Genomic DNA, 72089 nt, shown 5'->3' on the forward strand with positions numbered 1-72089 from the left:
TTACTTTTCTAATTTTTTTAATATACAATTAACTTTTACAAGAATTTTACACTTTGGTAATAATTATTCAATAAAATTATTTAGGTGTACATAAAATTAAAATAAAGTTATTATATTTTACATTTAGCAATTTCCCGACAGATTACTGACGAAATTATTATCATAAGTACTAAAAATCTAAATATAGACTTTGGATATTATTTTCTTTTTTCTAAAATAAATTTAATAAAGTACCAACAGTTTACCATCAAAAGATAACCATCACTAAATGTCCAATTTACTGACAGATTTTCGTCAGTAAATTGTCTCCAATTAACAAAAAGGAAGGCACTTCAGCGACAGTCTTACTGAGCAATTAGCGATGGTTATTGCCGTTGGTAATTTACCGACAATCTGGTATTCCGTAGGTAAATAATTATCGACAATAAAATTATAGATGAATTATTTTTTATAGTAATATGTTAGTATTTGTGTTTAATGACAGTTTGTCTTCCATTATCGACGGTATTTTTCGTCGATAAATTGTCAATTTTTTGTATTGATGAGACTAAGTTTGCGTGCCTTTTCTCTTCAAGTTTTCTTAATTCTTGTCAAATTTTTAAAAATCGCGATCACGATGGATAGGCATGGTTGCGAAAATAGGTGAGAATTGAAGCTTTGCCTATATGGTGATTCTCCTCATTTTCACGATAGTGACCCTAGCAATCACAGTCGCGAAACTAGTCAAATTACCCATTCTGATAGAAATTCAAAATTCACGGTTGCACTCCTTGATCACAATCGCGAATACCACAACTTCTGTAAATTTCTTTTATCGTTATTTTAAACAATTTACAAGAAGTTATACCTCTTAAATGATTTTTCATTATTTTTTCAACAGTTTTGTCTACAAATACACCCTCTAGTAGCTCCCATACACACTTTAACATATTCTTACTCTACAAAGCAAACTTTCTCTTTCAAAGCATTTCCTCAAAGTTTTCTTCTCTACATCTTTATCACCGCATCTCATTCTCTCATGGCTTTAAAGAAAGAAACATCTCAAGGCTACAAGGGCAACGGTAATGCCCTATACGAAGATGTCCTTACCTCCTATCTAAATATATCAACAAGAATGAAAGGTACAAGTCAAGAGGCAAGAAGCAAGTACAAGATTCTTGCAAAGAAGAAGTTTGAAACTTCAAGAGCTCCTCTCAATGCTGACCTTAGAAAATTTAGGATCTATGATGATGTCCTTAAGCATGTTAACAATATCTAAATGGAGAAACTTGTATATCCAAGCATGGGTGGTTACAAGGAACTCACCTTGGAGTTCTTGAGTTCATTGTATGTAAGCAAGAGACAAGGAGTAGAACTTGGCTGCTTGGCACCTCCTTCAATCTATTTGATCAAAAGCTCTCCTTACAAGAAGTGAACTTGGTGCGATCTTTAACTTCCAAGAGGAAGGAGTCACCGCTCTAGAAGATCTCTAAGTAAGTTTGGTCTTTTTTTGGAAATAAATCTCTTTTGAAACAAAATTAGACAAAAGATCCCGTGCTAAATATCTTAAATCTCTTCTTCATTAGACCCTTCATAGGATCATCACCCTTACTATTCATGAAGGGTGTGATGACAATGAGAAAATCACCCAAAAAGATCTATGCATTCTTTATTGCATGATCCACAACAAACCAATCCAATTAATTTACTTTTTTGTTGACCACTTTATCCATCTCTCCAAATCTTTCCATAGATGCATCTTGGTTTCATCTTATGTTTTCATGATTGCAAGCTACTTCAAACTCCTTACCCCCACCAACCTTGTCTTCTTGAAATACCCATTACCAATGAGCACCAACTACATTACCATTCAATACTTCCTATACTCCAAAGTGATAAAAAAAAAGGTGATGACTCTTTATAAGTAATCTTAGGTGCTAGTGTCTTCTCCTCCATGGAACAAGCAAGGGAGAAGAAAAGAGTAAGGTTGCACATTGAAGAGGGTGAAAAGGAAGAAGAAGATGGAAGAGACAAGGAATGAAGAAGAGAGGGTCGAGCAAGAAATGGATATCTCTCAAGGAAGGATCACGCTAAGGGACAAACTGATAATCTTTATGACCAAGCAAGCCAAAAAGCTTGAAAAGTTTTATAGACTTCTTAAGTATGTCCATGAGGATCTCATATCAAATTTGGTGCTAATTGAGTATACTAGGTAAAAACAACCTTTGTTAATGAACTCCCAAATAGCCTGAGCTTTAGAAAATCATTATCCCAGCTTCAACACATTGAACTGAAAATTTTGTGACATGATCCATGGTTGATAGGTATCTTCTTCCCCCGAAAATAAATTATATTCAAGAATTTTATAATTTCCTAGAAATATAAATAATTTGTCTACACAATCAGGATATGGTTTTGAGTAAGTTAGTTGTAGAATCGGCCTGACATCAACTCCCATTTTCTCTAGGGTTTCCATTAACTGGCTAGTCTCACACTGATGTAAAGATGGGGTTGAAAAATCAAATTTTGATATTTATTCTAATACTCGCTTTCTTCTTGTCTGTTTCCTAACTCCACTATTCGACCGTTTTGATCGTAAGTGAAAATCATTCCAAGTCGCGATCATTAGGTTAGCCCGAGCATTATTCTCTATTAGTAGAATCTCCCTCTTCTTCAAGGCTCTTAAGTACATTGACCAAATCGTATTCCCACTCATTTAGATTTTCCTTCTTTAGTATTATTGTATTAAGTCTCTAAATTCGGTCTTCCTTCCAGGATAGTAATAAATTTGTCAATACCTAAATTTAACTACATTAAATCACTCCTGACTTTTAGCTGGGCTTATTGTTTCCCTTCAATTAATGGCCTAAGTACTGAGGCCATTTGGTAAATCATGCCATTAAAAACCTTGTAATTTTTGGATCCTACAACAGGAGTTATCCTTTGCAAATCTCCTACAAATAAGAGAAATTTTTATCATTGGAATATCATGTACGTATTCTACCATTTCCTTGTCAAAGACAAACTAGGATCACCCAATACTGTTTCTAGGTTGAAAACTGGAATTTCGAGAATCAACATGTCTTTTGGAAGCTGCCTTCTTTCAGTATTGGCTTGACTTTTGACTGAAACACTCTTACTGGAACTACCTGCTCTAGAAGGATCAATCTGGTGCTTTAATGAAGTCATGGCCAATCGTTGTTTCTAGCTTCTTTTTTCTACCGGCATATAATGGTCTCACTAGACATTGCCAAAAAGATGTTCACGGCAAAAATCAATGAGATTCTGCCAAAAAATATCTCAAATATTATTTTAAAATAGGTTCTGCAGCCAGCTATAAGAATCAAACAAGTGACAAGTAATAGGACTAACTTTCTCGACTAAGATCTTGATCGATGGAAGATATATCATGGAGATAAACCATCCAACCACTTTAGAGAAGTGAATCCGCACTAGAGCCTTTGATTTCACAAGAAAATATGGTATAATCAAGGAATTACCAATCACAAGAATTGAAATACTCATAGAGAGATTGAACAAAAAATTAGTATTAAATTAATATATGAGAATGTGTGTACTTTGCAATACGCTTTCTACTACTATGATACCCCTTCAACTCGCTAATTAAAGTTCATAACTCTTTTTAGGCCAGCATTAATAATTTTTATATATTTATTCATTGAAAAATTATAGAATGTAGATCAAATTTACTTAAAAAATTTTAATATGTAAAATTTTACAGATTAAAGCTTTTTTATGTAAATTGCTCAAAGAAATTTTTTTTATGTAAATTTGATTTAAATTGTATAAGTTTTTATTAAAAAATATATAAATATAATGAAAGAAAGATTAAATCACTCTAAATTACCGCATTCATAAATTCATTTAATATTTATATTACAAAATACTTTCATTTAAATAATTGACCCACTAACATATTCTTATGCTTTATGTGATAAAATTTAATTAGGAGGCAAAGCTATATAATAGCCTTAAATGTAACAGAATTATCATAAGCATCTAACTTTACATAATTAGTCATTTTATAATTTCTGCATATTACTTTCAACCATATCATAATGATATAAGTAAAATTATTGCTAAAAGAACAGTATATTAAACATAAGAGAAATTATAGCTCCATTTATGTTCAAATGAGAGCCTTGACTTCCTGACATTCCTTCCCCACCATGCGAGAAAAGAATATTTTCCTGTCTGCAACTAAAAGCAATTTCTTGCTTAACCTTCCTATTAACTTGCTTGCTTTTTTCCCTTGTACTAGTATTAAATCCAAGCTATTTTAGGTGTCTCATTTACTTTATATTTCAACATGTTAAAAAGTTATTCAAATAGGGCAATTCTTTCCTATTCTAGTATATACATTGCATTGAATGGATAAACAAATATATTAGTATTTTATATTTTAATATTAGATAATTTATACGTATTCAATGTTCAACAGCGGATAATTGGCTTAGTTTCTTTCCAAAGAAAAGAAAGAATGATAGAACAGATTCAAAGGCAAAGTTACAAATTTAAAGGTCCATTTAAAGCAAGCAAACAGAACAAAGTTACCCTTACAACAGCACAAAGAACTTCCCTACCAGTAAAGAAAGGTATCTCTGAATTCACTTCTTGAAACGTTGCTCGACTCCCCAACAATCAGTTACTATTCTCAATCTTTCATCTCTGCACCCAGTATCCCACCCCACACTCCCCGATCAACTTACAGTTATGGAGAGAGAATCTGCTGCCCTCTATGCTTCAATGGTTACTGCAATTTTGTTTCTTCAATCAACCATAATTCCAGGTATTACTTTCTGGACTTGTTCTCAATCTTGTAGCATTAGCATTCGTGATTCTTAGGCCATGTTTGGTACGTCGTAATGAACACGTAACGGAGTCACATTCACAATACATTTTATTTTTTCTGTGCATGAGAACAATTTCATGTAACTAATCCAATTATTTATATCAATGCTGCTATTCACTTAGGAGCTGAAGGCACTCTTGGAGTGAATTATGGTACAGTGGCAAACAACCTTCCTCCACCAGCACAAGTTGCAAATTTTCTTGTAGAATCCACCATTATAAACCGGGTTAGGCTATTTGATACCAATAGGGAAATATTACAAGCATTTGCTCATACTGGGATTGAAGTAACAGTCACAGTCCCTAATGATCAAATCCCCCGCCTAACCAAGCTAAACTTTGCTCAACAATGGGTAAAATCCAATATCCAACCTTATGTGCCCGCCACGAATATCATCCGAATCTTAGTTGGAAATGAAGTAATATCAACTGCAAACAAAATGCTGATTGCAGGCCTTGTTCCGGCAATGCAAACACTCCATACAGCCCTTGTTGGAGCATCATTAGATCGCAAAATCAAAGTTTCTACCCCTCATTCTCTTGGCATTCTCTCCACTTCAAGCCCACCGTCCACCGGAAAATTTCGACAAGGCTATGATGTTCATGTGCTTAAACCGTTGCTTAGCTTCCTCAGAGACACCAATTCACCTTTCATGATCAACCCATATCCATTTTTCGGATGTTCTCCTGATACTCTTGATTATGCACTATTCAGGCCTAATGCTGGAGTGATGGATGATAACACCAAACTTATGTACACAAACATGTTAGATGGGCAGCTTGATGCAGTCTTTTCAGCAATCAAGCTCCTTGGTTTTACTGACATTGATATAGTCATAGCCGAAACCGGATGGCCATCTAAGGGAGATTCATTACAACTTGGTGTAGATGCAGACAGTGCAGCTCACTACAATGGAAATCTCATGAAACATGTAACATCTGGTTCTGGCACTCCTTTGATGCCAAACCGGACATTCGAGACTTACATTTTCGCACTTTTTAATGAAAATCTCAAGCCTGGACCTACCTGTGAGCGCAATTTCGGATTGTTCCAACCAGACATGACTCCTGTGTATGATATCGGAATCCTCCGGCCCACGGTAGCTGCCGCAGCCAATAACCAACATGTTACATATTTGTTAATCGTTATAATCGGCCTTCTAATTGTTAATAACCATGGTGAAACTATGCTCTGCTAGTTAATTAATATTTCAACTATATATTATAGTAGACAGAAGAATAGAAATACCGAGCTTAAGGACTCGGACCAACATCAACAGGTTAAAAAAATAACCATCCTTGACAAAAATTATTTGATAGACTCGGTCTACACGTCATTGATTTTAGACTAAATCAATTGCATAGTTATATGTGACATTTTTTATTAAATATTATATTTGCATTGATTGCATTTCTTTCTTACTTTTATTCGTTTAGTATCTTGATGACACATTTTGACAGATTGAAACTAATTTTTATTATACTAGTTGTATACACCGTAATCAGTAGAAAAATAACATGTTTTATATTTTGATATCAAATGATCAATGGATATTGAATTATATAAATTAATAAATATGTATCAATTATTTAATAGTTTGAGACCTAATTAGGTAAGGATTTTGGTTATCTTCTACCCTGACATTGGTTTTAAGTAATCTAGATCGGTATTTCTATTCTTCTATCAACAATCAATGTGTGTATACAACATTTAAGAATACACACATTATTTTAAGAAAAATGATTTAGAGACAACATGTGTTTGTGATCCGTATCACATAGTTGGTCTCATCGTGTGATAGAGAGAGCATGCGCACGTTATCTCTGAAATGACCAGCCTTTATTTGACTGGTTTCATCTTGGCAGGCTAGTTCATCGATTCCAAAGAACCCCACCCCAGTGCCGATGGTTGCACCGCCGGCGAGCTCGGATCCTGAAGGGAAACGGTGGTGCCTTCCAAAAACAGGAGCAGATACAGAGGCTCTACAAAGAAACATTGATTATGTATGTGGGTTGGGAGCGGAGTACTGTGAACCTATTCAAGATAATGGTAAGTGCTTCCTTCCTAATACAGTTAGGGCACATGCAGCATTTGCCATGAATGCTTACTATCAAGCCAATGGAAGGAATGCTTATGACTGCGATTTTGAACAGACTGGAGCAATCAGCAGCGTCGATCCGAGTATGTTTTATACCAATCCTTGCTTGGTTTTTTAGACCCTTCATCCCATAAATTCTCAACTGAGTTATATTTCTGTTTAGCACTTTCCTTTATTACTTCTATTTTTCTTTTACAATTTCTTCCGGACTTGCAGGAGATAGATTGCTATTGAATGTCTAAAAAGGACATTTACAATTATTTTATTTAATCAACTGATTTATTTTTTATTCTGTGTTTTTCAAAAAAGTAATAAATTACTAATATTCTTTTGAAAGCTGTTTTTCCTAGAACTCAAATATTTAAAAATTACCATAAATAAGAATTATATCCTTAGTTTCCATCTCGTTAACAGAAAAAGAAGGTTTAAGAGTTCAAAAAAGCCCACAAATTAAATTTCAAATATTGCAAAAATTGATGATTTATAGGATTGTTATTTTGACTTTTTTGTTGTATTTACAGAGAAATTTTTCGGATAAATTGTATTCCTCACTTATTATGAACTTTCTACTATAATTATGGCATGTAACGTATTTATGATGTCATTTAAATTTATCGATAATATTGCATTTATATTATTCGATTTCTAATTATATTAATCAATAGTAAATGGAACACAATTTAATCATATGGCATAATGGTATGGGGAAGTCTATAATCCTACATTGGAAAATTTGGGATTGTTTAGTTGTGGGGATTTTTTTTTTTCAATTTTCAGTTTTTTTTTTTTGAGTTTTCTATTTTTTTATTTCTCATTTGAAAAATATAAAAAAAAAACATATAAAATATATTAAAAAATAAAAAGTAAAACCCGCTTCTATATGACTCTTTTAAATAGAAAACATCAAAATAATGTTTTTTAAACTTATATATAAATATGAAGATTAAAATATTTTTTTTAATTTCTAGATTTTAAAAAATTATGTTAACTAAATATGAAACTTTACTTATATATTTCTTAAAAGAATTTTTAAAAAAATAGCTTTAGTTTTTCACAACTAAACAAAACCTGATTTTTCAAGCATTTTTCTCATATTTTAAAGAGTCATTTTCTAATTTGTATTTTCCTTCATATTCCAGGCTTTGGAGATTGCAAGTACTGAACTTACGATGAATACCCTAGAAGAACTTTGGTATGGAATAGCATTGAAGTTATGGAAATTTAAAACACACTAATGTTTTTTCTCCTCTACAATTTCCCCTTTTTTCTTATAAGAGAAAAGTTGAATATGAACTAAAAACGAATGAGTTGTTACAACGTGCAATTACTTGTAGAATATAGATAGATATCTGGGATACAACATTATTTATTTAGCATATTCATCAACATTGCAATATATGCCATAACAATTCTTGCTCTAGCTATCTCAGATATGGCAATAGTAAATTGTAAGTGATGTGTCTAAGCGGTTCTATAATAAGATTACGTTCACCACGGGATCGATCTCTTAAGGAATTATGAGGTCACTTATTATAAAAATTAATTATTAATATAAAATAATAAAAGTAAATCTAAACACTCTAAATTAATATTTTTTAGAGAATAATATTCATAAAATAAAGTAACCAAACAATAAATAAATATGCAATGCAAATACAAATGCTTATGATTTAAAACTATATATTAAAGACATTATTTAGTCTAGCCATTTACTTAGTAATCTTCTTGTTTTACTTTAAGCCTATATCTAATGAATGAGATGGTGATGTACCTTTTTTTTTAGTCACTCAAACTAATGATGCAACTAAAATTTCTTCTACCAACATAGATTGAAGCAAAATTGGTATCTCTAATACATTCAACCTAAAATATTTTTAACAGTTACTATTCCTAAATTAATATGATGGTTAACTAACAATAATAACTCAAACTAATAAATATATGAAGGTAAAGAAATCATTATTAAATAAATAAATAACAAGACTCATGCATAAATAAAAAAGATTACACTAAATACTTATGAAAACTAGCAAAATATATTTAACCCAATGATTATGGTGTTAAATAGAAAGACATAAAACAATAAAGTAAAAGCTTCATCTAGATCCAGAATTTTTTCAAGTAGAAAGATGATAGGTCATCACTCTCCACTTTTTGAAAAGCTTCTTAAATTTTAAAAAATGTAATGAAAACTAAAGTAAAGTATTTATGAAAAAGCTGTAGAGAAAATAATTATGGATAGATGTAGAGAGCTGATAGGAGAGAGGTATCCTCCTACTCCTAAAACTAGGTTTGTAGATATATATATAGAGAAGAGTCATCATCTAAGTAAGTCTCCTTAAAGATAAATATACCAATATAAATTTATCTGATAGATAAGAATATAGGTATCTTTATCTCCACCAAGTATTATTACATAAATAACTTTTAATATAAATTCTAATAATTATACAAAATGACTAAAATATCCCTTGGGCCTTGTAGTTTTTGGTCAGGTCTTGCAAATAGTAGTCTGTGAATAGACATTTATATATTTTTTATATCACTTGCTTTTCAAGCTCTTATACTTTTTTTTCTTTTTTTTTTACACCCCTTGGATTCTAATTTTTGATACTTAGAGTATTTATTTCTTTCTTGAGATGTTACGTCTTTTTATGCAAATACAAACATGGGCGATGAATGCACCTGGTTACTCAATAAAACATACATCAAGATGCTTTGCATACTCATAATCTCAATTGTCTTTTTACGTGAAAATTGACATTGGTCATGAAGATCCCCGGTTACTAAAGCAACTAAAATTAGCGGAGTAGAATTATTAAACTTAGCTTTTAACTTGCCCATTTCATATCTCATAGACTTAGGCACGCCAATTTAATAATAAAGAGATCATAATCTAAATCATATACTTCTAACTATACCCAACTCAAAATTGCTAAACTACTCATCATGTCCATATGCAAAAGACACTTGATTATTTAAGTGTAAATAACTCATGAGTTCATAATTATACATATTAAAAACTAACTCAAGAGTTCAAGAATCTTAATATAATAGCATTCTTTCATCGACTCTTATATAGAATAATAAGAAAAAATTAAGTATAAAAATTTAAAACTTTGCAAAAATTCACCAAAGTTGCTAATGCTCATGGCATGGCATATAAAGTTTAATTGAAGAAATATTTTATTTTTCTTCCCCACACTTAAATTTGATATTATCCTCCATGTCATTGCATATATAAAAAATAAAGATCAAGAAGAGAGGAAAAAGATAGAACACTCCCCTAGAGTTTTGCAATGCATAGTAAGCCATGAACTTGAATTCCAAACTCTACCATCCAAATCTTAGAAGTACACTTGAATACACATTATTGATAATTGTAAAAGAAATAAAGAACTGGAAATAATAAAGTATCTTAAATAAACTAGAAAGATTAAATCTTAAGATAATAAAAAGGTAGGTCTTAAAAATAAATAAATATAAATAAAATCTAAAATAAAGTCTTAAATCAATGACATGACTATATATGTGGAGGAGATGGATATGTATTCTTAAGAGGAAAAGAAATATTATATCTAGTTGTTTATATTTTAAGAATAGCGTTTAAATTTAAAAATGACTTAAGTCTTGCTCATGTGTCATTTACCTTTTATTTTTATAATTAAAATATTTAATTTGTAAAAATTGGAAGAGGAAGTGGTGGAGTCGTGTCTTCCGCATCTGGCGGCTCCTCCGCGAGCTCACGGCGTGAGTGTTGGTACAGCTTCTGCCTACATCGCGCCCTCGTCCGTGCCTCGCAGATGGCGTCATCCTCTTGTCTGGCAACGCTTATGCTTCTTGTGGGAACTTCCATACCTCGCTTAGTTGTGTCGAGCGGCCCGCGACCTCCCTGAGGGTACTAGCTGCTCTCACCTGCTGCATCTGCGTTCCTCACGAGGAGCCCTGCGACTCGCTGCATGTTGCTGCTAGTGGCTCCTGCGGGCCCATTCGATATTTTGCAGCGGCAACGTGGCTCGCTCTGTTTTTTCTTTTACTTGTAATTAACTTTTATACACTCTAAGGGCAAATAATTAATGAGAACATAAATTTGAATAAAAATTAAAAATTTTAAATACTAAAATTTACAATTTAAACTAAAAATTAGAGTTTATTAAAGATTTAAATAAAATAAAATTTAAAACTAAGAAAATCACTAAAACTAAAAATAACTAATATCAACTAAACAAAACTTGACTAATCTCTAATCCTACAAAAAAATTAGACATGCCTAAACTCCAAAAACTCCCAATTAATATTTCTCAATAATGAATATTCAACATTTTAAGCACACAATATCCATATAATAACATAAGATTAATTAAACATGAAAGCTTATTATTAAAAATAAATTGACATATTACTACATAGAGAAATATTGCCTTTTGGAAATTAAAGAAGGTAGGCATGCTTACTTTTCTTTCATAGGCCTACAAAGTAAACATAAAACACTAAAAGATTAAAAAGAAAAAAATAACTTAAATGTATAAAAATAAAACAAAATACAATCGCTAAGTTTATTGTCTATAGCTAGACATTCCTAATTATGCTCATGGTGGGCGTTCATCCATGCACTCCACCTCTTGATCATAAATCATTCCTTTCAAATATGGCTTCATACTTTTAATGCTCATGAAAGCTCTTATCAATTAGGAATAGAATATCATCATGCAATTATTAATAAATAAGAGAATCTAAATAATTATATGAACACTTATCAATAGTAGATTTACGAGATAAAGTTAGAGAATCAAATACTTTAAATTCCACAGTTTTTTCTAAAACTATCATGATAAGTTTTCCATTTTGCATATCAATCACAGTTCTAGTAGTTGCAATGAAAGGTCTACCAAGGAGTATAATTTGCTCCTTATCCCTTGTTGGTGTATTTTTCATGTCAAGTACTACAAAATCAACATGAATTATTAACTTACCTACTTGAACTAGCAAGTCTTCCACTATACCTCTAGGATATTTTATCGATCTATCAGCAAATTGTAGAGACATAATGGTAGGCTTCAACTCTCCAATGCCAAGTTGTTCATACATCAAATAAGGCATCAAGTTGATGCTTGCTCCCAAATCTAACATGGCTTTTGTATCCTTTTTGTCCCCTATTGTAATATTAATGATGAAGCTACCATGATCCTTTATTTTAAAAGGCAACTGATGTTGAAGCACTGCTCTTGCTACTTGTACTTTTTCATTGTTCGCATATCTTTTTTTGTTAGTGTTCAACTCTTTAAAGAATTTTGCATAAGTTGGCTTATTCCTGATAACATCCAACAAAGATAAATTAGTGTTGAATTTAGAGAGCATCTTAATATTTTCAATTTTTTTTATCCTTTTTGCTCTCTTTGAATTGGTTTAGGAAAGGAATAGGTGGTCTATAAGGCTGAGCTGCCTTATGGAATTCGGGTCTACAAAATACTTCCTTTTCTTTCTTCTCAATTCTAAGATTAGGCTCTACTTTTTCTTTCTTTTGCATGCTCTCCTTATTGATTTGCAATAATCTATCATTTTTAGGTGTACCTGCATAAGAAGAAGAATTCATTTCAATTTCCATACCAATTTTATTATCAACAACCTCACCTTTTCTAATAGTAGTAATAGAATTGCCTTGTTCATGTTGACTTGATAATTTCTCTTTCTTGAACTCTTGAACAACTTCAACAATTTGTCTCATTTGAGCTTCTAAACGTTTCGTTAAAGCCTCAATGTAATCTGTCTTTTTTTCATTCTTCTTCTTCCTATTATGATCATAAATGATTGAAGTGTTTCTTCCAAAATTAGCTTCTTTGTTCATTACATTGAAGAGTTTGTTCTTGATCTGGAAAGAAATGAATGGAGTCCCTTTGGAATTGAGAATATTGGTCTTGGTAATGAGATTGATTTCCGTTTCTCAATAATTATGGTGGGTTTTGGTTATTGTATTTCTAAGAAAAATTTGAATGGTTTCTTCAACCTAGGTTATATGTGTTGGAATAAGGGTCATTCATAGAATGCATAGGTTGGTAAAAATCCATCAAATTTACTTGGTCATACATATTTCCTCTATAATTATCAAAAGATGAACAAACATTAGCACCATGACTATAAATACTATAAATACCACACACCTCATTATTTGATACGTTTTTTGTTGAGGCAAACATCTTAACTTGCTTAGTCAATTCAGCTAATTGTATGGTCATCTCACTACTAGCTACTACTTCATTTACTCCTACTCTTTTTATCCTCACACTCTTTTGTTGAGAATTAGCTCCTAACATCTCAAAGATGTCATAAATCTCATAAGTTGTCCTTTCTAATATAGCACCCCCAGCTGCATTATCAACTATACATTGATATTGTTGTGTCAACTCATCATAAAATAATTGGTTGGTTATTGGAAGTGGGTATCCATGGTATGGTATTTGCAATAAAAGTGATTTGAAGCGATCTCATACTTCATGAAAAGATTCAGTATCCTTTTGATAAGAATTAAAAATTTCAACTCTTAATTCTTTAGTCTTTTGATATGAGTAAAACCTACTCATAAACTTTTTATACATTTCATCCCAAGTTCTCAAGGTATTAGGAGGCAAGGTTATTAACCAAGTCTTTGCTCTATCTTTCAATGAATAAGGGAAACACCTCATTCTTAATTGATTCTCATTAAGTCTAGATAATGGGAAACTCTCTAATGAATGTTAATGCATCCTCACTCGATATAACATAAAATGAATGTTCTTAAGTTCATAATTCCTAGATGCATCACCTAGAACTATGCATGAAGTAATGCTACCAATTATAGGCCGTGCATAATCTTTTATAGCCATTCGCCTTTCAGCTCCTACTTCTCTTGGTGGGTTTGCCATGATATCAACTTCTTCTTTTGATTCTTCTTCTAGTTGTTTCCTGCTAAATATACAAAATAAAAAGAAATTTCAGATTTAAAAAATTAAAAAATAAAATTTAGAAAACAAAACAAAAACACATAAATAAAACACAAGACACTAATCAATATAATAAAATTTGGATATAGTTTTCCGGTAACGATACCAAAAACTTGATTTGTCTAAGTTAGTACTCGCAAGTGCACGAACCGCTCCTATAGTAAGGGTAAGTTCACCACGAGATCAATCTCTCAAGGAACTATGAGGCCACTTATTATAAAGACTAATTATCAACACAAAATAATAAAAATAAATCTAAATACTCTAAGTCAGTATTTTTAAGAGAATAATATTCATAAAGTAAAATAACCAAACAATAAATAAATATAAAATGCAACTGCAAATGCTTATGATTTAAAACATGGGCGATGCTTGGTTACAATTTCGAATCCATTATTATATGTTTGCTCTAGTTTTTATTGTTTTTGATGTTGAAATGGTTTTCCTTTATCCATGGGCAAGAGTTTCGATGTATTGGGGTTATCCGTATTTATAGAAGCTTTAATTTTCGTGCTTATCCTAATAGTTAGTTCAGTTTATGCATGGAGAAAATGAGCATTAGAGTGGTCTTAGTTCTTGAATATTTTGCAAAAATAATGAAAAAAATAACATTGAGACAATTATGAATTCCATTGAGTTTCCCTCACTTGATCGAACAACTCAAATTTCAGTTATTTCAACTACATCAAATGATCTTTCAAATTGGTCAAGACTCTCTAGTTTATGGCCACTTCTCTATGGTACCAATTGTTGCTTCATTGAATTTGCTTCATTATAGGCTTACGATTCGACTTTGATCGTACTATATGCTAAAGACGGTATTTAGTCTAACCATGTACTTACTAATCTCCTTATTTTACTTTAAGCCTATATCTAATCAATTAGATGGTTTTTTTTCCTTTAGTCACTCAAACTAATGATGCAACTAAAGTTTCTTTTACCAACATAAATTGAAGCAAAGTTGGTATCTCTAATACATTCAACCTAAATATGTTCATAACAATTACTATTACTAAATTAATATGATGGTTAACTAACAATAATAAATAAAACTAATAAAGATATGAAGGTAAAGAAATCACTCATTAAATAAATAAATAACAAGGTTCATACATAAGTAAAAAGACTAAACTAAATACTTATGAACACTAGCCTAACATATTTACCTAATGATCATGGTATTAAATAGAAAGACATAAAATAATAAAGAAAAAGCTCCCTCTAGATCCAGAATTTCTTCAAGTAGGAAGATGATTGGTCCTCACTCTCCACTTCTTGAAAAGCTCTTTAAATCTTAAAAAGAGTAATGAAAACTAAACTAAAGTGTTTATGAAAGAACTGTAGAGAAAATAATGATGGACAGATGTAGAGAGCTCTCCTCCTCCTTCTAGAACTAGGTATGTAGAGAGATATATAGAGAAGAGTCCTCCTCTAAGTAAATTTCCCTAGAAATAATTATATTAATATAAGTCTATCTGATAGATAAGAATATAGGTGTCTTTATTTCCACCAAGTACTATCCCATAAATAACTCTTAATATAAATCCTAATAATTATACAAAATGATTAAAATATCCCTTGGGCCTTGTAATTTTTTGCCAGGCCTTGCAAATAGCAGTCTATGCATCTTAATCTTGAGCCTTGATACGAAAATACCCAATTAAGCTTCTTTTTGAATATTTAGCTCCATATTTTTTTCTCTTGTCTAATATTACCTGAAAATAGATAATTAAACTTAAGTGAGGTAAAAATATATATTTTCACCATATTATATGTAGAAATCATATTATTAAATCTCTAAAATACCGTAAATATCTATATAATTTGGACCTATTAGTAAGTAAACTTTTATGGGGATAATTACTATATACTTTCTTATTTTTTTATATTATATTACTTACTCCCTAACATTTTAAAAAATTATATTTTAAATTTTAAATTTTATAATTTTGTACTAAAAGGTCTTTCCGTCTGAATTTCTATTAAACAATAATTTTATTAGATTTAGTTTAATGCTAATTGTCCTTTAATTTTTGGTGTAGTATATAAATTATTTCTATATTTTGTTTATTGTATTAAAGTTTCTTTGTATTTTGAAAGTCAATGATTAAAGTATTAAATTAATAAAAAAATAATTTGGTCCTAAACTTATTACTAAAGTTATAATTCTAATGCAATAAAATTAATAATAAAAATAATTTTTTATCTTAATAATTTAAAGTTAAATTATATAAATTTTCAATGTTTTGCTAAATATAATTACTTTGAATGTTTAAATTTTACTAAAATTTATGCTAAAAATTAGAGCAACTAAGAAATATTAATTAATTATTTTTATATAGAAATCAAAATTGATTTTTGCTAAAAATAAAATTTTACATTAATTTGATAAAAATATAATTTTAGACTAGTCTGATATTTAATGATTTCTTTTATCAATTGGTATATTCAATTAAGACTTTTATAAACTTCTGTTATAGTGCTCATGAAACTTCAATGACTTTTGCAGAGTTAATAAATTTATTAAGGGATAATTACTACTTGCCCCATGTGTTTGTCCATATTATATTAGTTATCTCTAACATTTAAAGAATATATTTTTTCATCCTTCTATTTTGTAATTTTATACTAAAAATCCATTTCATTAGAATATCCGTTAAACAACTGTTAACTAGTTTGGTTTTATACTATTTGCCCATTGATTTTTGGTGTAATATGCAAATTGCCTCTTATAGTTTATTTATTATACTAAAACCCTCTTGTCTAATTTTGATATAAAAATCAATTTTAGTGTTTATATAAAAATAATTAATTAGTGTTCTTTAATTATTCTAATTTTCAGTATAATTAAATTCTAATAAAATTTAAATATCTTAAAAGTACTTTTATTAATCAAAAAATTAAAAATTCATATAATTTAACTTTAAAATTGTAAAAATAAATAGATAGTAATAGTATTATTAATTTTGTTACAGTAAAATTGTAACTTTGATAAGAAGTTTAAGAATCAAATTATATTTTTTATCAATTTACATTATTAATTACATTGACTTTCAAAACACAAGGGGATTTTAATGTAATAAATAAATTATAGGGGGCAATTTGTATATTAAATAAAAATCAGGAGGCAAAGAATATAAAATCAAACCTAATTAATGATTTCCTAACACAAATTCTAACAGAATAGGTTTTTATTATAAAATTACAAAATAAAAGGATGAAAAATATATTTTTAAATGTCGGACATAACTAGTACAATATGAAAAGATACAAGAAATAAATAGTAATTATCCCATTTATTAATGAGTTTTACAGACTTTACTTAAACAAAACTTGTGTAGATATTGATAGACTTTTATGAAATTTTTTTTGATTTTTATAAACTATTGTTTCTCTATTGTTCAATTATTTAAAAATAAAATTAATCATTTTAATTTTATTTCAAATGTTATTCCATGTAATGTTAATATGCAATTCCATACCCAAATAACAGACATTTCATTGTTTTTTCAACTCCAGATCTACTTTTAAATTTTCTACCTCATAATATTAATACTATTTTTTTGTCAAGATAATAACTTAAAGAAAATTGACATATCACGATTTGTTTTCAATTAAACTATTAAATTCATATTATATGCGTTATATTTTTTTATTATTTATTTGATAAATATCTAAATCAATAATAATCACCTTTAACAATCCAACTGATCTTCCTAATAAAATCTAGAAATCTATAGTGCAATTGTTTACTTAAACCAATCTTTCAAAAATCACTAGACTATTTATTTGAATTCATATTTCTTACGAGAATCCCTCTTAAGATTAAATTAAAAACTTTGATTAAATTTTTTTTTGTATATATGAGCTCAAGAAAATATTATCGGTATTTAGCTTTGAGTTTCATCCAATCTTTTTCTTTTAAGATGGAGAATATAGTGAAAACGAATAATGACGATAATACAAGAGAACTTAAGAAGAAAAAAGATAAGTCTTCAAAAAAAAAAATCTATTGAAATCTTGAGGAGAATAAGAAGAGAATTCTTCGAGATCTTTCTATTCGTAGCACTACATAAAAAAAGTCATTCTAAATATTTAAAGCCTATGTCTATAAAAGCCGATGACTTTTTGAATACTAATTTATTTTTATAGATTTTATAAAATTTATAATTGAATACCTCCTAATTTCGGTAGACTTTTTTTAAAATCTTTAAAAGTCAATATAGAATACATCATGAATTATATATAGTTTTTCTAAAATTATTATAGAATACACCTGAAATTTAAATTCCATCAAATCCTTTAGTTTTCTTAATCTAATACGCCTTCTTAATCTTTTAACTGTCTTAATTTTGGATGAAAGAAATAATAATTAGTTTTATTTAAAAAATAGAATTTTAATCTAATAAATTAATTATACAAGATAATTTATATATTACACTAAAAATAAAAAAATAAATAGTATAAAATCAAACATTGTTAATTTTTATTTAACGAGATTCTAATGAAATGATTTTTTAGTACAAAATTACAAGATAAAATGACCAATTTGTGTATTACATCAAAAATAAGAGTAAAAAGTATAACAACAACCCTTGTGAACGATTATTTAATAAAAAATTTGATGGTAGGAATTTTTAATATAAAATTATAAAATAAAATGATAAAAAAATATAATTTTAAATATTAAAAAATAAGTAATATAAAAAAAATATACCACAAATAGTAATTACTTTTTCTTTGTCTATAATACATATTTGACAACTATAATAGCCAATGATTCAAACGAAAGAAAGAAACATAGTAAAAGTACATTCATAAATTAATACATGATCGGTCCAAATTATATATAGATATTTAAGGGTATTTTAGAAATTTAATGATATATTTCTATATATAAAATGGTGAAAATATGTGTTTTTATCTCACTTAAGCTTAATTGTCTAATTTCAGGAATATTAGCAAAGAGGAAAATATGGAACTAAAAGAAGCTTAATGAGACATGTTCGTGTCAAGATCCAAGATTAAGACGCATTGACTGGTAATTACAAGACCCAAGGGATATTTTAATCATTTTGTATAATTATTAGGATTTATATTAAGAGTTATTTATAGGATATTATTTGGTGGAAATTAAGATACTTTAAGTCGTATTTATTAGATAGACTTATATCAGTATATTTGTCTCTATGAAGATTTATTTACAGGAGGACTCTTTTCTATATAAATCTCTGCAAAACCTAATTTAAAAAAGGAAGAATGAGGAGAGTTTTCTCCTACTTGCTTTCTATATATGCCCACCATTATTCTCTTTATAATTCTCTACAGTTTTCCATAAAAACTTTAGTTTAGTTTTCATTACTCATTTTAGGATCTAAGGAGCTTTTTCAAGAAGTGGAGACTGATGACCAATCTTCTTCCTACTTGAAGAAATTCTTGATTTAGAGGAAATTTTTACTTTTTTATGTCTTTCTATTTAATACAATGATCATTGAATTAAATATGTTAGTTTTCATAAGTGTTTTAGTCTTTTTACTTTTGCATGAACCTTATTATTTATTTATTTAATGAATGATTTTTTTACCTTCATATCTTTATTAGTTTCAATTATTATTATTAGTTAACCATCATATTAATTTAGCAATAGTAATTATTATGAAAATCTTTAGGTTTAAAAGTATTAAAAACATCATCTTTACTTTAATCTATGTTGGTATAAGAAACCTAGATTACATCATTAGCTCGAGTGATTTAGAGAAAAAGGCAGATCACTATTTCATTCATTAGATCTAGGCTTAAAGTAAAACAATGAGATTACTAAGTAAATGACTAGATTAAATACTATTTTTAACATATAATTTTAAATCATAAGCATTTGCATTTGCATTGCATATTTATTTATTATTTAGTTACTTTACTTTATAACCATTATCCTCTCAAGCATATAATTTAGAGTATTTAAATTTATTTTTATTGTTTTGTGTTGATAATTAATCTTCATAATAAACGGCCTCATAGTTCCTTAAAATATCGATCTCGTAGTGAACTTTTCCTTACTATAGAAACAGTTCGTGCACTTACGAGTACTAAAAAAGACACATCAATACACAATAAATTAATAATGATAAAAGTAAAGCTTTTTATTAATTACGACTAATTGTGTAAAGGAATCCTCAATCAAACTAAATAATAGAAGTAAAAAAATTTAATATAATTAAATAAAAATTAAAAAACTCAACATAGTAAAATTGAATTTTAATAGAATAAAACTGAGTTTAATAATAAATTGTACCAAATATCAAACATCAATTTGAAGACGACAAATTTTAGGGCAACATGCCAACAATATTAAAAAAACAACAGGCAGGGGGCACATAAAATTTTTAAATCAAATAATACTGCAAAAGGCAAATAATTTCTGCACCAAGGTGCCCCCTGATCAATCACTCTTCACATATAATCTTCTTTTTTTCTTGGCAAAGATAGATCAGATCACTCTTCACATTAACTATGTAACGAAAAGAAAGGGATTTGGCAGAGATCATTGTCCCAAAGTTAAATTTATAATTGAAATAGAGATGGAAGGTTATACATTTCCATATACATCCATGGGAATTTCGTCAAGCTGGAAGAAGCTACAGAACATAGTATCAGTCAGAATCTGTTCATGTGTGCCGTAAGCAAGGCCAATCCAACTCACAAAGATCATTAGCAGACTTTCCATCGTTGTCTTTGATATTGGTGTCAGCATTTTGCTTTACAAGAAATTCAGCAATAGCTCCTCGCTCACATACAGCAGCATAATGCAATGGGGTCTGGCCTTCATTGTCCTTCCAATGCAAAATGGAAAGAGAAGAAAAAATAAGTAAAAGGAGCAATGATATTGCAACAACGGCAAAGAGAGGTTACTGAATCTCCATGGAAGAAAATGACCAAAAACTTGCATTGCTTGTTTTATATTTTTCTCCAGCTCTAGTCAAACTTAAGGTAAGATTTTAGGAGTACATAAGTTTTATTCTCAAGATAGAAATGTGAGAAATGACTAGAGGCAGATACATTTATTGCATCTTTCTAAACTTCTTCTAAATCAAAATTACCTCAATATCGTAAAATTTCAACATAGTAATAAGCACTTGAACACAAAAGGACTATAATGGCGACCAGTATACCTTTGCATTTATGTCAGTATTCCTTCCAACAAGAACTTCTACTACATTAAGATGGCCACGATCTACAGCCCAATGCATAGGGCTCCGACCCTCACTATCTGCAATTATCACAAATGAATAATTAGATTGATTATAATCTGGAGTCCCTCACTATCTGCAATTATCTAAATGAATAATTAGAAATTGATTATAATCTGGAGTCTCCTCCATTGCAAATACAGATTAAGAAGAAGAAACTCTCTTACAAAGTCTTACTTGAAACTCAAGCTTGTAATAAACAAAAAGCATATCCACAGCAAGACGAAGAAATTTATGATCTACATCATATGCATGCACTAAAGTAGAGTCTCATTTCGCAGTGCAGAAAACAAAGAAAATTAAATGCTTTATGCAATCTCATTGATAACTAAAACTGTTCCTACTAAAGGCAGGAAAAGTTCCATAACTACAAGATATCAGTACTGGACACAGTACATAACTAAAATATATGAAAGGTAAAAGGTAAGTAGTATGTTCTGCTGACGATAATTATAGACCGAAAGGGAAAATGTGATTCATTCTAAAAGAAAAGGTACATTGTGATTCACCAGCTTTCTTAAATTAAATCAGGCTAATGCATACACAATACTTTGAACTTCACATGTATTGTAAGTTGGCACCCTCAACTTTGTCTTTTGCCATTTAGACACATGAACCTGACAATTATATTATCATATGAGCACTTATTTGCTGATGTGGATAAGCATATGAATATCATCTAAATTTCAGCAAGTGAACCATGTATTGAGGCTTTAGTTGACCCCTACAAATATCCTCTCAAGTCCTCATAATTTTTAAACATCTTTTTGATCCCTTTCTTTTAATATTTCATGATGTTGTAAAATATCTTCTTAAACCCTAAATCTTTTTTCATATTTCATAATATTTATAATTTTCTTTTACTTCGACAATATTAAGGATAAATTTATTTAAATGTGTAAAGTTGAATAGTATGTGTTTACGATTAATTGAAACTTTCATTCTATATAACTAATTCTATTGACTATTTTAATACTAATTTCTAAGATTTCATAATTTAGAATGTCTAATACATGATATAATTTATAATTTAGTTTGGCTGTGAAAAATTATTAAATTTGAACATTTATTGCAATTATAATTATATTGATATTACATCTATTATTATTACATATGTTACAGGATTGTATTATTGTTGTTATTATTACTCTTAATTTTTAAAACTTAGTTTAGTTTGTCATTTCAATATTTCACATTATTATGAAATTTTAGATATTAATATTTAAATAATCCATAAAATTAGTTATACACTATGAAAGTTTTAATATAATTACAAACACTTTTTTTTTTTTTCAAATTTATACATTTTAGACGGAAGTATTTTTAAAATGTTTTAAAAGGGGTCAAAAAGATAATGTATAAAAATTATAAGATATTAAGAAAAAAAAAATTGTGAGGGTAAAAATATACAAGGACTTAATAAGATAGTTGGAACCTAAAGTTAGTGACAGTGTACAGTACATGCAAATAAGGTCTCATGTAACAGAAAAAGAGCCAATTAAGTGCCTAAGTGGTAAAATATAAAGTTGAGGATGCCAACTGATAAAACATGCAAAGTTTAGCGTGTTGTGCATGCATTAGGCCTATTAATATCAATTATCAATGATCTTCACAAGCTTCATAATCTGCTTGCATCCTATTGTGAAGCTAATATACTAAGCAATTAAGTAGAATGCTAACTTCGCTTGATGGACTAGTGAGCAAGCACCCTCAAGAACAGGGATTATAGGCCATATATTTGGAGCTCATAATGTTTTAATGCCTTGATGAGCTTACAACACAACTTCAGCACTCGCATCAACATGTAAGACATAATTTTTAATACTAACACAGTATAGAAGAAAAGAAAAACTACTGAACACACCTTTCAAGTTCACAGAAACACCAGTGTCTATACACTTGAGCAAGTTTTTCACATCTCCTTCTCTTGCAAAGGCATGAATAGCTTCCATTTGCCTAATAAAGCATCCAAATAAAGGAACCTTTTAGATGGTCGAAAATTTGTTGCCTAAATACTCGATATCTGTTTCCAAAAGCAAGTTAAACGACAAACAAATTCGAACATTCTACAGTAAGCATTTTGAAATATAAATCTGCAAGTCATACAATCAAAGTAAATCAGATTATCTAACTTAATCTTTTGCTGACTCATGCATATATAAACTTATAATGATGCAAGACATCCTGCCCTTCACCTTGCTCTCTTTGTCTCTCTCTCTCTCTCACATATACATATGAGCCTAGATTGGAAAATGGTCACATATGAATCTGTTTAGGCATGATAATGGCAAAGAACAGTAAGCATTAAAGCGCAATTATTGTCACCAAAAACTGAAAATGAGAAGGTGAGACAGGTAGAATAAGAAAGCAGATCAGGTACAGATAAAAGAACATTTAACTATCTACCCAACTCATCGATATTTCTGGAAAGCCTGATCAGCATAAAACCAAGCTAACCACTGTATCCACTAGGATATGAAAAGTGGCAAGTCAAATGGCTAGAGCCAAATCAACACAGATAAATTCACAAACTTTCCATAAGTATGTTTCCACGTGATCACATGAAGATCCAAGAAATCAAGCCCAACGAAACTATTTCTACGAGTATCTAACAAGGAAAAAGATATACAAATCGGAGAGGACCTTCCATCCATAGAAGTATAAAGAACCTTACAACTCATTTCCAGATTCTTCCTCATAGACATAAGTGCTGAAAACTGGACCCATAGGCCCTTTTGCATCTGTAGATTGTGAATCACCACCTCCACCTTTCCTTTTCTAACCATACAGGGAAAGAAAACATAAGTTAAAGATAATCCTACTGAAAGTAAAAACATTCTTAGAAGTAGAAAAGAAAGGGCAAAATGGTGAAACAAAGAAGATTAAAATCTCACAATGGTTGAACCAGAAGCCCAAGAAGGATACAACTCCGTAACAATATCAATGTACTTCTGCATCGCATCTTCTGGAGGCAGGGCACCTAGTTTCTGCCATGCTTGCCTGGTACAAATCACCCCGACAAAAGAAAAAAAAACAAAACAAAACAAAAAAAGAATGATGTTAAGCAGTCAACCTATTATACAGCTAGGGACTCTGCAGTGTTTGCATTATGGGCAGAAGCAAGAACTTTGACAATTTAAACCTTACACCCCAATCCCACAGTAATAATAACAACAAACAAACTAAGACCATTAAGTGAGGTTTTATATCCTGATGAAGATCTCCCAAGAAAGTTAGAAAACAAAAGAAAAGAATAAGAAAATTATAGCGTGTAACAGAAGATCATACTAATCCCCTTAAGTAGAAACAACATAATAAGACAATAATACTTCAAAGTTAAAAAGGGTCCTTCAGTAACTTCCAACACTATCCCTGGGCAAGAAAAAAATATACATTCTTTTTTTTATTTTATTCCTTTTCTTTTCTTCCTTGACTACTAACAATGATAAAAGATTTAGCTCTAGGTATAATGATTAGTTACCTACATTATATGTAATAAGGAAAAGGTACCTGACAGGTAGCTGGTATTGCTTCAATATCAAGCTAAATTCCTAACTAGCAACACTATCATACCTGAAAACATCATTCAAATTTACCAACTACTCCATTCTTAACATTTTTATTTTACAATAAAATACCGAATTTTAGCTTTCAATTTCACATTTCTAACAATAGAAATCCATAAGAAAATTACCACTTAGCACGAGCAGTCATTTTGATAGCAGAAGGAGGAGGAGCACTACAAGGTCCTTCAGTAGCAATCTTGTACAACCCATAAAGCTGCAACTGAACATCCGTCGACACCTTCTGCGACAGCCGATCAGCAGCAGCGGCAGCCACAAAAGCCGTCGCTGCACTAAACATTTCATCAAGTTCCGTACTCTCAACACCCTCCCAATCATCATCATCATCATCATCATTATCAGTACCACTTCCAGCTACACTCTCATTCCTAACGCTTCCGTGCTCAGCCATCACCGACTCAGTTTCCTGGATTGTGCTTAAATTCCCAGAAGCCAAATCAGCCGTTGATTTGGTTTGACCGCGTGATATGGTCAGATTATCGTCTTTAAAAGATACGACAATAGAGATAAGCTTGGCGAGAAGGTAAGAGAAAATGAGACCTAAGAAAATGGACTGAAGAAACTGATGCCAGTCTCCACCCATGGCTGATGATGATATCAGAGGAAGAACAAAAACCCTAACCCTAGAAAGTATAGAATTAAAGAAAATTAATCAATTAATTAAAAACAGTGAGACATAGATGAGTTAGAATTTGCAGATAGAAATTGTGGAGATAAAGACGGAGATTGCCTTAATACTAATCGAATCAACGAGGGAACGTTATTGTTGTTAGATAAACAGAAACAGAAAAGCTGACCGAAATCTTTTGGCGCCTGGACTTTTTTTGGGTATTTAATGAGGTGACCTTGGGCTTGTCAGCAAGACAATGGCTGGACTGGGTTTTGGGATGCCAAAGACTATCTTAATTTATAGGGTTGTTTACATAAATACACTCAATTCAAATATTTTAAAAATTAACTAAACATCAAACATATCAAAAAATATTTACAAAAAAATTACACATCAACTAAAATCAACTAAAAATCAACAAGTTAAAAAAAATTAAATAAATGAAAACCAAAGAATAAAATTAAAATCTAAACAAATATAAATTAGACAATAATAAAAAATCAACCAAACATAAATTATACCCCTCTTACATCAATCAAATGTCAATTAAAAATCATTCAACTAAGAAAATACTTTAAATTTTTATTTTTTTTAATAATAATTTTCAGAAGTATTTTAATAATTGAATATGTATTTATTAAGAATTTATTCAAGTGTTGATAAATATTTCAATCTTTAAACATCTTTAATTATTTTAACACATACGTGAGTGTTATTTCAATTTTATGAATTTAGTATATTATAATTATTTTGTAATACTCGTAACTTTTTATTATTATCTTAATTAATATTATTTATTTTATGTAAATTATCTAAGTTATTATTTTTATTGTCTCTTAATTTCATAATTAGTCTCATTGATGCATGTATGCATAATTTTATCTTTGTTACTATTTTAAATCTTATCTTGATTTAATTCAACTTAATAAATGAATATATATTATTTATTCTTTTAGGATGATTTTAAATTTATAAGATATACTTTGCATGCCCAATTAATGATTTATTTTCCAATTAGACAATTGAAATGTGAATTCAACATTTTAACTCCAATTTAACAAACTAAATATATATATTTAAATTTCAGGTACTTTAGCACATGTTTTACAAGGGTAGGACCTAACAGAAATATAAGGGGATAAAATTAATATTTTGGTCTCTTTGCCTTTTAAATACTCTATCAGTACCCATTTTATGGATTTAGATATCAAAGGAATTATGGAAAACTCGATGATGAAAATTACTGTCAGTACCCATTTTTCAGATCCATATATCGAGAGAATTATAGAAAACCTGATGATGAAAGTCGCTACCTTTTTAAAGTCTCGGAAGGTTGAGGACGGATGAATCTCAATTAGGTTTGAGAATAATTGAACCAAAATTTTTTTAGAATCAATTTGGACTAAATTTGCAGAAAGAATTAAGTTTGAAGTAGTTTTTATAAGTTCAGATACTAAAATATAAATTTTTTCAGAATTTTTTTACCCCCTAAACCAATCGGCTCTATGGACAGCCGAATTGGCTGTGCATAGAGCCCTTTGGCTTATCATAGAGCCGAATCGGCTCTGTGCATAGTTGATTGGCTCTACATAATACTGGTTGACTTATTTTCCAATTTCAACTCCATTAAAAATGCTAAAATTAATAAAAGAAGATTTAGTGATAATTATTGGATTTTATTGATAATTTTAGATGGATATTCATTTAATTGAATATCTAATAAAATCAAGAGATTTAATTAATTATTGATATTTATCTAATACAACTAGGGTTTTCTAGAATTCGGAGGCTATAAATATATCATTAAGTCTTAGGTCTAAGTTTGGCTACACTCATTAATTACTAGAGCTATGTTAATTAATTAAACATAGTTTTAGGAAATAAAGGGAGAAGTCACTAAGAAAGAGCTTTGAAATAGGAAAGTTTTTCTTTAAAATGACAAAAGATTTTCTCAATCTTAGACAACAGTGAATTCTCATCCGATCTTCAATTCAACCGCCTCATCATCTCTAGAGACTCGCATATTATCAATCTATAGTGACAACTTGAGGGCTCCCAAAATTCCAGCATTTCCCTCTTTTTTACTGGTCTTTTAGTTTTATACTTTTAAGAAACATGATTAGGTTGATTTTTGGATGTTTTACATGATTTACATAATTATATTTAGGATTTTTATGTATCAACATACTTTTATAATGCTGGATTTTGAATATGATAATATGAACATGTCGAGTATTATGTCTGATGATTGGAATAATTAAGGCCAAATATTTTTTTATTATGAGACCGTATCAAATTTTTAGGGTTATATGATTAAAATCTAGAATCTGCATGTGAAGTTTTATTTACCTTCTGTTATTTTTTGCTTTCTAGGGTTTGTATTATTTAATGTTTTCTAGCTTAATTTAAATTGTTCTTTTATGATTTTTACTTCATATTGTTGAGTTTTCTTGTGCATGTGAAATTGTCGGCGAGAGGATCGAAGAAAAGATGCCAAACGACCGTTACCAAGTCTTAGAACCGATCGGCTTTGTGATGTCATCAATATGTTGTTCCTCCCAAATTACCTTAATTCATAGATTTTCGAGCCTTTTGCTAATTTTCACCAATTTTGACCTAGATTAATCATTTTTATTAAGCTTATTAATTGTATGAGGACTATAACAGCTAGATTTAATTTCATGCACTTTAATCTTTGTATTATTTTGATGGATACCAAATATCTATTGCATAAATGTTTAATCAAAACTGGACACATAGACTTTAGGCTTAGAATTGGACCTTAACATGAAATTGTAGTCCATTAAACTAAAGAATGGTAAAATAGGCTTAAATTAAAATTCATATAGACTTAATGGGTTTTGTCATGCTCTAATTAATTAAATGGGTCTCACTAGAATGAGAATTATTTATTTGGGCTTTAGTATAAAAAGTAGTCCATTTAGGTTTTAAAGGCTAGAAATTAAATGCATAAGTTGTAATTTGGGCTAAGACTAAATAGGCCTTTGTACATAATTGAATATTGAAGTAGGCTAAATAAATTAAACAATGGTTAGGCTTAAAAAAGATGGCTAAACTTAAGAGGACCTCACATGCTGTAATGGATGCTTGTAGAAATACAATTGTGGCATTTATAGAAAATAGGCCGTTAAACAATAAAATTAAAGACAAAGATACATAAATAAGGAATTTAGCCTAGCGGGCGTTTCTCTTTATTTTGATTTTTCTTTTTATTTCAATTCTTTTTTGGATTGCATGTTGCCTTGCTTTGGCTTGGTGAACTCACACCCTTGTATAGTCTATTAGCCTTATTATGGTCCCAAGGAAAGGTTTTTGAGTTGATGAACCTAGTTTTCTATTGTGTTTGCATCGGGTTTTCTTTTTCAAGGATCATAGCCATATTATCTTCTATATTTTCTCATTTTCTTAGGCTTATGCCCATTTTTGGCTCAACTAGTTTGGTGAAGGCATAGGTTGAGGCTTATACTAGGTATGTCTTTTAAGGATTCATGCAAAATAATATTGTCTCTTTATTCCTTATTTTTTTTCTTTTTCTATTCTTACTCTTTCCCCGGAATTTTAAGCAGGCTACAAATGCGACCTCAGTCACGCTTGAATCAAATGAATAATATGACACAGAATCATAATATGCAAATAAAATAGTCATGAAAATGCTTAATTAATAATATGTAAAACATCTGTACAAATAAACAAGACTGATTGTCTAATGCATGATGTTGAAACTATTGTCTATCGGAGTCAATAGGAAAAATAAAACATGGTGATCTTCATTCGGGATTAGCAATCTTTGCCTCATCGATGAGCATCTGAACCTTATTTCTTAGAGCATAGAAACTGTAAGTATCGTGGCTAGGCAGCTGATGATATTTACATAAGGTATTTTGGTTACTGCCCATTTGAGTCACCTCTGGTCTTATAAAAGGTGAATTCGGTAGTTAAAGTTCTTCTAGCTTAACAATGATTTGAGATAAGGGCCCCGAGAACTTAGCGAACTTTCACGGCTGACTGGTTATACTAAAGGTCATGTCCAGGGCATTCACTTCTGTTGGGCCAGGACTATTTGTACTGCTCCTTCTGTAGGAGTTATTTTTTAGCTCAGGCTCTTCAACATTAGTAGCACAATCCCTCAAATCCTCAAGATTCTTGATAGGCTAGGGAGCCAACTTATCATAGAGGTGAGACAACAGATCTTTAATGGCAAAGCGCACTTGATCTCTTATCATAGTTTAGCTTGAGGTAGCGCTAGCTTAGCCTGGCAGCTTTGCTAAAGTATGGTTTTTTGGGTTCCAAGGCTTTAGGGTCAATCATCGAGGTTGTTTCCATATGTTTAACACACATTATTCATTCAAGAGCATCCTACCAAATAAAATATCTCATCATCGGGCTTATAAAATTTTTGATTTGAAAAAATTTGGTGCTAACAAGAGCTTCACAACCTTCCCTATTGTACCTAACTCCGAACCCATAATCTCTGATGTTGGTGAGGGGGAATCTTAGGCTTTCTACAAGGATCCAAAGCAGTCATCCACACTCTCCTCTTTGTCCCAATATTTCGGGTGGCAACTCCACTTTTTTTATGGTCACATAATCATTGTAGTCTTCTTGGTCCTTAAACTGATTGGCTCATTTCGAAAGAAGCCTAGTAGAAAGAGCAATTTCTCGACACAGTGAAAAGGTCGCAAGTCATTTGGGGCTCGGCCTAAAACCCACTATCGCTCACCATAGCTCAGGAAAAAATCAAGACATAAAAAGAAAAGATCTAGTTATTGTTTACATGAAAGTGCAGGAATGTATGACTTTCATGGCACAAATATCCAAAGTAGAGTACAATTTAATGCAAAACTATTTATTTCGTGAGTTATCTCCCGAGCTATATCCTTTATTGTCATTATAACTCTCAGATTCCTAATATGCTTCAATATCAACATTGTTGTTCTTATCCCGTCCTTCAAACCATCAGACTTTATGCTTTGTACCCAAAGTGTAGATAATTGAGTTATCAAAGTGTCGATGTTGATGAGCATCATAATGTCTTTGTTCAAATTAAGGAATTATAAAGATATATTAGATGTTAGACATTAATTCCTCAATAAAGGTGTCGTATGGGCCCAATAGTTGCTTAGTGAGAGTAGCCTAGTAAGGGTAAGCTGAAGTTAGCATAAATATTATTTTTATATTTTCTATGCATTATATGGTATTTCTCTAGAAACTTTAACTCTTAGGTTAAGTGGAAATAAGCTACGTATAATTCTCTAACAATCTCTAATCTATATTGGTCAAATAATAGTTACAAATTAGATTTGAGTTTTTAAAGGTCGTTTTTAAAATTCGATGAACAATTGAATATATAAAAATATACTATAATTATTAGATTGATATGATAACTTTATATGACTTGTGTGCATTGCTTTTGGTCTATTGAAGGTTCAGCCCAAGTTTAGCTCTTGAAATGATAGTACAAACTTTAAAAATGATGGCTAGAAAACCTTAGGTATTTAATAGTTGGCCTGTATTTGGTTCATGAAATAATTAAAGGAATAAAATAGTTATTCCATGTGGAATAGCTATTTCCAATATGAAATTTGAATAGAAGATAATAATTGAAGAATAAGTATTTCGTATTTTAAAAACTAAAATATTTTACACTAGTTTCCTATATTAAATTCACTTGTTATTATCTTTTATTATCCACCACCAACGATATTTTCACCCACCACCCACCACTACTACTATCACCATCACCATAACATATATTACTATATATACTATTCAATTATAATTTTATTTAAAAATAGTTAATTCAATCCCATGAATCAAAAGGTGGAATAAAAATTATGTAAAATTAGTTATTCTATTCTATAAAAATTACTATTATGCTCCATACACATTCCATTCTATGAATTAAACGTGATTTAAGGATTTTTAATTACGCTTCACACATGCAACTAGAATTGTAATGCTTCAAGGTTATATTTTGAATCTGAATTACTCTTCTATTTCTTTTAGAGTATTCCCACTCAGGATTAGCCTTTCACAAAGGAGAAGAAGTATGCTTTATGCAATAGAGACTTTGAGACCCACATGTTTTACTAATAAAAAAAATTATAAATAGTTTTTCATAATGATAACTAAGGTAACCACAACAATTACTTAATTATATCCAATTAGATAGTAGAACTAGGAAGGTTCCAAGTTGGAGTCTCCTAAACCACAAAAGTGAAGCCATATTATGGCTAACATGAAAGTTATAGATTGATACTAATATGAACTTCATAATTTGCTCCTTTGACAACTAGCAAAAGGTCATCTTTATTTTAGAAAAGTTGCATAATTTGAAGTAATATAATGTGACATCTTTAATTTTACCTCCCGTAATTTTGAGTCGTAGTCTCACCTCTGCTTATCTATCATACACTGATCTTAGTGATAGTTTATCATATTTATAATGAGATATATAGAAAGGGGCAGATACTTATATTCTATAAATAAATATCCTTATTATGTAGAACTGCATCTCTTGTAAGGAATCTTATACCCTGTTAGGTTATATTCATAGCTCATTATTTAAGAGAAGATTTGCTTAGAGCCTTCCTAATAAGATTAAATATAAAGGCTTTGTTTTCTTATCCTTTTCCCACAGAGTGAATTGAATTATAGTTCCAATTGAAAATGTAGAAGAAGAGAATGACTTCATTGTATTATATTGATGTATAAAGAGTATAAATACAAGTACATAATAGGTATAAGATAAGGATAACTACGAACAAAAGTAGTAATAAAAAAATGACAGATGTGGTAATCATTAACCTCATCAGTCATCCTTAAGTTGATGGAGGGGGCACACAGTCAACTTGTGTCTCAACTGTTGGAAAACTGGTTTAGAAATAGGCTCTGTTAGTGAATGAGCAATTTGGTCAGCAGAAGAGAGATAGCAGACCCGAAGTTCCATTGCTGCCACCTTTTCTCTAACAAAGTAGAAGTAAATTTCTACATGCTTGGAATGGGAATGAAATATGGGAATTGTAGTGAGATAGATTGCCTGAGGTTGTCACAATAGAATGTTGGTGTTGTTGCAAATGTGCCACCAATCTCGTTAAAGAAAGAACAGAACTAATAAAGCTCGTTGACATTAGATGCTAATGCCATGTATTAAGCTTCTATGGAAGAGCGTGACACTACGTGTTGCTTCTTGAATCCCCAACTGATCAAGTTTGATCTGATATAAATTGCAAAATCCAACGTTAATATTTCCCATCATAAACACAGCTTGCCTGATCAAAATCGCTATAAGCTGTAATAGAATTGCAAGGAGATTTAGTGATAAGCAACCCTGAATACATAGTGTACTTGAGATATATTAAAATTCTCTTGACAATAGTCCAGTGATTATCTCGTGGAGCATGCATAAACTGTGAAGCTTTATTTACGACAAAGCAAATATCAGATGGGTGTGACAAGTATTGGAGTCCACTTACCACACTTCGATAAAGGGTAACGTCAAAGATAATGGAGTTAAAACATTATTTACACCTTCCATGTGTACCGTGGATAACAAATCTCGAATGTATTTAGTTTGTGTAGGTAACAAGCTTAACTTGGTCCAATGAGCCTCTATTTTAAAAAAATAATGTAATCAACCTACATGTTTGAGAGCAAAATGAGATTTTATATTGGAATAGCGTGACACTGTGCGTTGCTTATTAGATTCCTAACTATTTCTATCCAATATAAATTGCAAAACCCAAAGTCAATTTTTATCATCAATACAGCTTACTCAATCAGCACCGTTGTAAGATATAATAGAATTGCAAGGAGATTTAGTGATAAGCAACCCTAAATCCACGGTGGACTTGAGATATCTTAAAATTCTTTTGATAACAGTCCAATGATTGTCTCGTCTAGCATGCATAAACTGTGAAGCTTTATTTACGACAAAGCAAATATTAGGATGGGTTAGTGACGAGTATTAATGTCCACCTACCACACTTCGATAAAGGGTGGCTTCAAATAATGAATGACCATCAGAATGGGATAGCTTGACGATTGGAGATGACGAAGTTGAAGCACTATTTACACCTTCCATATTTACCTTGGACAACAAATCTCAATTGTATTTGGTTTGAGTAAGTAATAAGCCTGACTTGGTCTAACGAGCCTCTATTCCTAAAAGATAATGTAATCGACATAAGTGTATAAGAGCAAAACAAGATTTTGTGTTAGTAATTACATAATGTGTAAATGAAGTATCATTGCTTGTTAAGATAATGTCATCAACATAGACTGCATAGTTTACAATGGCAATACCTCTAACATAATATAATATAGACAACTCTGTTTTGGAGGCCATGAATCCTTAAGAGAGAAGATAGTCTTAAAGGCACTCGAACCATTTTCTAGAAGCCTATTTAAGGTTGTAGAGAGAATGTTGAAGTTTGCAAATAAAATTCGGGTGAAAGGGATCAACAAAACTGATCAATTGTTGTAAACATTCTCCTTCAAATGGCCATGAAGAAACGCGTTGGAAAAATCTAATTGATGGATGTCCTAGCCTTTAGAATATGCAAGAGATAAACAGAGTCAGATTGTTGTGGGTTTAACCAAAGGGCTAAAAGTGTGAGTATAATCAATACATGGCCTTTCATGAAAACCTTTAGCAACAAGGTGTGCTTTATAATGATTAACCGATCCATCTAGATTATGTTTGATGTGATACACCCACTTATTTCCAATTATATTTTTTATTGATGAAGGTGGAACGAGGGACCATGTTTGATTTGCCATTAATGCATCATATTCCTCTTTCATTTCTTGTCGCCACTTAGGATTTTTTTGGCTTGTATGTAACAACTTAGTATTGATTTGTGAAAGAAAGTGTGAGGTCTTAATGAATTAGTTTGGGATCGAGTGATCATGAGGTGAGTTTTGGCTGGTTAAAAAGGTATTGGGTTGTTAGAATATGATGTAAGATCAATAACAAGTGGAAGAGATATTGAAGATGTGATATTGGAAGAATAGGGAATATGATGACGTTGATCTTGTACGGATGAGGAAGAGTTAACATTTGGTTCTGTATGGACAATTATAGAAGGATAGGTGTTGGTGATAGAGTTGGATATAGTTAAGTTTTATTAGGATAGGTTATTGGTGGCAGTTTGTTGTGAATGGTAGAGGGAACAAGAATCATGAATGGTATATTGGATATAGGAATCTTTGTTTTAATATCAACTTGCTTAGAAAATGGAAAATCTTGTTCATCAAAAATCACATGGCGTGAGATATACAATTTCTAAGATTTGGAATCAAAACAAATATGCCCTTTATGTATTTTGCTATAACCAAGAAATATGCAAGGAATAGAAATGGAAAAAAATTATTTTTAGCATTTGGACAAAGCCATGGATAACATAAGCAACCAAAACTTTTAAGATTATGATAATTGGGACAATCTTGAACAAGCATTCATATGGACTTTTAATTTTGAGGTTTCGAGTTGGCAATTGATCAATAAGGTAGAGAACAGTGTAAAATGCATGTTGCCAAAATTCGGATGGAGCATATGAATGTTGCATTAGTGCTAAGTCTGTTTCTATAATGCGTTGAAAGTTTTCTCTCGGTACATCCATTTTGTTATGGAGTATTAGGATAGGAACTTTATTGTGTTATTCCATAATCATTAAGATATTTGGTTAAAACTTGAAACTCACCACTCTAATCTACCTGAAAACTTTTAATTGAATGATTAAAAAAACTTTTCTATAATATGTCTAAATCTAATGAAAGCATTCAATGCCTATAAATCTAAGTATACTTTTTGAAATGATAAAAAAGATGACATAATACTTATTATTATCAAGAGATAAAGAAGGTGTAGGACCCCAAAGATCCAAAGAAATTAAATTTAGAGGATCTTCAACTTGATGATTTAAGTTGAAAAAGGTAATCGATGAATTTTGCTAGCACTACAAGCATGACAAAGATGACTTGGAAATGAATTTTAATAATTGATATGTTAGAGGTGAAGTGCTTGTTTGATTATGCAATTTGAAGCATGTTCCAAGCGCGCATGCCAAATAGGAGGAGAACACAAATGTGCATGAATGGATGCCTTTAGTGGTGAAAGAAGAATAGAGTATAATCCATTGTCATTCAGGCTTGAATGCAGCAAATCTCTTATGGAGATATCCTTTATTTCATAATGATCATGAAACAAATTAAGAGAAACTTGGTTAATTGTAGCAAAAGAGGAGATAGATAATAAATTAACACAAGCATCATGAACATGTAAGATATTATCTAATTTGAAAGAAGTAGAGCTAGAGGAAATAACATTAGAAGAACCAATATTACAAATTAGGAGGCTTTTACCATTAGTGAGAGAAACATCATTAGAGCCATTATAATCTAAATTGATTATCAAATTTTCCATATTTGAAGTAATATGATGGTTGGCCCTTGTATCTAATATACGTGGTTGTTGGTTTAGAGATGATGGAGTAGCCAAATGACTGGTTGGTTTAAGTGTGTGAGGGTACTGTTCAGAGTAGCTAGTGGGCTGACAAAAAGTGACCATAGCCATTGCAAGTGTGACAAATAATATCACCTGAATAGGACGGAGGAGCAACATGACTACTGGCATTGTATGATGGGTGATAGCTAGAATTCTGATGCCGTAGTGAGGAGACTGATATCCTCGGCCTCTATTACATCCATCTTGGCCTCAAGAAGAAGGAGGCATAGAACAACTTGTAACATTAATCAAGGATTGTGCGAGATGGGCAGTAGGAATTGCAATATCCTTGATGATTCAGCATTAAAACTTTGCTATTCATTCAAAAGAAGGCCAAAAAGCTCATTAAAAGTGGCATTTTTACTTCTGTTTTCAACGAATCAGTTCAATGGGCAATAAGATGGTCTTAAATTGTTTATAATTACTTAGACCAAAGCTTCATTGGGAACAGAATGTCTCAAGACTGCCAACTTATCAAAAATCACCTTAGCTCGTTGGAGATGGACTCACTTTGTTTTTTCTAATTTATAAAAATATAGCTTAAGGCTGCAGACTTGATCCTTTGAAGTGGCAACATGTGTGTTCTCCAATTTTTTCCAAGCAACACGAGTAGCTAATGAACTAATGATTTATGATACGTAAGTTTCAAACATGGAGCCAATTATTTTGCTTAATACAAGCTTGGCAAAACTAGCCAAGTTGGGTTGGGTTGATCATTCACTTTTTTTGGAGGGGGATCGGTGCTTCCATCAACATGTTTTGCCAAGTCTTAGCTATGAAGCAAAGGGTGTAGTTGTGTTGGCCAAAGTAGATAGTCGGTAGAGTTCAACTTAATATGAAGCTGATGTGCAATGTTTTGTAGTGTGGGTGTGAATAAAAAGGAGGTTGTGGGTTGAATTGCAGTATTTTGGTTTTCAAAAGTCGACATTATTGGTATTGAAGGTTCAGGCCTGGGCTATTACGCCACTTATGGCTCTGATACCATGAAAACATTAAAGACAAGAATAACTTTAGTGTATTGTATTGATGTAGAAAGAGAGTATAAATACAAGTATATAATAAGTATAAGATAAGGATAACTATGAACAAGAGTAGTTATAACAAGAATGACAGATATAGTAAATCATTATTCTTATCACCAATTTGTTCTTATAATATTCTTGTATTCCTATTACTAATTAATTTACTTTCAATTTTGTAGTTCCTTCTCTTTATTGTAACATTTCTTCCATATTTTGGAGTTAGCATTTTTTTTTAAATGAGGAAATAATGTTACAAGTCCAATACTTTCATTTGATCCTTGCATAGTAGAAAGCTTCGTATACAAGAAATATTTTTCATTTATTATCATTATTATTATTATTAATATTGTTATTATTATTTTTATTTCGAGCCAAAAGATTTAATTTTTCGATTGTATATTTGCATGATGTATAGAATAAAATAATAAAAATTGAATTGAACAACAAATTAATAGGTGTGATTTTTATATAATAATAATTAATTCTTCAAGGATTATGATTAAAACTAACCCTATATTTATGCAAATATATCTTACAAATATTTGTTGTAAGTTGAGAATTTTTTTTATACTTTAATTTCTCCTTGTTTGAGCTAGTGTTTATGGGTGATAGATTTTCAACTTTTTAATGTTTTTTGATATGTACTTATGTCTATATGGAAACTATTAAAATATAATTTATAAATATGGAGATCAACGCGCATAACTAAATAGAAAAATAGAATACTTTATTTCTAATTGAATAAATATAAAAACAAAAGAAAAAAAGTAGCACCTTTCTCTTTATAATTCTTTAACTTCGTCCAAACATTTTTATTTTATTAAATGTTTCTATGAACTTTAACATTATTAATGAGTATTAATGATCTTAATTAATGTGTTCTTATTATTGTAGCCAACTTACAAAGATTCCAAAATCTGATTAAAAAAGATATAAAATAAATTTTCCTATTAAGTATCCAAATTTTAACATCTTTTTTCTTTAAAGATTTTCTAGGGCAAAAAACCAAATAGTTGTGTGCAATGCCTACCAATAAATTTAATAAAGCTAAAAACTTTATTTACCTTACATAGCTAACAATTAACAACTGTTTTTTCCTCCACCAAGCTAATGAGCCTTATAAAGAAAAGAGGAGAAATCACCATCAGTTTATATAATCTTTCCTCTATTAGTTCTCTCTCATTGAATAAAACTTTTTCTTTCTTTCTTTGGTGCTCGAAAAATGGCAAAGGTGGTGGCTTTTCTCGTTCTAGCCACCGCTTTTGTCATTCTCATAATCACTTCTCGAATCAACAAACATAATAGTCCTAGCATTTTCGGTCTAAATCGTCGTCTAGGCTACACCTTTCCGATTCCAACATTCGATCCTTTAGTAGTGAAAATTCAAAGAGCGGCTGAGGCAAAAGGATTGATTAAAAAAGGTAATCCTATTGGTTCGGAAGAAAGGAACTCTAACATCGTTGTTGAGACCGAGAATGCATATGAATATTTAAGTGAGAATGGGACGTTAAACATGACACTTAGATTGATGTTTATATTCCCATTATTAAACAATGCATCAAAGGATGGAAAGGTTAGTTTTGAGGAGCTACAACAATGGAATAAAGAACAAGCTATTGAGCGTTTAACTTATAGAACAGATAAAGAAATGGAATTACACGATAAGGATGGAGATGGAATGATTAATTTTTCTGAATATCTACCTCAGTTTTCCAAGGAAGATATAGGTATTCTTTCATTCCTTTTAGTTGGTCCTTTTGCTTGAAATTAGTATTGTGACTAAATATATTATCACCTTTTGTTTTTAATTTTAAATTTTTATTAACTTAATTATTTTTTTAATAATACAATGAGATAGTAAAAAGTATACTCGAATTTAAAATAATATATTTTTATATAGCATGCCAAAACATTTTTTAGTGTGATTTTGGCATGTTATAATTTTTTTAATAAATTAACAGATAATGAATATTTAAACAAAAATAACATAAATTTGTAAGTTCTCAAGAATTTTAATGCTTAATATTTACAAGCCAATGCTTTAAATTTATATGAGGTTAAAATCTAAAGAAAAAGAAGAAAGAAAATAACCCTAAAGTATATTTATTCTCCTTTTGGTTGCCTTCAAAATTTCTTGGATAGAAATTAAGTAACTATAATGAATGTAAAATAGATGAAAATTCAACTGCGCATGGTGAAGCTGGATGGTGGATGTTGCAATTTAAAAATGCAGATATTGATCAGAATGGGTTTCTCGATTATGATGAGTTTAATGAGTAAGTATTATTATTATTATTATTATTATTATTATTATTTTCTACTCCTACAATTTAATAATTAGAAATTTTATATTTGTATAGTTTCTTGCATCCAGAAGACACCAACAACGACAAAATTCAAAGATGGATGTTGAGAGAAAAAATCAGGTACGATATATATATTCAAACAATATAATTGTTTAGAAAATGATAACATTCTACATATAGGCTAGTTCTCAAGTTAGAATTTCATGTGACTTGGTAGTTAAAAAATTAATGTGCTTCCCAAGCCAATAATTTAGGATTAATTCAATAATATTTTTTATATGTATGTACCTTTTTTTCGCTAACCTAGTAGAAGTAGCTATTATCTTCTCATACATCTATTGTTGTCCTAAGTTTGGGATCTAGTTATAGGGTATTTCAAATTGATTTTCCTTTTTGGCAAGGAGTCCAAAGAAAATAAAGTACCAAAAAATATTATTAAGTTGAAAACAAAGAACCTTAAAAATAGATGCCAACTTTATATATTTACCCTTTTTTGCTAACCTAGTAGAGGTAGCTATTATTTTCTCATAAATCTATTGCTGTCCCAAGTTTGGAATTTAATTATAGAGTATTTTAAATTGATTTTCCTTTTTGGCAAGGAAACCAAAGAAAATAAAGTACCAAAAGATATTATTAAGTTGAAAACAAAGAATTTTAACAATAAATACCAACTTTTAAATAAGGTTGAAAGTAAAGTAGAGCAAAACAAACTAATCTCTCAATGAGTGTTTATGGGCTGAAGAGTGAAGGCAATTTGGAGAAAACTCCTCCCCCGTTAGTGGAAGATGATCAATGAACCAAGAAAGCAAGATTTAGAGAAGATGAAGGTGGAAGGGATTCTACTCCAACCATGTCCTTTAAAGAAAAGCTTTTGAATTCAGAAAAAGAAAAGGTAATAGGTGCCTCTATGGAAAATGAGAATGGTGCGGAGGATTTTGAAAATCGATAAAGACGGAGACTCTCCTTCAATTACCTTTTTCAAGAGAGTCCACTCCCAATTGGCCAAATCATTATAGAATGCAACAGTGGTGAAATTACTTGGGTGCACAATAGGATACAAATCCCTGAACAGTAGATTAGAATCGTTATGGAGGATGATTAGTGACTTCGACATAATAGATCTTGAGAATGATTATTATTTTACCAAATTTAAGTCTGAAGGTGATGTCCTCTATGCCATAATTCAGGGTTCTTGGATTATATTAGGTCATTATTTGATAATGCAAGCCTGAACTCCCTCTTTTGGTTCATATACAAAAATAAAAATAATAACAATATGGATCAGACTCCCTAGGATGCCATTGCACTACTATGATAAGAAGGTCTTGAGATTATTAGGCGAGTTATTGGGTAAGGTGCTATGTATTTATTATAAATTTAAAATGGCTACAAGAGGAAAATTTGCTTAGATACCAATGGAAACCTTGAAAAGCATTTGGTATCTCGCATTAAACTGGATGGTAGGGTTCAAAACATTGATTATGACAGCCTATCGAGGATATGTTTTAATTGTGAAAAATATGGGCACGTTATTGAAGCCTTCATGAAGCAAAAAGGAGAGAATAAGACTTTTAAAGGAACTGAGCCGATGGTTGAGGATGGACTTAATGGCCAGGTTGTGGAAACTCCAACAAGGGTGGTGTCCAAGGAGACAAACCCTAAGTTTGGACCATGGATGATAACAACAAGAAAGGGAAGTCCATGTTAAAATCAAGGATTTGCTGAAAGGACTAAGATGCAAGAATATGGGAACAAAAAAGAAGGAAGGGGATCGAGATTTAATATTCTTGACATGATTAAAGATAATGATGATAAGAATGTTAACCCAAATATCTTTCCTAAGAATAATTCACATTTCCATGAAAATCATATCAATCCCCACTATTCCCAAAATAAGCAAAAACCTAGACAATCTAAACAGAAATCCCCATACATTGACATCCTAGAAAACATGTTACCAAGAATCCTACCAACATGCAAACTCATGCACAACCTAGCCACTAAACATAAAAGCTTACATTGTCACACATAAACAGTCGTCATGCCATACCTATGCATGTACTTGAACCGCTCAAGCATGCCATTGTTAATTTTAGTTCTAGTGGTCCAAGTTCCTCAAACTCTAGTTCCAAGCCTAGAAGACCTTCTATCTTGGTGTCCATGGGTAATGCCCTTCCTAATAAGAATATTATTCTTAAGGAGAAACCTCCTGATATTGGTAGAATAAATTATGAGGGCTTGTAGAATGATGAGCTAGATGACGAAGACTATGTTGTTGATGCTGATGAGGATTGTGAGTCTGAATTTGATAAGGATGATGAAACTAATATGACTAAAGAGGATAAGATGGAAGATAATGCTTAAGTCCAACTTATCGATAATTAAGTATTTCATAAGGGTTTGTGTCCTGCTCTTTATTTTAAGTTTCTTTATGGATTTTAAAATCATTTTTGGAATTCTTAAATGGCCTCTTCACTTGGCTTTCAAAGGGCCTTCAAAAAATTCATTCAGATTTATAATCATAGTTTAGTGGCGTTACTTGAACCAAGGATTAGTGGTGAAAAAGGCATGTTTGTTTATTGAAGGAAGTGCTTTTGAGTGATCCAACCGTGTGGAGGCAATTGGGTTTTTAGGTGGTATTTAGTTACTATAAAAGGATGATTTCGAGATTGAAGTTTTAAAGTCATAAATAATTTATCTATTTCGGGGTTGAGGAAAAAGAAAGGAAAAAAGTCTAATATAATGGTGGTGTACGACAGTTCAGTTGCTTCTATTTGTAGAACTCTTTGGAATGAGTTGTATAGAATTGTTAAGCTTGTTAAAAGCCTTTGGATGGTTGATGGTGATTTCAATGCCATCACCCATGCGTCAGACAAGAAGGGAGGTTTGAGTAAAAGTTCTAGTGTTTGCAGTGTCTTTAATAACTAGATGACTATAAACAAAATGTGTGATCTAAAATTTAAAGGACCTAAGTATAAGTGGTTAAGCGGAAAAGTATAAGAAAGCTTGGATAGAGCAGTTTGTAATGAGAATTGGTTTGTGTCCCCCGTATAAGCTTTAGTTTTTCATCTCCCTAAGATACAATTGGATCATCGTCTGATCCTTGTGAAGTTTGATGGTCGAAAAAATGGTAGGGTAGTGAGAAGCCATTTAAATTCCTTACTTATTGGCTAAAGCATGAAACTTTTAAAGACTTGGTTAATAATGCATGGATGAATGGCACATACTATATAAGAGCTCCAAAGAATTTTGTTATTATAACTAGAAGATGGAATATGGGGTGTATGACAATATTTTTAAAATTGCATTATAGCGAGATTTGTAGTTGTTCAAAGAGCATTAAAGTGCCATGAATCTAGGAACCTTTGTGAGTTAGAAGTTAAACTAAAAAATAGCTTGAGGAGTTATTATTGCATGAAGATTTGATTTGGTTTTAAAAAGCAAGAAAAGAATTAGGTGAGTTGTGGTGAATGCAACACGAAGTGCTTTCATAGGAAAACCATGTAAAGTCGCAAGAAGAACAAAATTACGGCTCTAAAGAATCATGAAGGTGATTAAATTTATGGTCAAGATAATATGAAAGAACATGCTATTGATTTTTTTAAGAAGCTTTATTCAAATGATGGGCATCCAAAACTAGTCTATCCTTTGAGGGGTTGTCTTGTGCCTTTACATGCTGATGAGATCTACTTGTTGATGAAGCATGTTGATGATATTGAGATTATGATATTAAGATTAGGCAAGTCCTTTTATATGAGCCCATTGAAAACTCCAAGTATAGATGAGCTTCATAACTTATTTTTCCAAAGCCAATAAAACAAGTTAAAACATCGGTGTGCTTAGGATTTCATCTCCTAAATTCTTTTTTTTTCTATGAAAGCAAGAGATGGAAAGTGTTTTTTAAAATTTTGCCTTATTCCTTGAGATTTATAAGAACTTCTGCACCTTTTCTCTCTCCTGTAACCCATGTACACCCATTCTAATAACTAGCGGATGCCGCCTCCTCCCTACTTAAACCTTGGCCACTTATTGATGGCCTATACTCCCTAAAGAAAAAAGAAGACGTTAAGAGACCAGACCCTCATAGCCCCACATTTCCCTCTTTGAGGGATTTTGCGCTAGGGGCTTCTCCATCAAATGTCCTTTATTATAAAAGTTGTTTTCCAAGGGTAGTAAAACCTTAATGAGCTAAATAAAACACTCCTTGTGTTAATTCCTAAAATAGAGAGTCCTGACTATATGAAACTTCATCTTAACTTATGTACGGTGATGCATAAAGAAATCACTAAGATCATGGTCAATAGACTGAAAGGTATTCCTCCAAAGTTAATTAGCCTTAACCAAACAAGTTTAATTCATGGTAGGAAAAATGTTGATAACATTGTGTATCCTATGCAATTATGGATATAATGAGAAAGAATAAGGGAAAGAAGGGTTTTATGGACATTAAGATGGATTTGGAAAAAGCATATTGTATGTTGGATTGGTGCTTATGAGACGTCTCCTCAGTGCCGCCTGAATTTAAAATTTAAAATGCTCATTTTTAGGTTGCAACCTCACCAAGGAGATGATCTACCATCTCATACCTTGGCATAGAGATCAATTTGTTTTAGTTTAGAGTCACCACCTTATAGTTTAAGGAAAAAGAAGGAAAAACTAATTTTAACTCTATTTAATTATTACCCCTTGGATAAATAACCAGCATCAGAACCGAGGATGGTTTGGGAGCTAGGTTTAGAATTTTGAAAAAAAAAATAGAATTGCCGAAATTGCAATTTCATTGATATTTGGAATAAAATGTACATTTTGCATGAATGAGATTAAAATATAAAATAAAGCTTTTGAAAGGTTATTTCTAGCTTAATTGTTTAGGATCCTAGAATAGCCATACATCCTTAAAAGGGACTCAAGTCAATCATAAAGAGAGAAGTGCAACATATATAAATGAACAACATAAAACAAAAGAGACAAGATTATGATAATAAAAAAAAGCACGATAAAAATAAAACAAAACAAAAGAAGCATCGTAATATTGTGTAATAAACACATTTATAAATACACACCAAAATCACATAAAACAAATCAACCTCATAGGTTGAATATAAATGTTAAACATACATCCTAACATGACATAGATTGGATCTAAATGAACATATTTTATTCAAATGTAAAATTAGACTAAATGCAACTCAAATGACATATAAACTAAATGGCTACAATAAAATAAGAATAGATCTAAATGCTATCTAAATGGCATTTTGATATAAATGATATGATAATATACTATAATGCAAACCTAAGAGTATATTAAACTACATGGCATATTTACATGTTATAATATAAATAGAAAAGTATATTTAACTATATAGCATGTTAAATGAGGAACTTAAGGATGAATGACATAATAACTAGCTAAAATAAATCAAATAAAGAAAGAAAAAGCAATCTAAACATGCTAATTCACATACTAAGACAAACAAGCATAAAAAATGCATACTTTGTTAAAAAGAGAAGTAAATTACAAAATACTTTGTTAGAATTATATTATGTACCTTTTTAGGCAGAAAAAAGGGAATTACATGCCCCTCTCCATTATTAAAACATTTAAAATAAATAAAAGAATGTGATAATACTCTCTAAAGTTATACTTTAAAGAAACTAGGTTTTCAATTGCATAATATCCAAAATTCATTGGCAAGTGCGGAGCATATACTCTTTCTAAATTCTCAAAATATAAGTTTATTGGGCTTACACGAGAAAAAATTCTAACTAAAATACAAGCTCGGTTTTCTCTTGAAATCGTCGAATTGCTTGTGCTTAGATGATACAATTGTGCTTTAGAAATTTTTGGTGTCGTTTAAACCTCCTAAGGCTACCTTTTATGGCCTAGAAATTCGTCTAAGGGTTGACACATTTCTAATGTGAGATGATACACATTTTTCTCAAAAATTAAAGTTTGGGTAGCGTAACGGCTTGTAGAACCGTAAGGGGGTGCTATGCAGTTCTGCAACCCTACTCCTCGGTTGTCTTATGTAGCCGCATGGTCTGTGCGGCTCTGCAGGGCAACTGCGCACTAGCTTTACTGTTCCACACAGGAGGCCTCCATTCCACATGGTTCCATGAGGTTGAGCCCTACACTTAGTTGTTGTTTCATCGTTTCGTCAATTCCCAGGTCCATTGTTATGTTTGATTCCTCCATCCTTGATGTGGAAACCTCTAATGAATATTTCGAAGCCACTCTAAGTGGGTATGAAAGCCACGTCTTCACAAATTAAAGTGGCTCATCGATGGACATGATTAGAGTCATTATGCATTACATATCTTCACCTACCATGCATTTATCTTGGAATGGTGAGATGGTGAGGTAGTTTAAGCCAACCGTGGGGTAAGACAAGGGGACCCGTTGTCCCCATATTTATTTATTTTGTGTATTGAGAGACTGGCCCAAGGCATTGAATTGGTTCGAAGAGAAGGGGTTTGGAAGCCAACTAAGCTTAGTAGGAATGAAGTAGGGCTTATGCACCTTCTTTCTACAAATGACGTACTTCTTCTTATTAAAACTACTATGGAACAAGCTCAAGTTATTTCATCGGTCATGGATCATTTCTGCAATTACTCGAGTGAGAAGGTGAGCAAGGCTAAAACTCGTATTTATTTTTCAAAATTTGTGGCAATTAGGTCCAAGAAAGATATTAGTAGTAGATTGGGTCTCACTATCACAAAAGGCCTTTATCACTATCTTAGAGTGCCTTTATTGCATACCAGAGTGAATAAACTCACTTATCAAGCTATAGTTGATAAAGCGGATTGTAAATTATCAATGCAAGTGCCTTATCTTTTGTTAGGTGTTTAACTTTGACAGAAGCAGTGATACAAGTAGTGTTGATATTTGCAATGCAAATGACTAGACTGCCTAATTCGGATCCTAAATGGAAATGAAAGCTAGATAATTTCTCTAGGGAGGAAGCCCTACAATTCATAAGACAAGCTTGGTTAATTAGCATTTCATGTCTCAGCCTAAGAATAGAAGCGGTCTAGGTCTCAAGTTAATGAAACCTACGAATGATTCACTTATTGTTAAGCTCGGATGGGGCCTTATCACTAACTAAGATAGTCTTTTGGTTCAAGTATTGTGTTCAAAATATGGAATTCAAATGCAAAGGCTGCCTAATATTTTGTTTGTTAAAAATGGCTCTCATCTTTAGAAAGCAATTTGTGGAATCTAGCCCAAAGTTTTAATGGGGGCTAAATGGCAGTTGGTAATGGCAACTCAATCAGGATTTGGTGTGATTTATGAGTTACTGATGACAAACCCTTGATATGGCATTCTATGGGAGTTAGTCCTGCAAATTGAATCGATGACCACCTCCAAGATTATATTATATTAGATGGTAGCTCAGATGGGGTCTGTGTTATCAAAAGATTTCATGCGATTATTTCTATTATGGAGTGAGTCAATCATCCACTTTGGTATCTTATTAAATAAAAATAGTGATATTGTTCAACCGTTAATCAAAAATTTTGAATTTTGGGAAGTATAATGATCATCCAATAAGAAGGGTTTTCATTTTTCAAATGAACATTTTGAAGATCTATTGATTCTATTGCAAGTTTTTTTTTTCTTACCATATTTTTATTCGAATAGCGTATGTGAAACCACCATTGGTTGGTAATGATCATAATGAAATTTATTGGGTTTTCTCCAATATTGGCTCCTTCTTTGTCAAAAGCGCTTATTCCAATTTATTCCATGCAGAAGGGAATGTGGAATCACCTCATTGGAAGCTCATTTGGAACTAGCATGGCCCTCAAAGGATTAGAGTTTTTCTTTAGCTAGTAATGAGTGAGAGATTACTGAGCCATCATCAAGTTTTAGTGTTGTAGTGGAGGACATTGAAATATTGACTACATAATCCTTATGCATGCTCGTCATAATAAGAAGATCACGATTGAAAAGGAATAAGACATTACTAGTTTAATTAGCTTCCATACTTAGAAAGTACATGAGAATGTGAAGATATCTCAAGTGAAGTGTAGAGTAACAGAGTGGACAAAGGCATTAATAGACACATCATGACTCTCAACGGCAATAATATCATCAATATAAATGAGTACGTAAATAGTATAATGATTATTTTCAAAGATAAAAAGAAATGCATAATATTTAGAGTTAATAAATCCTTAAGTCATAAGAAAGGATCGAAGCACAATGTACTAGGCACAAAGAGCTTAACAAAGGCCATATATAGCTTTGTGCCACTTACAAACCTAAGTGGGAAGCTAAGAATTAATGAATCTCTATTTTTATTGCAGAAAAATAGTTTCAGTGAGAGTACCCTGTGAAAAACATTATTAACATATGATTGTTTCAAAATCCAATCACGAGATACTACTATACTAAGTCAAAATAAATAGTGATAAGTTTTACAACTAGGTTAGATGTTTGATTGAAATTAATACACGGACGTTGATGAAATCCTTTAGTTATAAGGCAATCCTTGTAGCAAGCAATGGAACCATCAAGATTCTTATTATTTCGGTAGACCTATTTACAAATGGTATTATTTTAAGTGGGGATATAAGGAATCAGAGACAAGGTGTTGTTATTGCAAAAGGCTTAAAACTCTCTATACATTGTATTTTGCTATTCAGGAAATCTTTATGCCTAAGAGAATAAGGCAGGTTTCATAGAGGGGGCCTAATGAGCTCGCCAAAGTAGAAGTAGAGGTGTTGAGAAGTGTTTTATTTGAAAATTTGGCTTTAGACTTTTATAACCATATGTAAAGGTGGAGGTAGGTGTTGAGAGTGAATAGAAGATTTATATTAAGAATGAAAAGGAGAAGGAGAAATAAAGATACGAGAAGATTAATTACCTATGAATAATATAGGTTGGAAGCATCCATTAAGAGAGATAATAGAATCACATTGACTCGTGAATTGAAAAGATACCAATATAATGGCAATATAAATATCTAGCATATAATATGTTCCTTATATTATTTATTTAGTATAACTTTAAGAAAGTCTCATACTATTATTCAAATGCATGAAAATCCCTTATAACTCTTAACCCGAATACTAAGTTGTTATCATACTAGATTTATGATTTATTTAACATAAAAGAAATTAGGCTTATTAATAAAGAACCCAATAATCCTTTGAGTATTATAATATCACTAAAAGAACCCAATAATCTCATTAGTTTAAAAAGTACAAAAATACTTTTAATTGTATTTCGATTACTTTATATAATATAGAAGCTAATTGTTAAAAGTAGCTTCTCATTGCTACATTAAATCGCTTCTTATGAACTGTAACCTCTATTTTACCTCCAATTTGGACACACTTGAATATTCTTAAGTAACATAGATAACATCACAAGTATGGAACTTATGAGAGAAAAAGTAACAATTGAACCAGAAGAAGTAATAACTTGGTCCAAAACTTTTCTCGTCTACTGCTTTGCTTACATAATTTCGGCCATATGTTCATAGTTATATTTCCTATTATTATGCCTATTCAATTTAACAATAGATAGTTTTTTACTGAATTCTGTAACTAGGCATATAATTATTGATATTTGACTTACAAGCAACTCATTTTTCTTCTTCCTACAATTTATCTCTGACCTTAAACTTTAATATTATCCTAAACTATTATTGAATACAAAAATAATCATTAAACTTTGAACTCTAATATATACAAAGTTTTCATCTTTCTAGGTTGATGATCTAGTTATAAGTTACTTCAATTTAAATTGTAAGATGACATCATTAAAAGAGATCTTAAAGATCTCTCAACTATTAAAAAATTTCTTAGGAAAAAAAATCAACAAGCTTATAAGTTTAAAGAAATCAAATTTTTTTCTAAATTTCTTCTTTTTATTCTTTTTTTATATTTTATTCAATTTATATGAAATACAAATCCATAACTAAAAATAACTTTCTCTTACTATATAAGATAACAACTCATCATAATAAATAAATTATCCTATACAAATTACCATTTATAAACTATTATCTTTATCATGCCTCTGATTTGGACATATTTGAATGTCTTTTACTAAGTTGTACAACATCATCTAACCTATCCCGTTTATTTTTGGACCTTAAGACTTTTTAATAGATATTCTTAAGTATTTAAAAGATATTTGAAAACTTTCTATAAATAATTCTACTTCTACCATCAAAACTACTTTTTAAAAATCCTTTTAGTAAATTAGACTCCAAATAAGATTTGAACATAAGCTCTCCCAATACTTAAGATAATTCAATATTGATGAGCCAAAGCTTATTAATAAGGTGCTATTCATTTTTATGATATAAATTTTCCTAAGCTTTCCTTAGGGTTTTCCACTATCAACAAATTTAGCTCTTTTTTTGGGGCATATGGCTTGCACACATAAATATTAAATAAAAAGATCATTTTAAAATGATAAATAATAATTACTTATTTTATGAATTTATGTTTCATATATTTTGATTTTGATTTTTATGTTCTTTGATCTTTTGTCTATAATTGCCTCTTGCAAATCTTATTTTATATTTTACCACTTTTAATCTCTAATTCTTTGCTTTCAAAACCCTAATTTTCCCTTCAAATTCCTAATAAAAAATTATTGATTAAATATAATAGCATGAACAAGAACATCTGTGTGATAGTTGCAATAATAGTACCACCAAGTGGCATAATATTGTGGTATAGGGGCCTTCATAAGCGATGTCTTCATCCTTACTAGTGTCAATAATAAGAAAAAAACAACATCAACACCATATAGTTTTAATTTTAATTTTATTTGGGGCCATTTTTGTTGTTGATGTTCTTGTTACTAATGTTTGTATTGATATTACTGGTTATTACTACTGCTAGTTATTTTCGTATGAGTAGTGAACTTGTTGCAAGAGGTATTGGTTATTGTTATTGATATGAGCGATATTGTGGTTATTAACAATAGTTGTAGTTATTATTGTTGATATAGGTAATGATATTACAAATTATGGTGGTACTTATTATGGGATAAGTACAAAAAATGTACCATGTGATTTTACTGTTTTACAACTTAGGGTATATGTGTTTTGTTTTTAGATAAAAAAAGGTATGTGGTTACAGATTGTGACAAAAAAAAAGGTATTTCACTGTTAAAAAGTCTTGATTTATAAGGATTCAGTCACCTCATCTCCGATCAACCATTATTATCAAGTTGCATGTGTTTGATAACATGAGTTTGGAGCTTAACAACTTCTAAATCTATTATTTGACCGTTAGCTTATGATTTAAGAAGTTATTGATTCGATGAGATTGATTTAACGGTCAAACAATGACATTTTAAGTTATTCAACTCTAAACTCATATTATCAAATACGAGAAATATGATATTGACGGATGATCGAGATGAAGATGGCTAAATCCTTGTAAGAGATATTGGTTATTATTATTGATAGGACTGGTAGTGTGGTTATTATTGTTGACAATAGCAATGATGTTAACAATTATGGTGGTTTTTATTATGATAAGTATAAAAAAGTATCATGTGGTTTCACTGTTTTACAACTTAGAATATGTGGTTATTTTTTAGACAAAAATAGGTATGTGGCTACAGATCGTGATAATAAAGTATCTCGCCGTTAAAAAGTGTTGGTTTATAAGGATTCAGCCACCTTCTCTTCGATCAACCATCATTATCAAGTTGCGTGTGTTTGATAATATGAGTTTGGAGCTTAACAACTTCTAATTCTATTATTTTACTGTTAAAGCACAGTTTAAAAGTCATCAATCTGATGAGATTGATTTAATGGTCAAAAAATAATATTTTAAATTATTGAGCTCTAAACTCAAATTATCAAATACGAGAAATATGATATTGACGGATGATCGGGATGAAAATGGTTAAATTCTTATCAATTGATAATTTTTAATGGTGAAATACTTCTTTTTATCATAATTTTTAATTACATATCTCTTTTTGTATAAAAAAAAATACATATTTTAAGTTATCATTGGTGAAACCACAATGTGCTTTTTTGTATTTATCCCTTTCATTATTGATAATGGTGGTGCTAATATTGTTAGCAGTGATGATGAATGTTACTATTGTTAATAGTGGAGACGGTGGTGTTGTTGACGATGATGATGGTTTGATAATAATTGATTGTGATGTTGATTTTTATAAAACTTTATTAAGAGAAAAATATTGTCATTAGCTATTAAATAATTATTTCTATCTATTAATTTTTATTTAATATTTTAAAAATAAAAGAATGCTAAATAGCCTATTCACGTACTAACTTTCTCTAATCATATACGCGCACAAAAAAAACAGGATTTAAATGGCTTAAAAATATTAAATATGGAGTTAAAATAGCCTAAAGAAAAAGTCAAAATGGTTTATTTATTTGGACACGAAGTGAAAACTTCACCGGCCTAATTGAACCTTATTCTTTCCTGATTGGGTTTGAGGTGGAATATGGCTCTTCAAAGTTGTGGATTAAAAATTACCTTTTCTAATAAAATTCCTTAATTAACTAGTGGGTGGAATGAAATGTCTCATTTAAATGTGCAGGCTAATGGATGATGATGGAGATGGGAAACTCAATTTTGCAGAGTTCTCCATGCATGTTTATAGTATTTACAAGATTTATGGAGAATTTGAAGCTAGTAGAAGTAATCTTGCAACTGCAAAAGAAAAGTTTGAAGAACTTGATACAAACAAGGATGAGTATGCCTCTTCTAAACATTTTCTCTCTTCATAAAATATTTTCTAATCAATTTGACTATTGACACTTGATATTGTTATCTTTAGATTCTTGGAAGTGAAGGAGTTATTGCCCATCCTCTGTTACCTTAAGCCAGGAGAATTATCCTATGCTAAATATTATGCAAGCTATTTGATACAGGAGGTAAGTTATAGTATATAGGGGTCAGCATAGTTTGATTAATCAAAAACCACGCTACCATGAAAGATTAATCATATTCATTTAAATTTCTATTTTTTAACCAAAAATAGATTTATAAAATAAAAACTATTACTTGAATTTACCGAAAAGCAGTCGGTTAATCACCAATTTCATAGTTAAGTAAAATAAATTTGAAAAAAAAAAGAGAAAAACTAGATTCGGTGAATATATATTTGATTAAATGATGAAAATTTAAAAATTACTTTTAAAAATTATATATAGAATTATATATTTGAAAAAAATTCTATATACACATAAAAATTCAATTTAGTGAAAAATATTGTTAAGAATTGGATAAAATATTAAATAAAAAATTAAAACTTGTACATAGTAGATATAAAAGATTATAAGAATAAAAAAAATAAAATTTAACCATTTTAATTAATTGTTAGTTTTTTAGGAAAAAAATTAAAAACTATTGTTCAACTGAACTTTTTGAAAAGAGAAAAAATATTAAACTAAAACCGACTAGCTCAAAAATTAATCGATATTTTCAATTTAAATTTTATCGATTTTTGGGTCGGTTTAGTTTGATCAGTTTTGTTTGCTCACTCTATTCTTCAAATAGACAAAATAAGCAAGTAGTATAGAGAAACACATAACTTAATATTTTATTGAGATATTTTATTTTTATTTTTATTTCAATTAAAGACTTCTATACATATTTAACAAATTTTTTATTTATTTAATTAAACTCTTATACTTTTGTTATTGATTTCATTAAGGACTATTGTGTCCATAATTAAAATAAAAATAAAAATATAATAGCTCAATGAAATAAAATAAAAATTTTAAGCCTTAATAAAAAAAAATGAAAACATGCAAGGCTTAAAATTATATTTTATCAAAAGAAAAAAGGAAAAACTTAATAAGAGATCGCATGCGCAAGGCATTATTATTCTCACGATGAGCACTACGTAGTCTACACCAAAAGTTCCAAGTGATCAATTTCTCTAATGCAGGAAGTTTATTTCACTTGTTTCTTTAACAAAAACAAATTTTGTTCAATTTTGTAGTTCTAAGATTTTAATTAAATTATTTAGTCCATTTTTAGAAAAATAAAATTAAAACAAAGAAATTCCAATAGCAAGATATATTATTTGTTAAATCCGATAATTTAGTTTCTATTAACTTTTAGTTATTTTAGTTTGGAGCATATATTTAACTACCTAACTGATGGTTTTTCCTTTTTTTTCTTGTTTTGCATTTAGGCTGATGATAATGGAGATAATTATTTAACTCTTGATGAGATGCTCAATCATGAAAATACATTTTATACTACTATGTATGACAATGATGATTATGACGATGACTTCCACGATGAACTGTAAATCATATAAGAATCTAAATTAGTACATGAATTGCAAGTGTTCATCATATAAGAATCCGAAGTAGTATATGAATTGTACTTCGAAGATCATAGAAGGTAATACCTATTAGGACTAAGATACTAGGTTGAAAAAGAAAAAGAAAATAGATAGAAAATTATGTCTAAGAAGCCGATATAGTTTGAATCAGATAAACAGTGCAACTAATTTATTGTAATATAATAAATTGATAACCTTATGAACAATGTCCTCAAATCAATTGTCGCAAATTGATTTACCTCTCCCTGTGCAAAGTGTTCTTGAAAACCATGTCCGATTGCTTTCCCATTTCAGTCTTTACGCATGTTTTCAACTGTATACCCTATCACCATTATTTACTGTCTTGGCCATCCTTTTAGGAGCACCATGCATGCAAAACGCGTCGTTTACATGCCCTTTACCGTCTTTTACGAGTACTTCTGCATATCGTGTCAGTGCTTTATAGGGTTTAGAGGAGCACATTGGCTATGTACTACTTTGGCCTAAGGTTTCACTGAATACCAACAAATTATGTTGCCGTATGGTAGGCTAAAATTGACATTTACCTTTTATACAAACAAAATTACCTGGAGACCACCCTCACTATAGCATAAAAACAAAGCAACCTGCCGTCGATAATAGGTGCATAGTGCCTATACAAAGGCATAAATGTATAATAGCAAAATAGACCAGATTTTTTCATGAAATTTGGCTCGAAATATTTTATAAAGCTTTATCATATAAAATCTTAATAAAAAAAGATATATAAAATTTTGATGTGGCTTACATTAAATTTTATTATATTATGTATTTTGAATATATATATATATATATATATATATATATATATATATATATAAAGTATATCAAATTTTTCATGAAATTCTAGTTAGTATCTTACAAAGCCATATCATATAGAATTTCAATACAAAAGGGTACATATGATTTTGATTGGCTTATATAAGAATATATTATAATATTAAATACTAATTAATGTTTGTAAGTTAGTACTTGTAAGTATACGAACCGTTCTTATAATAAAACGGTAAATCCATATCGAGACTGATCTCTCAAGAAACTATGAGACACTCATTATATATATTTATTATTAATATAAAATAATAAAAATAAATCTAAATATTCTAAACCCGTATTTTGAGAGAATAATATTCATAAAATAAAGTAACCAAATAACAAATAAATATGCAATGCAAATGCTTATGATTTAAATTATTATGATGAAAAGTAGTATTTAGCCTAGTCAATTATTTAGTAATCCCTTTGTTTTAACCTTAAGCGTAGATCTAACAAATGAGATGGTGATATCCCTTTTTCCTTTAATTACTCAAGCTAATAATGCAACTAAATTTTTTTTTATACCAACATAGATTAAAGTAAAGATAGCGTTCCTAATACATTCAATCTAAATATTTTCATAATAAATATTATTATTAAATTAATATGATGGTCGACCAACAATAATAACTGAAACTAATAAAGACATGATAGCAAAAAAATTATTTATCAAATAAAAGATAATAAAGTTCTTACAAAGTAATAAAGGCTAAACTAAATACTAAAAAAAATTAGTCTAACATCTCTAATTCCACGAACATGGTAATTAAATAGTTAAACATAGAAAATAATAAAAAGTAAAAACTCCTTCAAGATCCAGATTTCTTCAAGGCAAGAAGATGATTGGTCTTTACTCTTCAATTCTAAAATGCTTTCTTTGATCTTAAAGGAATAACTAAAAACAAAGATTAAAGTGTTTATCAAGAATTATAAAGAATTGTTGAGATAAGAATGATAGACAGATGCAAATGGGAGATGTGGCAGAGAGCAGATAGAAGAGACCTCTTCTCCTCCTTTTAGAACTAGATTTATAGATATATATATATATATATATATATAAGTGAGATATATACACATATTTTTACCATATTATATTTAGAAAGTATATCATTAAAGCTCTAAAATACCCTAAATATATAATTTGGACCTATCAAATATCCCCACATTCAAACCTTTACTTATCCTCAAGTAAATAACAACTTATGGATTAACCTTTGCAACAATCATGAAGAACAATTGTACTCAACTTCAAGATATTATTCAAAAGAATTTTATTAATGCACTAATCATGCCAATCCAAGAATAACTTGAATCATAAGAATATTGAAAAAAAGTATAAACTTAATAATTGTTAACAAAAGATTCAAACATCCAATCCTTCACCCATGTTTCACAACAAATAGACTTAATCGTCTTCAAAGGATACAATTGTGATGCATAATCTAAATCATAATAACCTTATTCAAAAGGCAAATTTTCATTCATAATAAGAGATCAATAGGCATATTTCATAACACTTGCTTTTAAGCTATTATTTTTTTATTTTTTTCTTTTCTTCTTTCCACCCCTTAGATTTAAACTTCGATACTTAAGGGATTACTTTCTTTCGTGAGATGTTATGCCTTTTTACACAAATACAAACATGGGTAATGAATGCACCTGATTACTCAACAAAACATACATCAAGATGTTTTGCATACTCATAATCTTAATTTCTTTTTTACACGAAAATTAACATTGGTCATAAAAATTCTTAGTTACTATGTAACTAAAATTAGCGGAGTAGAGTATATTAACTAAGAGCTTTTACTTACCCATATCATATCTCACAAACTTAGATAAGCCATACACTTCTAATTATACGTAACTCAAACTTGTTAAACTACTCATCATGTCCATATGCAAAGAATGGATACTTGACCAATTTAGTACAAATAAACTCACGAGTTCACATATTTATAGTAAATAATAACTCAAGAGTTCAAGAAACTTAGCATAATAGCATTATTTCATCCTTATATAGCTAAGTAGAAAAATTAAAAATTTTATAAAAATTATTCAGCATTGCTAATCATATGGCATATTAATTAAATAAAAAAAAATATTCTATTTCCCTCCCCACACTTAAATTGATATTCTCCTCAATGTCATTGTATATATAAAAATATAAAAAACAATAAAGGAGAAAAAAGATAGAATATTCTCTTGGATTTTAGCAATGCATAGTAAGCTATGAACTTGAATTTCAATCCCCACCATCTAAATCTTAGTAGCACACTTGAACACACATCATTGATAATTATAAAAGAAGTAGAAAGAAAGAAAAATAAACAATCTTAAAGAGACTAGAAAGATTAAATCCTAAGGTAACTAAAAAGAAATTCTAAAATAACTAATTGAAAATTCTAGAGTAAATCCTAAAACAAAGTCCTAAATCAATAACATGACTATGTATGTAGAAGAGATGGTTATATATTTAATATTTAAAGAGATCGTTTTGACATACAAGAGTATATATTTTGGTTATATGTAAATATTCCTTAACTTTAATAATTTTAAAATTAAATTTTTGGTAAAATTAGCCAAGGAAGAAGTTGGGCGGCTCCTCTGCGAGCTGGCAGCTCATGTGTGAGTGTAGTGGTTGTCCTCCTCGCGGCCTCATCCATGCCTTATGGTAACATGGTCCGTAACCTTGCGGTTGGCATGCTTGCTTTTGTCGTCCCTCGTCTGTTGTGATTGTAGAGAGCTTCTACGAGCTTGTTGTTGGCTTGCATCGAGCAGCCCATGACCTGGCAGCTCTCGTGAGGGTCCCTCGACTAGCCGCTGCTGGCTTCTACTACAAGCTCGTGTGTTTCCTACGGTGCCACTGCTATGGGCCCGTATGATTTTTTGTTGCCATAACGTGGCTTACTCGTAAATATTATTTTTTTTTTTTTAAATTTAAACTATAAACATTAATTTTTATGCATTCTAGAGGCAAATAATTAATGAAACACATAGACTTTAAAGGAAAAAAAATAAAAATACTTAAATAACTAAGAAAAAGAAATCGACACTTTTTAACTAAAATTGATCTTTATTGATAATTCAAACAAAACAAGAATTAAAACTAAAGAAATGACTAAAAATAAAAATAACTAATATCTACTAAATAAAATTTAACTAAGTCCTAAACTAATGACAAGCATATTAAGAATTAAATCCTAATTCTATAAGAAAATGAGACATGCCTAGAATCAAGTGATTTCTAATTAATATTTCTTAATAATCAATGAATATTCAACACATACTAAGCACACAATAATAACATAAAATCAATTAGACATAAAAGCATAATATTAAAAAAATTGACATGTTGCCACGTGGAGAAATATTTTCCTTTTGGAAATCAAAGAAGGTAAGAATGTTGATATTTCCTTCATAGACCTACAAATAAAACACTAAAATTTAAAAATAATAAAATAAAAATAAAAATAGCTTAAATGCATAAAAATAAAATACAATTGCTAAGTTTATTGTCTACAGCTAAACATTCCTAATTATGCTCATGGTGGACGTTCATCTATGCACTCCATCTTTTGGTCATAAGTCATTCCTTTCAAGTATGGCTTTATACTTTTAATGTGAATATTTAAAGTGTCACGAAAGCTCTTATCAATTAGTAATGGAGTATCATCATATAACATGTCATAAACAAGAGAATCTAAATAATCAACATATGAATATTCATAAATAGTAGATTTAGGAGATAAAGTTAGAGAATCAAACACTTTAAATTCCAAGTTTCTCCTAAAACTGTCATAGTAAGTTTTCTATTTTGCACATCAATAACAATTTTAGTAGTTTTCATGAAAGGCCTACAAAGGAGAATAGTTTGCTCCTTATCCCTTGCTAGTGTGTTTTCCATATCAAGCACTACTTAATCAACATGGATTATTAACTTACCTACTTAAACTAACAGTCTTCCACTATACCTCTAGGATATTTTATTGATCTATCAACAAGATGTAAAAACATGGTGATAGGCTTAAACTCTCCCAAGAAAAGTTGTTCATAAATCGTATAAGGCATCAAGTTGATGTTTGCTCCCAAATCTAATATGGCTTTTATAACATGTTTGTCACCCATTGTAATATCAATGGTGAAGCTACTAGAATTCTTTATTTCAAGAGGTAACTGATGTTGAAGCACTACAATTACTTTTTCTAATACTTGTACTTTTTCATTGTTCGAATATCACCTTTTGTTCGTATTCAACTCTTTAAAGAACTTTGCATAAGCTAGCTTAAACAACATCTGGCAAAGGTAAATTAGTATTAACTTTAGAGAACATGTCAATATTTTCATAAAATTGTTTGCTCTCTTTAAGTTGGTTGGGAAAAGGAATAGGTGGCCTATAAGGCTGAGCTGCCTTATGAAATTCAGATTTAGAAAATGCTTTCTTTCTATCTTCACAAGTCCAAGATTAAGATATAATTTTTCTTCCTTTTGCATGCTCTCTTCATTATTTTTATTTCCATTAATCTATCATCTTTAAGTGTACCTACATATAATATAATTAAATGATTTTGTGGTCCTGATCAAAATACAGTGTTTATACTGAACATAATAAACAACCATGTAAAAATCTGTCCTACAAGACTACAAAAGCATATTTAGTCCTAAAAGCAACAAAACAAGTTCCTACATATAAACAATTTCCTAATGTATTAAACTATGATAAGGCTAAGCTAAGGCTTGCTCTTGTCTCCAAGACCTGCAAGCATCCAAGGGTTCTTCTTATTTGAGGTTTCAGTCTCAACATTTCCTTTTCTCTTAGCCTTATAAGTTGTTGCTTATACTTTATCTTTCCCCTTTCCCAAACTTTCATTTGGAGTAGGATTAGATCCAAAAGCTTTCTTTGATGCTGTGGAAAGAGATGCAGATCTAGGAGGCAGAAATGGCTTGTTGCCCTTGTTCTTCACTGTCTTGCCCTTGCCCTTCTTCTTAACAGTCTTCATATTACTCTGTTGCGAGCCATCATTCAGGCCACTTGATTGAGTTGGAATATCACTTAGCAACTCATTGATGCTTCTAGTATTTTGATGAGGTCTTTGTGTTCCTGCAACACTTTGGGACAGATTTGTCCAATGAAGATTAAAGTCATCTAGATCTACTAGATGACCAGGTATGTTAAACTCAGTTTGGCTTGACAGTAAAGGAGTTACATTTTGCACCTGCATAAGTTAAAGTAAATGTACATTAGGTTATTACAAATACATTTACTTATTAAGAATATACATATAACATGAACTTATTACCTGTGCAGTCCCAATTGGATCATTTTCTAAGGATTGGTCATTAGGGAGTTGGTCAATCTCATCATGAGGAACCTCTTGATTGCTGCTACTGTCTGTCTGGTTTGCTCTTCTTTTTACCTAGTAAAACACAGAAATAATATTGTTCAAGGTGTTTTAAAGAAACTTAATGTATATAAGCTTTCTTTAAAATTGCTCTTAATTGTAATTTTTTCCTCCTAAGCTGTTTTGATCTAGATTTGCCATTACCATGGTATCTCTTATTGTGGCCTTTAGATCCACAAATGGTGCAAGTCATCACTGACCCTTTCTTGCTTAATTTGCCTTTTTTTAGTACAACTGTCATCTCATCTTCTTCTAATCTCCTCTTTATAATAGATTTGCCTTTCTGTTTTAGTTGAACTGGAGCAAGAGGTAGCACAGGTGGTATTGTGGCTCTTGGCCAAAATTCATAGCTAGTAATAGGGTTTAGCAAGTGGCTATATGTTTTTAAATAAGCATTTACCTTGTAATGATCATCTAGATAATTCTCAAGATTATCATACTTGTACCAGATTGCACACACTGCATGGCAGCATGGTATGCCACAAACTGCACCCTAGGACCAACCACCTGAAACCTATCCTCCCCCTGACCATTCAGTTCTGAACATCCAGCAGAATTCTTTAGATTTCTCTAACTTAGCTATAATCTTAGGACAATATTGACTCGCATTTCTTTTCATAGCATCTATCTTTTTGTGAATCCTTTTTATTAACTTTGTTTTAATGATCTCATTCACTGTTATAACTCCTTTAGTCCTTGACTCTAGAATAAAGCTATTAAAACATTCACACAGATTGTTTAATAACATGTCACTTTTAAGGGTTGTCCTAAAATGTGACCTAGACTAATGGTGGGGGGTATATTGTTCATGTAGTTATGTCCTCCTTTAGAAATTTCTGCAAGTTTATCCATTATTTTCTAGAACATTTGCACATAACTAGCCCTAGCAGCCCCCCAAATTAACTCTTTTAGACCTAATGTATTAAACGTTTTCTTAAAATTATTGTGGACATGTCTAATACAAAATCTGTGTTCTGTATTGGGAAACATCTCTTCAATTGCAGGAATTAAACTCTAATTAAGCATAAAAAAGAATAAACCATAATTAACAACTCAAACATATAATAGTTCACATAAATGCTAAAATATATTAAAATAAAAGGATTAGAAGCTTGTATCTTCTATCTGTCACTCATAAAGGTCTAGTGGTGACTGTTGTTGAGTTCCAAGTCTATTCCAAGGCTATGCGCACAGTCGATGGCTCTATGCATTGCCGATTCGACTCTATGATGATCCGATCGATTCTACACAGTCTGAATCGACCGTTCACGGGCCGAAGATCAGTTTTTAGGATATTTTACTATAAAATAACAATAAATTAATGATATACTTACTTGTTTGAAGTCTTTTGTGTGTGCATTGTGTTTACATACTTGTGTTTGCACTTTTTTTTCAGAGTGACATTGTATTGATCTAGTTCGCCGAAAAATTCTATACGGCCCGTGAATGGTTTGACGAGCTCCCAAGCTCTATCTAGGCTAGGATCGGCGATACTGGATGTCGTCAATTTAAGGCTACACTTCTATCAGTTACTAGGAGGATGGATCAGACTTTGATATATGGGCTTCTCGAGAGATGGATGGATACTATTCACACCTTCCACACTCTAGTCGGTGAGTTGACACTGTCTTCTCTCTCTTTTACTGCCATCACAGGGATAGACTTCATGGGTATTCCTATGCCCTTCGATGACATGATTCACGACTAACGTTTCGATGTCCGAGAGTGCTATATTACAGATTTACTCGAGTTCCTACTAGTGTGCAAGAACACTCGCTTCATTCCCTACAAGAGCATTCCTCTCTACTATAAAGGCTTCGTGCCCCGGAATGCTCGAGATGTGGATTAGATGGCCCGGACCTTCCTGGTGTATCTCTTTGGGACCACCCTATTCAATGACTCAAGAAAGTCACTAAACTTCCACTATTTAGCTCCTCTACGGGATCTAGACCAGGTCTCTTCCTACAATTGGGGATCTGCAACTCTCGCTTACTTGTACGACCAGATGGACATCACCATCCGTAGGAGTAAGAGGATTTGTGGCTTCTGGCATGCCGTACATGTAAGTTCTACCTTGCTTTCTTTATTTATGCTCTCGTTACAATATTACTGACTTTTGTTTTGTAGGTCTAGGCCTTGGAGATTGGACTCTTAGTGGGCTCACAACCCATCAGGACTTCTCGAGGTTCCCATGCTTAAGCCGATGGGGCTCGAGTAGAAACATCCCTTTGGAGTGGGCGCAAGTCCCTGTGCATCATATGTGGATCAACTCCCTAACTTGGGACAAGGTAAAAGTAAAATTTATTAGTTATTTATGTGTTTTATATTTTCTAGTTACTTAACTTTACAATCTGTAGATTCATAGAGATTGGCTGGGCGAGCACCGCCATTGGAATCCCTACATGCTCTCTATGGCTGACCTCGAGCATAGGAGGGTTCTGCTAGCCGGACCTGCCTATCAGGCAAGGTACTTAGGCCAGAGGATCTAAGGATGGGAGCAAGGGCCTAACAGATGCTTAGTCCCCCTGTCTCCACCCCTCTCTATGTTTTGGATAGTGGATCTTATTGGGAAGGAGTTAACGACGTGCTTAGTGAGATACGATAAGGCTAAGGATCTCACCATCCGTTCTCAAAGGACGTATCCTGCTTCTTTTATCCCCTAGCTACTAGGGCCCGTGCCTTTTGATGATGACACCATGGCTCAGGTATTTCTTCTAGCTGCGTCTTTATTCCTTTTTTATCTTGCTCATTTATCCAACCACTTTATCTATAGTTTATACGGCGTACTCCTACTGCTTCTAAGCTAACATAAAGGTGGTCTGCCCGGTGCTCTAGGCCCTTTCCATATCTCGGGTTCCTTTACTGGTGCTGCATCTGACGCACCTCCTATAACCATTTCAGGTGTGATTCCAGGGAGCATCCCATTCCTTCAAGACCCAATGGTCTCATATTAGAGTCCTCATAGTGTGATAGAGCATTAACTCCCTTCCATCGAAATTTATTCCTAGTACTTGTACACATGTAAGTGGCATTCTCCCTTATATTTCCACATCTCTTTTTCCTTGAAATGTTAGTAACACGTAAAAGAAATCACACAGGTTCAGAGAGACCATTTCGAGCACGTGCATTGATTGGTCAGCGCTGCAAGAAGGCAATTCTTTGTCCTTCGCAAGGACTAGCGGGTAAGAAAATGACTTATGAAATGCATAATGTATGTATGTATGCATGCACTAACTAATCTCATTTTGGGCTTTCATTAAAGGGACTATGAGAGCATGCAAGGGTAGGTGGATGACTGACAGTGTCAAATTGATCCCCAACAACATAGGATCGACACTTTGATGCTTCAGCTGTTTACCTTGCAGACTCAAGGAATGGTCACTGATTCAGACAATGGGATGGGGACTCGGGAGAGAACCCCAACTTTTGATTTTTCTGTCATTGCTTGTACTTCCGCTATTTTGCTATTTTTCCTTATGTAAACTTTGAATCTTCTAGAGATATATAAAATTATGCATTGTTGCTATTTATATCCCTTTTTGCTCTTAATTTATTCTCCATATTGCACATTGTGGACTTATACATGATAGGGGCCCGAGAAAACGCTTGAAAAATGCTCGAAAAATTAAAAAACACAAGATGATGTCACACAGCCGATTAGTTGTGTGCTAAGCCTATTTGGATTGATTTTTGGCCTTTAAATACATATGCACCCCTCACATTTCCCTATACGCGATTTCCTTCTTTTGAAGTCTAAAAACGTGTCTAAAAAAAGTGCCAAAAGCCTACAAACCCTTTTCAAAATCCTAACTAGTGATGATTGGATCAAACTTGAGAAATTTCATCTTTCGTCCTTCAAAGCCACACAACATAACAAGCTTGATTATGGGTTTCTTAAATTCTACTGTCAACTTTTGGTGTCTAAGAGACACCTGCTTGGATCTGGATACTACCCTTTTACCTTTATGCCCAATTTCTGCTAATTTCTCTTCGGGGAAGGGGAGATATCAGGATTGTTGGCATCATTAATCAAATGGAGCATGGAGCAGATCATATACCCATCATCCTAGCTAAAATTATCATTATATTAGACATGTACAAAACCCATCAACGGTTTGGAGGCAGCCTTATCCTGTTATAGCTATACAACCAAATCTCTTTTCTTTTATTATTATTATCTTAGCCTTAAATTTTACCTAAGCTGCCCTTTCGAGTTTTCCACTTAGCAGGCTTTTGTACTCATACTTAGAAACATTGCCTTGTCTGTTTTAAATCTGCTTTGAGAGCTTATGGCATGCGTGTCGGGCCTACTATCCCCTGTTGATAGGAAGTCCAGACCCGAAAGTCTAGGAAAGAGTGACTCACCTCGAACCATGTGTAGGAGTAATAAGGTCGAAATGATGCTTTGTATAATGACTTTGTATATGCTGAACTTTCTATTTGTCCTTTTTCCATAGCACGTGCATCATGCATCCCATGCATTGCATGCATCATACTAACACCTTATTTTTTAACTATATAGATTTATCACCTTTTGTTTGGAAGAGACAAGAAGGGTGTTAAGAAGACCTATTTCACCACTAATCAAGGAAATACTAGACAAGAGCCTAAGAAGTCCACTACTTTGAAAGATGGTCCACAAGCAAGACATTGATGCTATTAAGACTGCAATCATGGCTGACCTAAGGATTATTATCCGAGAGGAACTCTAGCAAGCTTTGGCTGAGATTTTGGGAAACAGACTATCCAAAAGACTACTATTGCCCCTACAACTACCGCTTCTGCTACTCATAATATAGAAGCACGTAGTGAGCACCTCTAAAACTTAGATGACTATATGCTAGAATAAGCTAAGCAAGAGTATGCTCTTACTACAAAAGCTATTATGGAATCTGAGATTTTGCATAGTCTGACTAAAAGGCTTGACAAGATGCAAGATATGTTGAAAGATCAAGGTTTAGATTTAACCTTTGGTTTTAATGAACTGATGTTAATTGAAGAGGACAAATTATCTCCTAAATTTCATATGGCTGAAATGCAGAAGTTGAATGGAACTAGAGATCCAAAGGTGTACCTGAAGCAATATTCTACTGTCATGAGTACTCCTACTCATTTGGCTGAGACCCAAATCATCAAACTGTTTGTACTCTCATTAGAAGGGCTAGCTGTGAATTAGTACCATAAGTTGGAAAGGTCCATCAAGTCTTATTGGAAAAGGCTTTGTGATACTTTTGTGCAGCAATATGACTACAACACTCAGCTAGAAGTCTCTATAAGAGATTTAGAGTCGATGAAGCAAAAGCCTAATGAATGCTTAATGCATCCTTTTTTGAATTCTTAACTAGATGGAGGAACAAAGCAGTTTTAATGAAGAACAAGCCTTCTGAAAAGGATCAAGTTCGGATCATAGTCTGAAATGTTCTCCCATCTTGGTTGGAAAAGTTCCAAATAATGAATCCCAAGACCTTTGCGAGCTTGTACAATAATGGTTTACAAGTAAAAGAAATTGAAAATGCTAAAGCTTGTTGGAGCATTGAAAACTCCGAAGCTACAGAGATTGAAGCTACCATCTAAAGATGGTGAAGTTTCATAAGATTCAGCTCTTGATTTGGTTTAAGATAAAAACATTATGCTTTTAGGATCAATGATATAACTTGTATTTTTGCTTGTTTTATGATGTTTATCTTAATGGTATTTTACATGATAAAGATTATTAAATGAGTATGTTTGACATTAATTCTATTCAGATTCATTTATTTAATCTGGGCACAAATGACAATCCTAGGTATATTTCTATTACACATAATATAACTCTTGAAGAGAAAGAAAGTGAGAGAACAAAAAGAAAGAAGAAAAATAAAAAGATAATATTTCATACGCACGATTAAATTCAAGGTAGCAAACTTGGAGCAAAGCAAGAAGGCCAAATTCATCCCTCAACAAACTTGAGGCAGGGATCTCTGGAGATTAGAAGATATTGAAGATTGATGTTCTAATCCTAAAATATGCAACATTGACTCCAAAAAGAAATTTAGATCGAGCTAGAAAACTTTGATATAAAGAAAAAGCAAAGATTGTGCTCGAAAATTCTCAAATCTCAAAGGCAATAAGTTCCAAATCAATCTATACTGTTTCAGATACTATCTTTTAAAAAAATAAAGAAAAAACTAGAAAAATAGAAAAACTAATCCTGTTGACTAGAGGACAGTTAGACAAAATTTAAGGAAAAGTGGGGTAGAAATAGTTAACTAGAAAATCTGAAAGAACTAGTTGATAACAACAGTAGTATTGTATAAAATAGAAACTGTACCCATTTGTACCCAGATTAAATGAACAAAATTTGATTAGAATTTTTATCGAACTTGCACATTGATTTTTATTCTTGTAAACTGCCATAAGGAGAAAATAGAATAAGAAGTAGAGTCTATGAGATCTAAATAGAAGCAAAATCATTTTTTCTTCGAATTTCATTCTTGTGTTTCTTGCAAAAAAAATCCAAGAATTTATAGCACTCAAGTCTCCATCAATTCTGACACCATGCACAATGAATCGGCAGAACTAGAGTCTTTCAACTTTCATTCGAGCAATCTTACCTCATAGGAAGTCTTGAAATTAGTGAGATCATCTACAAGCTTGACAAAAGAGACTAGAAGTACTCGAGCAACCAAATTTGTAAAAAGAGAAAAAAAATAAAGAAAAGTATAAAGAAAAGAATACGCTAAGTTGAAACCCGAAAGGGTAGCTTAAGCAAAAGTTAAGACATTAGCCTATTAATTTAAAAATCTAAAAGGGCGGTTTAGGCAAAAGTTAGGTGTAAAAGTAAGAAAAGAAAAGAGATTTGGTTGTTATTTGTATGAGATTATGGCGAAGCCAATTGTCATTGCACAAGTATCAGTACAGCCCCAAGGCAAAATGATTCAGTCCTCGCATGCTTGAGTTCTCTTTAGATCTGCACTTCTTGTTATCACCATGACTTTCAGATTTCTGATATTCATCATCATCTTCATCATTTTCAATCAATCATTTGGTTCCATGCCCTGTGACTGAAGAGTAGACAACCTACATGTCAAAGCGTCAATTCTTTACCAATGAGTGTTGGAATGCATATATCCAAACTAAAGGATGATTTTTAGAAATGCATTACAGGTCATACATAACATGCATATCACATACCTTCACTACTTTTGCTTGATGAGATCTGTATGTATACTTGTATACATATCTCTAACCTATAACAAGAAAATAAAAAGAAGTTCAAAAAGAAATAAAGCACTCGAACTACACTTAAGTTTACCTTCCGAAGCGGAAGATGCATCAGTTTACTTCTCGAAGCAAAAGTTTATCAGTTTACTTCACAAAGCGGAAATTATCAAACTTACTTTCTGAAGTTGAAGATCATCAATTTATATCCCGAAGTGAAATAGTCATCATCCCATAGTAGAATACAATGAGTGGAAGATCATCAATTTACTTTCCGAAGCGAAAGCTCACCAACCTATTTTTCGAAAGTAGAGAATCAGTTTAAGTTATGAAGAGTTGACACACATTCTGAAGTGGAAGTTATCTAAGAGAGTAAAGTACATACCAAATCATAACCCGAAGCAGAAATTACAACATAATTGAATCCCAAAGTGGAAAGTAATCAAGAAGCTAGAGGAAAGTCTTTGCAAGTGCAAATCAATCAGGCATGGTTCCCAAATTAACAAGCGTGGCTCCCAAATCAAACGAGCATGGTTTCTAAAATTAGCGGGCATGGTTCCCAAATCGACGGGCGTGGTTCCTAGATCATCGGGTGTGGTTCCCAACTCATCGGTGTGGTTCACAAAATCAGAAGGATGTGATTCCCAAATCAATGGGCATGGTTCCCAAATCACCGGGCATGGTCCCTAAATCAACGGACGTAGTTTCCAAATCAATGGGTGTGGTCCCTAAATCATCAGGCAAAGTCCTCAAACAATCAAGCAAGCGAAGTCCTCAAATACTCAAGCAGGCGAAGTCCTAAAAAATTTATGCAGGCGAGGTCCTCAAGAATTGAAGCAGGAGTAGTCCTTAAAACTCAAGCAGGTATGGTCCCCACATCAAATCAACAGTCTCTAGTTTGAGCTTACAGGGCGTGGCTTCTATAGCTCATCAGAATATCCTTTTACTGTATCCTTTATATTTATATTTTGCCTTGACTTATTTAAAGTTAATTTACATAAATCTTAACTAACCGGGGGCAGCTGTCAGCACCCATTTTTTAGATTTAGATATCGAGGGAATTACGAAAAATTCAATGATGAAAGTTGCTATTTTTCCCGGGTCTCACAGAGTTGGAAAAAGTTAAAATCTCGGTTAGAGTTATAATTATATGAGCTAAATATTTTTTTTGGAAATCAAATTAGCCTAAATTGACAAGAAAAAGTAAATTTTAGGGTCAAGATCAGTAAAATGGCCAAGTTTTGGGGCTAAATTGCAAATTTTTGTGAGTCTACCAATGTTTAGAGCCAATTAGCTCTACAAAGTGCCAGTTGGCTCTACATAGTGCCGGTTAGCTCAACACTCGATTTTATGGTCAATTTTTATGTATTTCCAATTTTAATCACCCACAACCATCAAAATAAACTTTCTAGAACGGATTTTATCAATAATTATCTAATCTTTTATTCTCATGATTAAATAGGTATTATTAGTATTATCCCAAGTTATTAAAAAAACCAGTATTGATCGATTAAGAAAAGATTCTGATAAAGCTATTTTTATCTTTAATTCTTAGAATTATCGATAATTAAATGGAGAGTATATCTAAGTCTTTAAGGTTTCCCTAACCTTTTCCCTATAAATAGAAAATAAAATCCTAGGCTTAGGGGGTTGGCAACTGAGTACATAATGATTGGAAAGATTTTTGGCATATGTACTATGATTTTCAAAAATCAAACATATAACCCACTAAGCACTCTAAACCCCTACTCCATATTTGGATCAACTTCTTTCTCTACTCTTGAGACTCAAGGATATGCTTAATACGGTGATAACCTGAGGGTTTTAAAGCACCCAGATCATAATTCTTTCTCTTCTTTCCTAATTTCTGTATTACTTTTTTTTTTTATCTTTTTGTTATTAGAAACATATTAAGGTTTTGTAGTTTCTTTCAATGATTGTTATTTTTTAATGTTACATGTGCTAACATTAGGTTTTAGCATGACTTGCATGTTTGTATGATATGCATGTTTCCTGAATTTTGAATCTGATAACTTCTATGTTATTAGGTTTTGAATTTGATAACTTTTATATTCTTGGATTTAGAATATGATAATCCTATGCCATAAATGAATATGTTAACATGTTGTATCTACTTTTCTTTAGTGATGACTAATGTATTTGAATGATTAGATTTAGGTTAGGCATGATATGTTCAATATGATTAGAATTTAGTTTTTCTATGTCTTTAAAATAAGTATAATTGCGTGTTTTGTACATATTCTAACTATTTATACATTTCCTTGCATGTATTTTGAGTATTCTAGAGTTGGAGTGCCAAAAGATTGCAAATTCGGCCTAGGAAAACCCGAGAGCCTATCAGCTCTATGCACAACCAATCGATTGTACGTAGAGCTGATCAACTCTGTGACATAGCCGATCGGTCATTTGTCTGCCAGCCGCCTAATTTTGATGATTTCAAGGATTTTCACCATTTTCTACCAATTTTAACCTTTTTTTATTTATTTTAATTGTAGGAGGGTTGTAATAGCTTAGTAATTTTCCTACTTTCTTTTATTTTGATTTTATTTTTATAACTTATGATGAAAAGTACCTGATTGATTGATAAAACTAGACATACAGAGATTAGGCCTTAAAGTTGGACTTGGCATGAAAATTGTAGTCCATTAGGTTAAGGAGATGGTATATTAGGTCTAAATTTAAAATCCATATAGACTTAGTAGATTTTGCCATGCTTTACTTGAATTAATCTGGCCATATTAGATTTAAAATCACTGAATTGGGCATTTTCATAAAAAGTAGTCCATTAGGCTTAAAGGTTGGAAATCAAAGCATAACTTGTGATTAGGCTAGACTAAGTAGGCTTTGTACATAAATAATTAGTAAGTTAGGTCAATAACTTGGAGTATGGGCTAGATTTAGGAGGACCTCACATGTTGTAGTGCTTGATGTGTAATATATAACTGTTGCATTTATAGGGAATAGTTGGCTAAACAATAAAATTAAAGACAAATATACACAAATAAGGAAGTTGGCTTCTGGATCCATCTATAGATTGTGACGTAAGCTTCCTTATAGAATCGAGAAATGTCACTCGTTAGTAAAAGTGTCTCGATTACCAGATTGGCAACTCCCATCTACGTGCTAGTCTCTCTTACTAGTTAGCATGTTTCCAATTAGATTGAAAAGCCTTGCAGTGTCGTAGTCGCTAAAGACACTTGGGTGAGCGCCCGATACTGCTGCCCACAGACATATAGACAATAGGCTTTAAAATTGGACCTGACATGAAAATTGTAGTCCATTAGGTGAATTAATGGTGATTAGGCTTAAACTCTAAAATCAACATCTAATGGGCTTTTCCATGTTTTGGTTAGGTTAATTGGGACATATTAGATTTATGATCACTTAATTAGGCCTTACCATAAAAAGTAGTCCATTTAGGCTTAAAGGTGTCAGCACCCATTTCCAGATTTAGATATCAAGGAAATTATGGAAAACCTGATGATAAAAATAACTTCCTTTCTCCAGTCTTAGGAGATTAAGGAGGAGCGAATCCGAGTAAAGGTTGAGAATAATTAGACTTCAAATTACTTTTCTAGAATCAATTTCGACCGAATTGACAGAGAAAATAAAGTTTGAGGGTTGAAACAACAGGTTTTACAAGTTTAGAACCGATTAGCTCTACATAGTGCCGATTGACCATTTTCTGAAATCTGACGGCATTTTACGTGTATTATCGACCTAAAACACATAAAAAATTGGTAAAAGAAGTTTCTAAAAGGTATTTATGATAATTATTAAAGTATTTAAATATTTTTCATGATAATTGTTTGAATATAAAAGATTTAATTTCTTTTATTTGATATTGATCTGATAAAGGAAAGTGATAATTATAGTTTATTTTTCAAATAATTAAATGTTTATCTGTTTCTCTAGAGTTTTTAGAAATCCTACTGCTATAAATAGAATGACACACCCTAGGTCTAGGGGTAGCTACACACATGAAGGGATTCTTAAGCTACATTGATACATCGATATATAGATACTAATAAAGAACTCTAAATTAGGAAACCCATTTGGAATAAGAGAAGTTTTCTTTTAAATCTTAAAGTAGAATTGGATTCTTAACCAATATTCGATTCAACAACCTCTTCATCTATAGAGACTCAAAGATCAATATCCAATGGTGCCAACCTAAGGATTCCTCAAATTCAACACCATCAGCATCCCAATCTTTACAAACTGATTCTTTTATTTTATGTATTAAAAACATGATTAGGTTTCTTTTGGATTATTGACTTATGTATATTAAATTATTATAACAAGCTTTCTTATGAATTAACATACTTATAAACTACTGTGAATTGAATTTGATAATATGAACATGCTGGAAATTGAATCTGATAATACAAATATGTAAGGTTTTGGATATGATAATATGTTTTCTTTTGGCTTTTAGATCTAATTAGTCAAGTGATTAGGATTGCATGCTAAATTAGTAATTTCTTCATGTATTTGTAATTAAAATTGGTTATTAGACTCCGTAATTAAAATATGAAATTTTTCCTTTTCATTTACTATTTGTCTTATTTTCTACGGTATGCATGATTTGCTTAGAGTTTTTACTTAATTCTACGTTTCTTTTCCTGAAATGTTAGTAATATAAAATACAAATAACCATATAGGTCCAGAGAGACCAGTTCGAGCACATCCATCGATTGGTTAGTTCCGCAAGAAGGCAATTCTTCATCATTGGAGAAGACCGGCGGGTAAGAACAAAGAATATATTATGAAATGCAGTATGTATGCATGTATGCACATATATTAACAAATCTCCTTTGGGTTTTCCTCAGAGAGACCATGAGAGCTTACAAGGGCAGGTGGACAACCGGCATAGTCAGATTGACGCTCAGCAATGTAGGATTGACACTCTCACGCTTCAACTATTTACCTTGCAGACTCAGGGGATGGACACCGATTTAGACGATAGGATATGGGATTCCGGAGAGAACCCTGGCTTTTGATTTTTCTGACATTGCTTGTACTTCCACTTTGTTGTAAACCTTGGATTTTTCATAAATATATACAATTATGTGATTTTAGTATTTA

At 31.2% G+C, this 72089-nt stretch overlaps 3 protein-coding genes across 5 annotated transcripts; 2 read left to right on the plus strand and 1 right to left on the minus strand.

Moving 5' to 3' along the window:
* Positions 1-4555: 4555 nt before the first annotated feature.
* On the plus strand, positions 4556-8274 carry LOC8275053 (glucan endo-1,3-beta-glucosidase). 2 transcript variants are annotated; one of them, XM_025158618.2, is made up of 5 exons: positions 4556-4789; positions 4975-5951; positions 6718-6901; positions 7006-7033; positions 8090-8274. In XM_025158618.2, the coding sequence occupies exons 1-5, from the start codon at positions 4714-4716 to the stop codon at positions 8121-8123; spliced, it is 1299 nt and encodes a 432-aa protein (XP_025014386.1). In that variant the 5' UTR covers positions 4556-4713; the 3' UTR covers positions 8124-8274. The 2 variants fall into 2 exon arrangements, with proteins under 2 accessions (XP_025014386.1, XP_015579101.1); XM_015723615.3 differs by having other exon boundaries at positions 4558-4789; positions 6718-7033.
* A 12022-nt stretch (positions 8275-20296) lies between these two features.
* Positions 20297-25639, minus strand: LOC8275054 (acyl-CoA-binding domain-containing protein 1). 2 transcript variants are annotated; one of them, XM_015723616.3, is made up of 7 exons: positions 25489-25639; positions 24869-25381; positions 24069-24174; positions 23849-23952; positions 23039-23130; positions 21097-21194; positions 20297-20757 (listed from the first exon to the last, which is right to left on the minus strand). In XM_015723616.3, exons 2-7 carry the CDS (start codon positions 25339-25341, stop codon positions 20593-20595), a joined length of 1038 nt encoding a protein of 345 aa, XP_015579102.1. In that variant the 5' UTR covers positions 25342-25381; positions 25489-25639; the 3' UTR covers positions 20297-20592. The 2 variants fall into 2 exon arrangements, with proteins under 2 accessions (XP_015579102.1, XP_048235302.1); XM_048379345.1 differs by having other exon boundaries at positions 24869-25636.
* Positions 25640-38119: 12480 nt separating this feature from the next.
* On the plus strand, positions 38120-53741 carry LOC8275055 (reticulocalbin-2). Its single transcript, XM_002526208.3, has 6 exons — positions 38120-38645; positions 39092-39194; positions 39279-39344; positions 51784-51939; positions 52024-52120; positions 53389-53741. The coding sequence occupies exons 1-6, from the start codon at positions 38141-38143 to the stop codon at positions 53506-53508; spliced, it is 1047 nt and encodes a 348-aa protein (XP_002526254.2). The 5' UTR covers positions 38120-38140; the 3' UTR covers positions 53509-53741.
* The last annotated feature ends 18348 nt before the right edge of the window (positions 53742-72089 follow it).

Source organism: Ricinus communis, chromosome 1 (genome assembly GCF_019578655.1).
Source record: "Ricinus communis isolate WT05 ecotype wild-type chromosome 1, ASM1957865v1, whole genome shotgun sequence".
NCBI classification, from domain to species: domain Eukaryota; kingdom Viridiplantae; phylum Streptophyta; class Magnoliopsida; order Malpighiales; family Euphorbiaceae; genus Ricinus; species Ricinus communis.

Excerpts from the sequence above, each read along its gene's own strand:
- LOC8275054 (XM_015723616.3), bottom strand. The coding sequence starts at position 25,341 with ATGGGTGGAGACTGGCATCAGTTTCTTCAGTCCATTTTCTTAGGTCTC. Across the intron at positions 23,131-23,848 it reads GAAGAATCTGGAAATGAGTT|GCAAATGGAAGCTATTCATG; the intron begins GTAAGGTTCTTT and ends ATGCTTTATTAG. Across the intron at positions 21,195-23,038 it reads TGTTTCTGTGAACTTGAAAG|ATAGTGAGGGTCGGAGCCCT; the intron begins GTGTGTTCAGTA and ends TGATAATTGCAG.
- LOC8275053 (XM_015723615.3), top strand. The coding sequence starts at position 4,714 with ATGGAGAGAGAATCTGCTGCCCTCTATGCTTCAATGGTTACTGCAATT. Across the intron at positions 4,790-4,974 it reads TCAATCAACCATAATTCCAG|GAGCTGAAGGCACTCTTGGA; the intron begins GTATTACTTTCT and ends CTATTCACTTAG. Across the intron at positions 5,952-6,717 it reads TCGGAATCCTCCGGCCCACG|GCTAGTTCATCGATTCCAAA; the intron begins GTAGCTGCCGCA and ends TCATCTTGGCAG.
- LOC8275055 (XM_002526208.3), top strand. The coding sequence starts at position 38,141 with ATGGCAAAGGTGGTGGCTTTTCTCGTTCTAGCCACCGCTTTTGTCATT. Across the intron at positions 38,646-39,091 it reads GTTTTCCAAGGAAGATATAG|ATGAAAATTCAACTGCGCAT; the intron begins GTATTCTTTCAT and ends AATGTAAAATAG. Across the intron at positions 51,940-52,023 it reads CTTGATACAAACAAGGATGA|ATTCTTGGAAGTGAAGGAGT; the intron begins GTATGCCTCTTC and ends TGTTATCTTTAG.